The 71,476-nt window shown below is 35.8% G+C and overlaps 7 protein-coding genes across 10 annotated transcripts in view; 5 read left to right on the forward strand and 2 right to left on the reverse strand.

Moving 5' to 3' along the window:
* The first annotated feature begins 343 nt into the window (after positions 1-343).
* LOC133880304 (ethylene-responsive transcription factor 1-like) lies at positions 344-1,155 on the forward strand. The gene has a single exon (XM_062319243.1). It carries the CDS (start codon positions 440-442, stop codon positions 1,103-1,105), a length of 666 nt encoding a protein of 221 aa, XP_062175227.1. The 5' UTR covers positions 344-439; the 3' UTR covers positions 1,106-1,155.
* A 4,343-nt stretch (positions 1,156-5,498) lies between these two features.
* On the forward strand, positions 5,499-6,325 carry LOC133879963 (ethylene-responsive transcription factor 1-like). The gene has a single exon (XM_062318795.1). It carries the CDS (start codon positions 5,557-5,559, stop codon positions 6,163-6,165), a length of 609 nt encoding a protein of 202 aa, XP_062174779.1. The 5' UTR covers positions 5,499-5,556; the 3' UTR covers positions 6,166-6,325.
* A 4,377-nt stretch (positions 6,326-10,702) lies between these two features.
* LOC133880336 (uncharacterized) lies at positions 10,703-11,572 on the forward strand. The gene has a single exon (XM_062319290.1). It carries the CDS (start codon positions 10,759-10,761, stop codon positions 11,125-11,127), a length of 369 nt encoding a protein of 122 aa, XP_062175274.1. The 5' UTR covers positions 10,703-10,758; the 3' UTR covers positions 11,128-11,572.
* Positions 11,573-17,016: 5,444 nt separating this feature from the next.
* On the reverse strand, positions 17,017-27,814 carry LOC133880010 (COP9 signalosome complex subunit 7). 3 transcript variants are annotated; one of them, XM_062318865.1, is made up of 9 exons: positions 27,342-27,814; positions 26,581-26,656; positions 21,654-21,742; positions 21,047-21,136; positions 19,986-20,030; positions 19,837-19,907; positions 19,039-19,177; positions 17,861-17,966; positions 17,017-17,423 (listed from the first exon to the last, which is right to left on the reverse strand). In XM_062318865.1, exons 1-8 carry the CDS (start codon positions 27,498-27,500, stop codon positions 17,895-17,897), a joined length of 741 nt encoding a protein of 246 aa, XP_062174849.1. In that variant the 5' UTR covers positions 27,501-27,814; the 3' UTR covers positions 17,017-17,423; positions 17,861-17,894. The 3 variants fall into 3 exon arrangements, with proteins under 3 accessions (XP_062174849.1, XP_062174846.1, XP_062174847.1); XM_062318862.1 differs by having other exon boundaries at positions 17,861-17,949; positions 27,342-27,812; XM_062318863.1 differs by having other exon boundaries at positions 17,861-17,969; positions 27,342-27,811.
* Positions 27,815-30,051: 2,237 nt separating this feature from the next.
* Positions 30,052-47,661, forward strand: LOC133879939 (leucine carboxyl methyltransferase 1 homolog). The gene is made up of 13 exons (XM_062318763.1): positions 30,052-30,237; positions 32,296-32,384; positions 32,499-32,641; positions 32,779-32,826; positions 33,093-33,174; positions 37,298-37,400; positions 37,724-37,844; positions 38,029-38,076; positions 43,449-43,532; positions 44,538-44,602; positions 46,345-46,396; positions 46,662-46,700; positions 47,206-47,661. The coding sequence occupies exons 1-13, from the start codon at positions 30,152-30,154 to the stop codon at positions 47,275-47,277; spliced, it is 1,032 nt and encodes a 343-aa protein (XP_062174747.1). The 5' UTR covers positions 30,052-30,151; the 3' UTR covers positions 47,278-47,661.
* Positions 47,662-55,160: 7,499 nt separating this feature from the next.
* On the forward strand, positions 55,161-60,982 carry LOC133879558 (nitrate regulatory gene2 protein). Its single transcript, XM_062318170.1, has 4 exons — positions 55,161-56,420; positions 56,888-57,072; positions 57,912-58,135; positions 59,940-60,982. The coding sequence occupies exons 1-4, from the start codon at positions 55,313-55,315 to the stop codon at positions 60,724-60,726; spliced, it is 2,304 nt and encodes a 767-aa protein (XP_062174154.1). The 5' UTR covers positions 55,161-55,312; the 3' UTR covers positions 60,727-60,982.
* A 4,739-nt stretch (positions 60,983-65,721) lies between these two features.
* The window catches only part of LOC133879479 (serine/threonine-protein kinase D6PK), an 8,489-nt gene continuing 2,734 nt past the window's right edge, over positions 65,722-71,476 (reverse strand). For both annotated transcript variants that reach the window (XM_062318053.1, XM_062318054.1), the window contains 2 exons: positions 71,146-71,476; positions 65,722-66,760 (listed from right to left, as the gene is read on the reverse strand). The exon at positions 71,146-71,476 is cut by the window's right edge and continues 1,136 nt beyond it. In XM_062318053.1, the coding sequence (XP_062174037.1) occupies positions 65,878-66,760; positions 71,146-71,476 (1,214 nt within the window). In that variant the 3' untranslated portion in view covers positions 65,722-65,877. The remainder of the gene's footprint in view (positions 66,761-71,145) is intronic.

The raw sequence follows: 71,476 nt of genomic DNA on the forward strand, positions 1-71,476 counted from the left end.
CTCCCGGTATAAAACTCTAGTGGAAACTGGTAAGTCAAAAAGAAAACATAAAATAAGAAGATAATATTAAACTAAACCCACGTGCAAACAGCTGATGTGGAGTATTGGCATTATCAGGAGATTTGCGTCACTCCAAATCCACGCGCTTGATCAACCATTTAAGAAACAAAAAGTATAACACAAATAAAATAACGAATAATATTTAAATCAACTAAAATAAAAATAATAATAATTAATCGCAAGAGATATGTTCCACGTGAGTCAGTTTAGAACTTTCGTGCGAAGCACCAAAATAATGCAGTCTCCATCTTCGCTATAAATCTAAAACTCTCCAAAGCTGTTTCTCAGTCAACGACGCAGCTGATCAAAGTCGTTCGAATCGTACGTAAACCTTTTTCACAAGCAAAAGAATTACAACTTTCCATACATAGTAAGATCGATGGACTTGGCTGTCTTAGAATCGATCCGGCAGCACCTTCTCGGCGATTCCGAAACTACTGGGAGTTTCCCGGCGATGAGCTTCGACAATGCCCAGGTGGTCAGAAATGTTGTTCTTACCGAGAGTTGGGGTGCATTGCCGGCGTTTAAAGTCGACGACACGGCAACAACAAGAACTGAATTGACAGAGGCGCGTGAAAAACAAGCGCCGCGATTTAGGGGAGTGAGGAGGAGGCCGTGGGGGAAGTATGCTGCGGAGATAAGGGACCCAAAGAAGGGCGGCATGCGGGTTTGGCTCGGGACTTACGAAGCGGCTGAGGATGCGGCTTTGGCTTACGACCAAGCCGCTTTCAAGATGCGCGGCTCGAAAGCCAAGCTCAATTTTCCGCACTTGATTGGCTCGAGCGGAGCCGAGCCCGTTAGAGTGACTCCCAAGCGCCGCCGCTCATTGGAGCCGTCGTCATCGTCGTCGGATAACGGCTCTCCGAAGACGAAGCGGAGCAAGAGTGGCGGTGGCTCGATGGCTCATGCCGAGTTGATTTATGAAAGTAGTTCAATAGAGATTTCAATGGCTAATGAATCAGTTGCACGGTGGACTTTTGATCATCTGACTAATGGCATCCCTAATCCCTTCTTTACATATGATCAACAAACAAATTGTAAGTGAAGGCCTTATTGTCTTCCCATTAAGCAAATTTTCTTTTTGGGGCTTTAATTTGTCCTTTTCCCTCAAGTAATATCTTTTAACTTGAATCCCTTTCCATTGATAACCCGTTATATTTAATTGCTTTCTAATTATATTCATAGTTTGATCAACATATAAAAATTTAAGAGTTGAATCTAAGGCATAATTAGTGACCAATATTTGATAAAGTAGGTCATTATGTCGAATCGATATTCCAGAATTATGTCTTCCAAAATGAAGACGCTGCTCCTAGCTATTCTTGTTATTCAGATCTATACAGACGAATGAGTTAAAAACTCATAATTGAAGTATGATAATAATAGAAATTCTTTGTAATAAATCATAACTTGTTTGCCCTGATTTAAGAAATTTGTTTACATTTAAAATTATTCAAATTCCTTGTAAAGCTCTATAAACCTAGAGCTTAATTTGTACACAATGAAATGAAAAAAGAAAAAGTCATAAAGCTACAGTGGGCAGCGAAAAAAAAAGGTCATCATTTATCATAAAGGAAAATATCCTTACCAAAGTAATGTGACATTCTACATCGCTTAAGTATAGGAATGGATATAGGAATGTGCTTATATATATAAATACACTCTTCTTGACATAAAGCGTTTTAAAGTTGTGATGGCCGGCTATGAATCTATCAGAATTTCGCAATTAATTAGCGTGTTTCTGCAAGAGTAATACCAAGATTAGTAACATCTTCGGAAGTCTGGTTCGAAAAGTCAAAAGCAGACAATATTGTATCATTGAAGGTGGGTCATTACAAGTAATTAATAATAATATTATTGAATCATTAGAACTACTTCAATATAATGTATATTTATTTTAGTTTAAATTCACGGAATATAATCCTCTCCATTTCAAATAAAATGGAAAGGAGCCGGTTACTTATAAAATAAGGGGCAAATTATACTGTTATTTCATTTTTATTTTTATTTTGCCCCTTATTTTATAACTATATAACCGGCTCCTCTCCATTTCATTTGAAATTGAGAGGATTTGTTTCTAAATTCACATAATTGTTGTGAGTCCATATGGAAACAACAAAAAATAAAATAAAATAAAATTTCAAAATATGTTTTAGATATCCTTGATATTATTCTCAATTCCAGATTCATATTTTAAAATTTCGCATCTCAATTTGGTTCTTTTGTTTTCAAGAAAATTTTATTTTACTCTTTTTCTTTTTCATCATCTATTAGGGCGTTGAAATTAATAGCCTGAAAAGTTTTCATGATGTTTATCCATTTTAAAACTAGAAAATTAGGATCTAGTCAGCAACCAACAAATTTCAGCAATGTGTCTCACTAATCCTCCTTCTCGATCCTCCAAACATGTGTTTTGGTTGCTAATTAGGTTTTTTAAATTTTGAAATTGTATCACGTACGGTCTTTTTTATAATAATAATTAAAAAAAAAAAAAAGTCTCACATACGTCCATCGTTTTTCACTCCAATAAACAATGTAAGAGAAAAAAATAAACTAAAACTTTTTAAAAAACATAGGCCAGTAAAATAACTTAAAATTAATTTATATGATTTTCCGAGGACGAGGCCTATATATTTTAACCTAATTAGCGAAGAAAATGAGCCACTCAAGTTGGGATAATTAGTCAAAGAAATTTTCAATCTTATGTTTGTTTCTGAGGAAAACGTACGTGGAATATCTTTCAAATTAATATCCATTTCCTTCAAGCCTACATCTATGACTGCCTTCGCTTCAAGTTTCGGAAATCGCTTTTGCATTTGATTATATTCAAGAAAAATAAAAAATAATAATAATAATAATAAAAAAAAAACGTGTACATATGATCGATCATCTTACTTAATTCAGATTGTTCTAAAGGGACATTAATTTTTCTTCCGTGTGGGACATGCATGCATATTACATTTGAATGTACGTACGTACAGATTTGACGCTTTTTGGACATGTTATATACCTAAAACTATGACATTTAAATGTAATTAAGATGTTTATTTATTCACCAAAATTAAAGAAAAAGGAATTTAATTAATTCGTATTTCATGTTTTAAAAGGAAGAGGAAAATAATTATGGGATCAGTGTCAGATTTTCAAGAGAAGGTGGGTAATAATGGATTGCAAATTATCAAACATGTTTTGATTTTATGTATCATGTTACACACTCAACACTGGCCATCACATAATTGTATTAATTCGAGTCTTGAATTTATTGAGATATTAATGATTTTATTTTGACTATTATATATGTGATCGATCCTAAGTGGAGGGAGACAGTTCTTCCAAAAAAAAAAAAAAGTGGAGGGAGATAGGAGATATTTAGTTATTATGTACGTGGTAGCACCTAATTGATTGAGATATTAACCATTAATTTCTAGTAGAAGTGGTAAATTAATCGATCGAGTTTTGAATTGATTGAGATATTTGATTTCATTTTGACTATGCGATATATCCTAAGTGGGGGATATAGGAGATATTCGACTAATCAACTTAATTTTTTTTTTTTTAGGGAAAGTTGAACTTTCATTAATACAAACAGCATTACAACATTCGACCATTACAGCAATCAGCCACCTTGAAGGTGAACATACAACTTGAGTCAAAGACTCAAAAAATACAGACAGTAGCAACTAATAAAATCCAGCCAACAGCATGGTGCCTCTGCGTTGACATACACCTTTACTTGATCAGGGAGTCGGTTACACATACTGGGCAAAGCCAATGACTGAATTAATACATGCACATAGCACACTGTCAGAATAAAGCCCAATCAAAACAACACAGGATAAGCACTTTGAAATGAAGACTGTCTTCCGGGAGGCCGCCATCAGTGACGGCGTGTGTAACACACGCGCCGCCACCAATAAAACCCTAACACCACCAAACATCGTAAGACCTCCGAACACCAACAGCCCCACCAGTCACGGCAGAAACAACCAGATTGTAGCCATCACGCGCAGCCCATAGCAGAAATAACGCACAGGCGCGTGATGACGACGCTCCGACCATCGACAGACCACAAGGCCGAGAGGAGTGGCTGAAGCACCAGAAGCTGACGGAGAATGAGGCTAGAGGGCGCGTGTCTCACAGAAGACGGCAGAAACTCGTAGATCTGGCCTCATAAAACTGACAGAGAGAAACACGGCCACAAATTCCGCCAGCAACACGCCATGGGCGGCCAGACCCCTCCGACATCTCCACCAGAGAACTCACCTGCCACCACAAACTAAAACAACTAAAAAACAACAACAAAACTCCACCGGATCCACCGAGGAGACAAAAACTACCACAACCCAAAGGGTTGGAAGACTAAACAACACCCAAACAACAAAAAATCCTGGGAGGAGGGAGGCACGAAGCCTCCCTCTCCCAAAACAAAGCCAAACGACGACTCTCTCTCTCTAGAAACACCGGGAGCTTCTCTCTATAGAAACACCCAGTTTTGGGCTCCTATCAACTTAGTTAATACCAAAACATAATTAGGAGACTTTTATTTGTGTTTATTGTCAATATTAACAAGGGAACCGAAGTGGGAGGCAAAAATTAATGAGTGGAAGACCCAGTTACTTCACCGCCAAATAATTTAAGAACAAGCCCAACCAGTTTGTGACACAACGAGTTTAAGCCACCAGGCGACTCGTTGTTTATTATATTTATATCATAATATTAGTTGACATAATATATATGTTTTAAGTAGCTTACTATATATGGTGTGACATGAATATAGTAAATCGGTATAAAGTGTAGCATTAGTACTCATTAGAAAATATTATCATAACAATATTCTAAAAATATCATAATAATATTCTGTGCACGATCTATATGATAACATTAAATATCATATCATCATAATATTCTTACATTTGTAATCATGCATGCGGATAACTCATATAAGGTACTTTAATCTTTTATATATATACATATATACACCCTTATTAGTCCTTCGTGATCTACTTTCCGTGTATTGTGACCTGTGTAGACATTAAAGAAGAAAGGAATATAAAAGGAGCATGAATTCCACGTGTTATTCCAATTTCCAAACCAACATTAATTATTAAAAAATACCAAACACAGTACATTATATTTGACTCTGAAAATGGTCGAAAATTGTCGGCATGCGACCTCTGACCACTGCAACTTGCCCCAAACTCCTAATATTTTATTGCACGTAAAATAAAACTCAATAATTTCGTTTCCTCAAAGATTCCATTAAAGGGAACAAACAAATGAGCCGACGAACAATCAAATAAACAAAAAAAAAAAAAAATTATTCCCAGCACGAAAAACACGTGTCTGAAATGAGCCACAAGAAACGAAACTTCATAGAAATGCATGCATGAGAATAACAAATCTTTATATATATATATAAAAACTTGAGATTTTGAGAACATAGCGATCGATCACCCAATAATAAAGCTTCATCAATCCCCACGAACGAAGTTAACCATGTTCGGAGAGACCATGACCTCCGAATTCGACTCATCTGTTTTAGAGAATATCCAGCAACATCTTTTACAGAACGATCTTCAAGACACTGCGTCGTTTTTGACAAAAGTTTACGACGACAATAGGCCACCGTATTATCACCGAAGCTCGAGCTTTAGCAGTCTCTTTCTAACGGAGAGCTGGGGTGACTTGCCTTTTAAGGTGGACGATGTAACGGGAGCGGGAATGGAAACGGAAACGGAGTCCGTCGAGTCGGAGGCTGGTGTTGCGGTGGCGCGTTGCCAGGCACAGGCAGCGGAGAAGTACAGGGGGGTGAGGAGGAGGCCGTGGGGAAAGTACGCGGCGGAGATAAGAGACCCAACGAAGAAGAGCGGCTCAAACTCAAGGGTGTGGCTCGGGACTTACGAGACGGCTGAGGATGCGGCTTGGGCTTATGACAGGGCCGCTTTCAAGATGCGCGGCTCGAAAGCCAAGCTCAATTTTCCTCACCTTATTGGCTCGGATGAGCATGACTATGAGCCCATCAGAGTGACTGCCAAGCGTGGCTCTCCGGAGCCGTCGGCTTCGTCTTTCGCGTCGGAGCCTAAGCCAAAAAGGAGCAAAACTTGACTTGGACGGTGTTCGAAATTCGAAGTAGACTTGCTGAAACGTGGCGACCAGTTTGGTAGATGAATTGTATATTTGACCTTTTTTGTTTTTTTTTTTTTTTGTTTTTGTTTTTTTGCTCTCAAATATCCAATCTAATCCACTTCAGCTGATATTTCAAATATTCAGATGTTTCATGTATGATCCCTCAATCTTAGTTTGTTTGCATCATCATCACTGTTTTAGTCCATCCATTCTTGAAATCTTCTTTTTTTCTTTTTCTTTTTTTTTTTTCTTTTTTTTTTTTTTTTATAGATAAATACATTCTTGAAATCTTGAATCTGCCCATAGAAATAAGGTTAAAAATTGGGGAAATTACATTTATCTCCTCATACTATCACCATATTTGTAATGTTTCTCATAGGCATCGTTTGGTTTGCGGAATGTCTATTCCATTAGGAAAAAGAATAACTATTCATGGGAATAGATGAAGGTGGAATGGAATAACTATTCCTATTCTTTTGTTTGGTTGTAACGGTGGAATAGAACATTGCATATGTATTCTTTTGTTTGGTACAGTGCAATACATTGGTGAATGGAATCATATTATAATCAAATTTTCTAAAATACCCTTATAATACAAATATAATTTATATTCTTGAGGACATTTTTTTTTCTTTATTTAAGAAACATAAACAATCATACTATGACCTTTTTTTTTTCTTTTTTTCTTTTTTTTTTTTAATTTCATAGAGTTCATGGCTTCTTTTTTTTTTCTTTTTTTTTTCATATACAATTACGCTACAAAATGATTTATAAGGAAAAAAAAAAAAAAAAAAAAAAAAAAAAAAAAAAAACACAAACACACACACACACACACATAATCATCATATCACTATCATAAAAAAATAGATCATCTACAAAGCCTTTTTTATTTTATTCTTTTTTATTTGTTTTCCAGCAACAAACATTCATTCTCTGCTTACAAAGTAAAATAATTTATAAGAGAAAAAAAAAAAAAAAAACATAATCATCATAAAAAAAATAAATCATCTACAAAACCCTTTTTATTTTATTATTTTTTATTTGTTTTTCAGTAACAAACATTCGTTCTTTGCTTATAAAGTTTTTCTCAAACCTCTGCAAGGCAATTGGAGTCCCCGCGATATTAAGAGGTACTCGTTTTGCTACATCTACTGTAGGCTAAATCATAGGAGGAGGAAAAAAAAAAAAAAAAAAAAAAGAAGAAGAAGAAAGACTACCCCACAACAAATTAAGTTGGGTTGAGAAACAGAGAGAGGGGGATGAGAATATAATTGCAGAGATGGAGAAAGATATTGATGGTGCACTTGAGTGATGAATTTTTGAAATCAGAATTAAATTCTTATTTTGTTTGCGAATTTTGAAATTTGACTTTTTAGAAAAAATTGAATAAAATATGATTTGTTTATAAAAAGTTGAATAAAATATAATTTGTTTTTTAAAAAGTTGAATAAAATATGATTTATTTCTGAAAAAAGTAGAATCAAGATTATATTTTATTGTCAAAATTTCGTATCAAAACACACCATGAGTTGAGAAACAAAGAGAGAGAGAGAGGGATAAGAGACTTGGGTGTTGAGAAGGTTGGGTTTTTGGGCAAAAGACGAATTTAATTTATTCCCATAAAAAAGGAATAGGTATTCCACTCCTTTTTGAGTGGAATACATATTCCTCTTCGTAAGGGAATAGCTATTCCGTGGGAATAACTATTCCCTTAAATAATATACAACCAAACAAAAGAATAGCTATTTCGTAGGAATAACTATTCCTTTCCATGGGTCTAATCCGCAAACCAAACGAGGCCATAATGTTTTAATTTTTACAATGTTTCTCAATCTACCATTTGAGTTACAATGTCCCTATTCCGTTAAATTTTTTTGTTAAATCCTAAAATAATAGGGTATAATGGTCATTTTTCTGATCCAAAAGGACAAAAATGTCCTTAGATTTTTTCTTTAAAAAAAACGACCGACAACGTCACCGTGGGTTGCACCAAATCCACAGCCCGGCCGTGGGTCACGAGTGGAAGAGGATTTTTTTTTTTCATTGGTGTAATTGTATTTTTTAAAATTTTATTAGGTATAAATTATAATGGACATTTTGCATCTCTTGCCATATAACTTGACAAAATTTTGTAACATTGGAGGGACATTGTAACCCCAATATTGGTAGATTGGGGAGACATTGCAAAATATGAAATATTAGAGATTTAGAAGAGATTGCAAATTGAGTTATAGTTTGAAGAAAATAAGTCATACATATCTCTATACAACCAAGTTTCAAATACACTATTGAATTTGTGGGACCCAATGTGGGTCCCATAAATTTAATGGTAGATTTGAAAATGAGATATATAAGAGATGTGTAGAAGATGTACTTATATCATTTGTCAAAAAAATATATAACCTTAAGGTGTTGGTGAATATCAAATAATAAATGCTATGAGGACTCTTTTTTTTCATCTACCTTCCTTTTTTTTTTTTCTATTTCTTTTTTGTAAATACAATAGAATAACCAAACTGCAAACAACAATAACAACAAACAAAAACTAGGAAAAAAATAGCATAACCAAAAACAAGCATATCAACGGAAAACTCCAATATAAACATTTTTAAAATGCATGTGAAAATCGTATGTTTTAAAGACAGATGTCATATGTTATGTTAATCCGTTAACGTACTAGACATGGGAGTGATAGATGAGAAGAAGAGTTCAACCAACAATAAACAAGTAGCCACGATAAGAGTTTATCTATTAGAGTTTTTATTAGTAGATAATAAAGGATATTGTCACTACAAAAAAAAAAAAAAAAAAGCGATCGTTTCTTGGCAGTTTTTTTCTAGAAGGTTTTTAGAACCGTCTAGAATTAAAATTTTATAGACGGTTTATTGTTGGTTGGACTCTTCTTCAGGTTATGGGCGATTTGGTCTAAACCAGGAACTCGGGCTATCCAAACCGTCTACAATTAATTCCGGACGGTTTAGGAAAACCATCCAAATTGGTTTTGGACGATTTGGGCCAAACCGTCTGGAATTACGGACGATTTGGCCTAAACTCTCCATAACCCGAATTTCCAACCTATATTTCTAGACTGTTTTAAACCGTCTAGATTTTGTTCCAGACGGTTTTTTTGCAATTAATAAACCATTTGAAACCGTCCAGAAATCTTGAATTTTTTAAAGTGTGTGTATCCTAAGTGTTATATAGTACGTTAGAAGAAATCCACAAGAGTTACCTTTACCCTTGTTATAAGTATATATATACACACATATAGCCTGTTTTTTTATTAATAAAATTATCAGAAAAGTTAATTATTCAACTCTAGTAGTTATTTAAGAGGTCTAAGGTTCCTCGAATTACTCTAAATTATTCATTACTTTCTTGAAAAATTAGGCACGTAACATAATCATATTAAAATTACACGTGAGAATCACATGTTTTAAAAATATATGTCAATTTAATAAACTAAATTGAAAAAAAAAAAATCTTCAATGAGTATACATACAAGAATTATATGTCACAGATTAAACGGAACATTGGAATTAGCTCATTAAATTTCAGTCACTCTTTTTTCTTCTTCTTCTTTTTTCGAGTAAGAACTACAAACACAAGTTATTTCCAACAGCATCATTAGACTCAATTAATATTCCTATTATTGTTTAGAAAATGTTTGGAGTATTAAAATTGTTTTACAAATTTATGTGACATGCAGTTCACATTTTATGGACATGGATGCCACATGAACTGCTACGTATATTACGGTCTGCATTTTAGTGGCTGGCGTAATAAATGTACGTCATGTGAATTGTCTCATCAATTCTTAAGAAACCTGACATAAAAAAATGTAATATATACTCCTAACAACACTCTTGTTTTTTCTTATTTCTGTTTTTTCTTATCACCTTTAATTTATACTTCAAAGAGGCAAAGAGCTAGCCAATGAGCCATGCCCATTATGGTATGCATTAAACAAATACATATTCTCAGTGGATATATAATTAAGATAGAGTCATAGTCTTACACTCTTACACATATCAAGGCCGCATGTTGCATGTGGTTGTTGGTCGCTATATATATTGAAGTATACATATATAAATATGAGGTCTTTGCAAATTTAGCAATCAAATAAACAAATATTATGTATTCCCATCTAAAACATGTGAAAAGAATTATATGAAGAAGGAAATTTCATGGCAATATATATTATCAAAAGATATGCACTTGCATGTATATGCATGCATTCAATATTCCAACTTATATTACCTTCCAAAGCCATACAAAAAGTCACACTTTGCCACCGACTCAGAAATCTCATTCAATTGATATGCTCTGAAATTGTGTGGGATATTATTTCTGACTCTACTTCAAGCACCCAAGTTTTACTTGCCAGCTAATTCATTGAATATTGTATCGATCGATAAGCTTTTCCGGCAACATCTTTTACAGAACGATCTTCATGAGAATAACATATCTTTATATATATATATATATATGTAAAAACTTGAGATTTTGAGAACATAGCGATCGATCACCCAATAATAAAATCTTCATCAATCCCCACGAACGAAGTTAACCATGTTCGGAGAGACCATAACCTCCGAATTCGACTCATCTGTTTTAGAGAATATCCAGCAACATCTTTTACAGAACGATCTTCAAGACACTGCGTCGTTTTTGACAAAAGTTTACGACGACAATAGGCCACCGTATCACCGAAGCTCGAGCTTTGGCTGTCTCTTTCTAAAGGTGGACGACACGGACGTTTACGGTGGTTTCAGTGACGCTGTCAGTATTAAATGGGCTCCGTTAGATCAGCGTGACGATGTAACGGGAGCGGGAACGGAAACGGAAACGGAGTCCGTCGAGTCGGAGGCTGGTGTTGCGGTGGCGCGTTGTGTGGCACAGGCAGCGGAGAAGTACAGGGGGGTAAGGAGGAGGCCGTGAGGAAAGTACGCGGCGGAGATAAGAGACCCAACGAAGAAGAGTGGCTCAAACTCAAGGGTGTGGCTCGGGACTTACGAGACGGCTGAGGATGCAGCTTGGGCTTATGACAGGGCCGCTTTCAAGATGCGCGGCTCGAAAGCCAAGCTCAATTTTCCTCACCTTATTGGCTCGGATGAGCATGACTATGAGCCCATCAGAGTGACTGCCAAGCGTGGCTCTCCGGAGCCGTCGGCTTCGTCTTTCGCGTCGGAGCCTAAGCCAAAAAGGAGCAAAACTTGACTCGGACGGTGTTCGAATTTCGAACACCGTAGACTTGCTGAAACGTGGCGCCCAGTTTGGCAGATGAATTGTATATTTGACCTTTTTTGTTTTTTTGTTTTTTTTGCTCTCAAATATCCAATCCAATCCACTTCAGCTGATATTTCAAATATTCAGATGTTTCAAATATGAATCATATGATCCCTCAATCTTAGTTTGTTTGCATCATCATCATTGTTTTAGTCCATCCATTCTTGAAATCTTCTTCTTCTTCTTCTTTTTTTCTTTTGTTTCTTTTTTTATAGATAAATCCATTCTTGAAATCTTGAATCTGCCCATAGAAATAAGGTTAAAAATTGGGGAAATTACATTTATCTCCTCATACTATCACCATATTTGTAATGTTTCTCATAATGTTTTAATTTTTATAATGTTTCTCAATCTACCATTTGAGTTACAATGTCCTTATTCCGTTAAATTTTTTTTGTTAAATCCTAAAATAATAGGGTATAATGGTCATTTTTCTAATCCAAAAGGACAAAAATGTCCTTAGATTTTTTCTTTAAAAAAAACGTCCTACAACATCACCGTGGGTTGCGCCAAATCCAAAACGTGGCCGTGGGTCACGAGTGGAAGAGGACTTTTTTTTTTAAAAAAAAAAAAAATCATTGGTGTAATTGTATTTTTTAAAATTTTATTAGGTATAAATTATAATGGACATTTTGCATCTCTTGCCATATGACTTGACAAAATTTTGTAACATTGGAGGGACATTGTAACCCCAATGGTAGATTGGGGAGACATTTCAAAATACGAAATATTATAGATTTGGAGGAGATTGTAAATTGAGTGGTAGTTTGAGGAGAATAAGTCATACATATCTTCATACAACCAAGTTTCAAATACACTATTGAATTTGTACCCATAAATTTAATGGTAGATTTGAAAATAAGATGTATAAAAAATGTGTAGGAGATGTAGTTATACCATTCATCAAAAATATATAACCTTAAGGTGTTGGTGAATATCAAATAATAAATGCTATGAGGACCTTTTTTTTTTCATCTACTTTCCTTTTTCTTTTTCTTTTTCTTTTTTGTAAATACAATAGAACAACCAAACTGCAAACAACAATAACAACAAACAAAAACTAGGAAAAAAAAAACAACATAACCAAAAACAAGCAAATCAACGGAAAACTCCAATATAGAGATTTTTAAAATGCATGTGAGAATCGTATACTTTAAAAACAGATGTCACATGCTATGTTAATCCGTTAACGTACTAGACATGGGAGTGATAGATGAGAAGAAGAGTTCAACCAACAATAAACAAGCAGCCGCAATAAGAGTTTATCTATTAGAGTTTTTATTAGTAGATAATAAAGGATATTGTCACTACAAAAAAACGACCATTTCTTGACATTTTTTTCTAGACGGTTTTTAGAACCATCTAGAATTAAAATTTTACAAACGGTTTATTGTTGGTTGGACTCTTCTTTGGGTTATGGGCGGTTTGGTCCAAACCCCGGGAATTCGGGTTATGGACGGTTTGGTCCAAACCGTCTACAATTAATTCTGGACGGTTTGGGAAAACCGTCCAAATTGGTTTTGGACGGTTTGGCCTAAACCCTCCATAACCCAAATTCCCGACCCATATTTCTAGACGGTTTTAAACAATCTGGACTTTGTTCCAGACAATTTTTTGCAATTTCTAGATGGTTCGAAACCGTCCAGAAATCTTGAATTTTTTGTAGTCTGTGTATCCTAAGTGTTATATAGTACGTTAGTAGAAGTCCGCAAGAGTCCGCAAGAGTTACCTTTATCCTTGTTATAGGTATATATATATATATATATAACCTTTTTTTTTATTAATAAAATTATCAGAAAAGTTAATTATTCAACTTTAATAGTTATTTAAGAGGTCTAGGTTCCTCAAACTATAAATTATTTGTTACTTTCTTGAAAAATTAGGCACGTAACATAATCATATTAAAATTACATGTGAGAATCACATGCTTTTAAAAATATATGTCAATTTAATAAACTAAATTGAAAAAAAAAAAAAAAAATCTTCTATGAGTATACATGCAAGAATTATATTTCACGGATTAAACGGAACATTGGAATTTATTAGCTCATTGAATTTCAGTCACTCTTTCTTCTTCTTCTTCTTCTTCTTTGAGTAAGAACTACAAACACAAGTTGTTTCCAACAGCATCATTAGACTCAGTTAATATTCCTATTATTGTTTGGAAAATGTTTGGAGTATTAAAATTGTTTTACCAATTTATGTGACAGTTCACATTTTATAGATATGGGTGCCACATGAACTGTTACGTATATGACAGTCTACATTTTAATGGCTGGCATAATAAGTGTACGTCATGTGAACTGTTTCATCACTTCGTAAGAAACCTAACATAAAAAATGTAACATATACTCCTAACAACACTTTTTCTTTTTCTTTTTTATTTCTGTTTTTTCTTATCACCTTTAATTTCTACTTCAAAGAGGCAAAGAGCCAATGAGCCATGCCCATTATGGTATGCATTAAACAAACACATATTCTCAGTGGATATATAAGATAGAGTCATAGTCTTACACTCTTACACATATCAAGGCTGCATGTTGCATGTGATTGTTTGTCGCTATATATATTCTCAGTGTATATGCATGCATTCAATATTCCAACTTATATTACCTTCCAAAGCCATACAAAGTCACACTTTGCCACCGACTCAGAAATCTCATTCAACTCTGCTCTGAAATTGTGTGGGATATTATTTTTAAAAGTACAATGATAGATATAGGTCACATTTCTTTATCAGAATGGGATATATAATTTTTTTAAAAAAAAAATAAAAAATAAAAATTGAAAAACAACCTATATATACCCCATTTAGCTACGACTCATTTTCTAATGTTTTCCTCAGTGTTTTAATTTTTGCAATGTCCCCAATCTACTATATATTTGGAGTTGCAATGTCTTCTTTTTGCAATTCAAAATAACAAAAATACCCTCTATGAGAAATTCCAAGGAAATGAAATATAGACTTAGAAATCTATCTTGTTAATCACATAATCAAAAATCTCATTCTCCTAAAAAAAAAAAAAAAGAAAAAAAAAATCCCATTCTGCTATGAAATGTTAGGAGGGAGAAAATTCAAAATAACAAAAACATTATTCACAAGATAAAAAAATTAAGACAAAGAAAAAGTCATAATGGAGGGCACTTGTACACACCCATTTCTCAACACCCTTAGGTGGCTTTTAAAATCATAATTAGAATAAAATCTAATAAAAATTCATATCAAAGTTAATAATGGTTTTAAAAGCAACCTAAAAGTGTGGAGAAGTGGAAGTGTATGTAGCATTACTCAAAATTGAAATAATAAGAAAACATTGCAAAAACAAGTCATAGTTAGAAAGGAATAAATGTATATTTAAAAAAAAAAATTATAGAAGATAAGGTTGTTATCATTTATATTCCCCAGGTAACATTTGTTCAGATTTTTTTATTTATTTATTTTTATTTAAGGTTCGTTTTAGTTGAAATATATTGTTTCTGTGACCCCATAGACCAGCGAAGAGGCAATATTTAAAAATGAATATAATAATGTCTCTTCCACTTTTAGCATATTGTCTCCTTTTCTATTCCTAGACATTGTTAACAGTATCTATACAGTCGACATGATGTGGATGGAAAACATTAAAGCTGAACAAATATAGTAATCTTTACTATTCAGGCTGGTGAGGACAGCAGCCCACGCGCGTTCAAACTCTAACAACGACGATGTCGTGTCGCGCCGCCCACAACATATTAATAAACAACTTCGAAAAAGAATCGGAGAAGATGGCCGCCGAAATGTTGTCGTCCAACAACCACGACTCGTCGACTCTCACAATAAATAAATACTACAAAAATGGGCAAACAAAAATAATACACGAGATTTTCTAACCGTAAAAATATTAATTTAAATCAACTCTAGATGATTTAGCATGGTATTAGAATGTAAATTATAAATTCGAACCTTGACTTTACAGTTTACCTCTCGTTAAATGTTTTGCATGTTAGGTCTCACTTGTTAATTTAGATGATTAAATCTATCATTTTTTATCAGTTTAAGCTTTTGAGATAAGTAACGATTTCTGAAAAACTCTCCGTTTGCAAAGAAACTGCTTTAACTCTGAGAAAAACGCCAATTTTCCTATGACTTTCCCAAAAAAATCATATACATGAAATAAAATCATACAAAATAAAGTATAACTTCAATCAGATTGCGACAGAAATTAGGCTTTTTTTGCCTTCCAATGAGAGTTAAACATGTCAGCCTAGAATAAGAAAATGAAATAGAACTAAAACACCCGATTATCTTATTTCTTCAACGTCTGCTACAAGCCTACAAAAAACCCTCAATCACGACTCACCCCTGCCGCCGCCGCCACAGCCCCACGCCGGAATTGGGGGTGGCTGTCACCTGGCCGTGCGACTACCCCTGGTCCATGGGGCGGCCACCCCCAGGGTCTGGAAAGTGGCCGTGCTGCTGTTTCCAACATGAAACAGTGGCGGTGGCTGCGACATCTAGGTGGGCGGTGGTTGGGAGGTGAGAGTTTTTTTGTTTTTGTTTTTGTTTGGTTTTTTTTTTTTTTTTTTTAGACTAAAAAAGTTAAAAAAAAAATGATTAGATTCAATGTTTTACAAATAATGGTTTTTCTTGTTATAGGCTGATGTATCAATACCTTATTGGTGGCAAAAAAACACTAATATTCTACCCTGACGGAATAGAAGGGGCTCTCTACAAAATATACCTAAAACATTCAACTCACAGAAGCCAAAAGCATGCAGTCTGATGCAGAGTAATAACCTGAAAACTTTAGCTCTATACAAAAATGTGTAGCGACGATGATCTTGAAGTTCCTATGATATGTGATTTGCCATTAAAGCTGGCATGTAAACGATATGAACATTTAGGGTGCTCTTTATAACACCATTAAACAAGAGCCGAGGCAACTGTTGAGTGAAATGACCATAGCGGCCAATGTGTCGTGGCAAATGAACCCAAGCACACTGCTAAGATGAGAATAAAGATCCTAACAATTTTGCTGTTTGGATTGTTAGCAATTCTTACGAAACTCGCCTGCCCGAGCAAATCTTGAACAGCCCGCCCATATACTTAGGCGGATAGGCCTCACAAAAGTATAAAGGCTTTCTCATATTTACTGTTTAAATTACTGGAGATCTGAATCCCTAAGATGGCTCTAGACTTGTCATCTTCAGGTATCTTGAGTTTCATGCGTGATTGTCAAATATGATTACAACGCTGCGAGTAACAATTCCTAATTCTTGAAGCAGTCAATGGAGTCCAAGTCCAGTGATGTGGAAAGTGACAATCTGCTTCTTTTTGTTCCTTTCACGGGCAGACCAACAAGCTTTGAGAGACTGAGTTCATCATTTCATCTCAAAAACCTACCATTCCTTTCATGTCTACAGCCAATGCAATTAATATTCACATTTCATCCAACCTTGTTAAGAAGGCTTCCTCAATAGACGAAGAATTATGATTAGACTCCATGGATCAATTCCAGAAGATATTGCACCCATCTAAACGATGAACAGTTGAATACCAAGTTAAGAGCAGATCCAGCAAACTACTGGGCAATCAGGACTATAAACTGTGAAACAAGGCATTTAAATGTGTTGGAAACAATATACTATCAATGGTAGCCTTGCAGGCCAGCCATTTTCTTCACAAGACAAATTAATGCGCAACATCAATAGGCACAAGTACCTAGCTACATAAAAAAATTTAAGCCGCACCACCAAATCTGGTCTTTTTCTTGCTGACTCAGGAAAACAAGCTAATGATTATAGCAACAATGACAAGTTCACCATCAAGGAAGTATCATTGTCCCCAAAAGCAGAACCATCCGTTGCTTGAATCCATGAACAGACAAAAAAATATCAGGCGACGCCAAAAACCAATCCCATGAGCTCCCTCCATCAATGTGTTCGTTCAAGCTATTGGATGCCGCCTCCTGCATTTTTCCAACTTGTTACTCAAACAGTATAATTTTTAAGCAATTCAAATTGATGATCCAAACTAATATTTAATGTAATTGTAATTAAGGCTCAACCTCCATAATCCTATCTACTTGCTCGTTTCCCCCATTCACTGATTAAATCCATACTTCATATTGAAATAAATAAAAGCAAAGAAAAGAAAATGAAAAATCCAGATGTAGTTGTTGGAAACTGTACTGCCAAAAAATAACTTTAGAAATCCATTTTACTGAGTATTATTGCATAGGATGCGATAGATAAAGGGAGAATGTTGACTTCACCAATCGATAGTAGATTGGTGGTAAATAAATCAATAGTTGAAACAAGACTAAACACAAAAATCATATCAAAACTTCGACCACGACTTCACAGGTGCAGAATCACTAAAAATGGCAAAGATGTATTGAATTACCTCTTTGGACGACTTCGGTCCTCCTCGTAGTCCATCACTCCACCAGGTTCAGAGTAGATCTCCTCATGCCCTCGGAAGTCAATGTCGGCCTGCTTACAGTGTGTAACTTCTGCCACAACGTAAGTAAGACACATCGACCAACATATCCCATACAATGAAATAAAGACTTTAATCTAATAACATTGTAGCTACAGGAGATCAAACGGAGTCTCATGAAACACATGCAGCCGCATTTTTTTTTATACAAGTAATGCAATATCATTAAAAGCAACCCAAGTACACAGGAAGTATACAAAAAAACGTCTATCTAGAAGGACCAAACTATGAAACACATGCAACTGTATAAAATCATAGGGTTGCAACTTCTATAATCTAATAACAATATACATAAAAGAAAATTACACTTCCAACCCCCTTCATAAACTCTAAAAACATGGGATTCCCCAGTGCTTTGACTTGTGATGCACCCATTCTGCTTACACAAAGAGGGCACAAAATTAAACAGCGTTAAAAGCAACGTCATATAATTCAATTGTATCCCCCAGTTATTTTGTTATATCCCAATTATATCCCCATTCAATGTCAATGTCCATTGCCCTTCTTCATCCCACCAGCAGCCACTTGGGTTCTCATTTCTATAAAAAGCTCTAGAACTACATCAGTAGCAAACCTACAACGAAATGGTTCTATTCTCTGTTTAAACTTTTAAATTGATTTGGTTCAGAATTGGGGTATAAATAATTAGTTATGCTGCCAATTAGATTGATTGGCTGTTTTTTTTAATTATTATTATCGGTAAGCTACATATAATAACATCATAATCCAATGAGCTGGTCATGCTACACTTTTAATAATGCCAACCCCATCTGAACTACAGACTCACAGTTTTTGGCCAAGGCTTAATAGTCGCCATTCCAACAGACCTAACCCATTTTGCTCCTTAACAACTTAGCCACAGATCGTACTTTTAAATGTACATAGAGAACTAAGAATTAAAATAATAATAATAACAATAATAACAATAATACTAATAATAATAAATGGCTTCAAAAACTAAATTAAATAAAAAAATAAGGAGGCAACTTCATTTCAATGGATGTCCCATCTTCTGCATTTAGATAACTAGTTTTAAATAATGGACATAATCAATTCAAAACATAAAACTAGATTCAACTGACCTTGAGTGAAAGGGACTTCTTTACTTCTTCCACCCTATCCTCAACCTCCTTCCGGTGTTTCTTGTCCAACTCACTCATCCCATCAGCCCATTTAATCTTCTCTTGAATTGAGATAAGTAGATTGTCAGATGTAGCCAACCTATCAATGTTCATAAACCAATATTAGACATAATACTAACACCTCTGAGAACTATTATCTTGAAAGACAATTTTTATTAAAGAACAAGTAGCTATAACAATAGAAACATATGACATGCTAGGTAAAGAATTGGAACACAAATTTGCTTAGACTTCGCCAACTGGATTAAACAAAGGTTAACATACCTCCAGACCGTCACACAGAACATTATTTGCTAAAAGGACTGAGTAAAAGCCACAGAACATGCAATTACTATAGCTTACTCATAAAGTTGTATCACTTTCCAAGTGCTAAAAGTAACATAGCACCAGAGTTTATAAATCTTCGAACACAAATTTGCTTGGACTTCGCCAACTGGATTAAACAAAGGTTAACATACCTCCAGACTGTCACACAGAACATTATTTGCTAAAAGGACTGAGTAAAAGCTACAGAACATGCAATTACTATCGCTTACTCATAAAGTTGTATCACTTTCCAAGTGCTAAAAGTAACATAGCACCAGAGTTTATACATGAAAATTTATAAAGGCACCTAAAAGCAGGACCACTTCATGGAAAATAAGTTCTTCAAGAAAAGAAGATTGATCTAGCAATCAGACAAAAAACCAAATATAATCATAGAAATAACTCTAATGCTATTTGAACCAGAAACGTTACCAGTTTGACAGCGTTTGTATCATGCCCCCAAGTTGACCAGGTCTTAGATCCCTCCCTGCTGCAAATTGAACCTGCAATACACAATCATAAACAAGTTAATAAAAAGAAACGAGGCAACTCAAAGATAGGTGAGGACAATGAGCACAGACCTCAAAGCATCTTCGCAACTGATCCAGCTTCCCTCTAACTATGCCCTAATAGCAATAAACACCAACACAACAATCAGCACATTCTCATTTATGCACTCTCCATCTTATCAGTTATAGTAGACCCCTAACCAAAAGAAATCTATCTACATATAATAAAATCATGAACTCCTTAAAGTGAAAATTAAACGAGCAAAATATGCTAAACGAATTAATAGGAGTTGGGAGTTCTAATTAGGTTATATTTATTGTTAATTTAAATGAGAGATGGTGTCATCCAAAAGAAAAAGGAAAAAATAAAAACAACTGATAGTTTAAGTTAATTTTTAACTATTATTTCATAATAACTATACAAGGAAGAAGAAAAAAAAAGGAAATACTTCATAATAATTACCCAAAGAAGAAAATTTTAAAATAATAAAAATCATAAAAATAAATTACTTAAAGCATCAGATATAAGGTGTCGTTAACATACAGTGTAGCACATATATAGCGTACACAAGAAGTTAGCATTTGTTAAAAATTACTTAATTGGTGAACCATAAAAAGGGATGGGACCTCCCAAATATTTGCTTTATATGTATTAAAAATCCTGTTAATATATCTGATAAAACAAATTGTCATTTGATGTACCTATTATTTTACCTGAAAAAATATCAAAGCAAAGATCAACCTAGCATTGAAAAGGTACTAGGTTCAAAGCACATGCTCTTATACTAGTAACAAACCATCATAAAGTGATTAAAGCATTTGAAACAGCGTTTCCTGTCATTCAAAGTATGATATTGTGCAAGCAACAAAATAGTCATATTCCAACATCAAGGAAAACATAAAACACGCCCAGAAGAAATTAAAAAATAAATAAACAACTCAGTATGAGTGCTAATTATAGCCCCTGAAATCATTCCCTTCAAATTTGATTTACTGAATACAAATCTCTCTAGAAATAATGACCCCGCTTCCCCACTACATGCCTATGTTTGCTCAGCAGTTAAAAGAATATCCCAATATAGTAGGTCATTAGTATTGAACATAAAAATGAATTCAGAAGGGAGAGTACCTACCGCATACATGCACTCATTGATTAGGAAATCTTCAAGTTCACGTACATTCATGACGTCTAACTCCTGCATTAGTTGATCGTAGGGTAGGACCTGGGTATGGACTCAACAATTAGACCCTAAGACATATAACAATACATGTCACAAAGAAGACAGCTAATATAACTAGAAGGGAAAACCTTCTGAAGGACCATGACCTGTATGGTTCCTGGTAAAATACATATAAGAAAGCAAAAGGCACGCAGAGAACTTGTACAATGCATCAGAAACAAGTTCAAAGGGAGAGGTATATTGTAAATTTCAGAATGACTATCTCTATACAATTCAATAGAATCTATAATAACTTATTGCAAACAGAACTCATTTTACTTCCAAACAGGACCTTGAATTGATAACCATGTCTATATAGACCAAATACACTAGACAAGCAACTTGCCTGAATTAGGCCACAAGAAGACTTCTCTTTCAGAAAAAATTGAAATGATTAAGCTAGTCAAAAATCAAAATGGTGGTGCAGTAACCACTATCACTCAATCAGGCAGATAAATCAGCCTGTTCAAAACGATATGAATTTGTTAAAAGAAAGGGTTCATAATTCAAGGAAGAATACCTTGTTTGTCTCAGCCAGTGTAAGCACAGTAAGTTGCTTTAGCTTGAGAACTTGTTCAGGGACCAATTGCGGAAGACGGTCAGCATTACCTACAAGCATACATATTTCAATAGCCAAAATTATATCACATTATGCCTTGCAGAAGCAAAACTCAAATATGCTTAAGGGCACGAAATTGTTAGAAGAAATTTGATAAAACAAGCATTACTATGATAAAATTGAAGATGAGTTTTAGTTAGTTTAGTGCCACATAATTACCCATGTTGTTTCCTTCTGTCAAATGGCCAGTTACAGGTGGGCGATTCCACAAGCCATTACATCGTCCATTTTTTGCTAAGTTAATTAGCTTAAAGGCAAAAGAAAAAGATCTTGTAAAGTTTAATCATTCTAACCAACATCTGGCTGGTACAGGAGGAAAGAGGTAGGACCAATAACTAATGGATCATGAGGGCTTGCACAAATATGAAGCTAAGCCTATGATATTGTTTCTGGATACGATGTCTCACTTTCTTGGATTCTTAAATCAGCTAATCATTATTCCAAACTATTATGGGAAACTGGCAATACTCCGCATTTGTAATAAACTTTTATCATTTATTTCATATTTTCATAATTATTGATAGCCAAAATATAGAGTACACTCTGAAACATTTGAACCTCTTTCTTCCAAAAACTCCAAGAAAACCACCAAGAGACCAACTATCCCAACTAAAGGGCAAAAACCAGCTGAAATTATTATAATTGGGACACAAGAAAGCAAACTGAAAAGCAATGAGTAAGGAAAGTTTTAAAAATTTTACAAACCAGTTCTCAAAACTAGGAAGTGAGGCACTTTATTTACCTTTCCTTCATGAAATCTGTCATATAATGAAAACCCCCTACCCCCACCCAAAAAAATATATAAATAAATAAACAAACCTCTTACCTGTAGGTATGATTTTGATCATACAGTATCAGAAGAAAGAGGCAAGTTTATGGTTTTTTCTTTTCTTTTCTTTTAATGCCCGTGCACATGCTCAACTGACCTCAGACACAGTGATAATGTTCAACTGACCAATTGTACAGGTATTCATAATCCCCCCTCCCTCTCGCTACAAGCACCCTTAAGCCTGCTTAATGTCCAAGCCCCTCCCTCTGTCCAATATACTCGTCCAACTTTGTATACTCAACTTCTTAAGGGAACATCGTTTAATGCTCTGTCCCTTATACGAAAAAAAAAAAAAAAAAAATAGATAAAATGTTTTCACACTTATCATTAGAAAGGTGCATACCTTTAAGGAGACAAACTTTTTAAAGGGTGATTTTGAAAAGTTAAGCATTTGCACACACTCGTCTTAGAAAGTAGACATCTATTTTGGGACATCCACATATAAAAAAGATGGACAAGTAATATGGGACCGAGGGAGTAAAAAATAATCCATATAGCCCCTACTCAGATTAATAAAGACTGGCCACCAACCAATAACCTGCTCACCACACCTCCTCGAAGCAATACACCTCGTAATGTCATCATTTAAAAACACAGGCAGACATGATCCAGCCATTTTGTACCAAGAAAGAGTCAAGCACGCCTCAATAAAACACAAGCAGCTGCCAACCACAAAAGACAGTCACAAAAAGCTCACAAATCATAAGTTTCTTTATCCCCCCGTAAACAACAGCTTTCCTATGGATACTCAAGGAACTACCATGAAACTCCTCATAAGCACAAAGAAAGGGAAAAAATTGAAAGATATCCATGCACTCCACTCAGGCCTCAGATTTCAAAAGCCTTTCATCTATATTTAAAATCGCCTTAAACTAACACTATCACTTCCATCCTCATCCATCATGTTCATAATACCTATTTTGATCAAGTGCCTCTTCCAAAGCTTCTCCCACTTACTTTAATTTCCTCTATGTTTATTCCACCTCTTCAATAGATGCCAAACAGATGTGTGTGACCCTAACAGCATGATTAGGTAACTGGGGACATAGCCCTAGATAAGACCAAGTGGGGTAAAACGATCCATATAGCCAACAACCCCAATTAGTTGATATGAATTGAGCAGAGAATAGGCTCTCCTTCCACCTTACTGAATATTTATTGCCCCTTTTTTTTCTCTTTTTCCTTCATAAATATCTTTGATGGTTGCCTAATTGACAGTATAGACAAAAAAGCCATAAGCCATTGTCTAAAGATACATAGTATGAAAAAATGAAGCTAAAATATTCTCCATGGAACTCTCCAAATCCTTGAAACACCTAAGATTTATTTCCTTCCAAACATACCAAAAAATGTAGATTGGCACCATCTTCCAAATCGCTACACTCTTCGGCCTTCCAAACTTCCGACCAACAAGCAAGCAAGTTGATAACTCTTCTAAGCATAACCCAAGACATACCGAAACAAGTAAAAATGGTATTCCACAGAGGGAAAGCCACATCGCAATGAAGAAGAAGGTGGTCCACTAATTCCCCATCTCTCTTGCACAAGCAACATTTATCCACAATGATGGTATGCCTCTTCCTGAAATTATCCACAGTAAAGATCTTTCCCCATCTCTCGTTATATATATATATATATATATATATATATATATATATATATATATATATATATATATATATATATATATATATATATATCTTTGGTGGTTGCCTTCTCACCTGTACTTGCTAGAAAACCTGGAGGTACAACTAATTGTTTCAAGGCAATTACAGATAACTCATAATAGGAAGGAACCTGTACCTACAGTTTACCATCACTCCACGTATTCCCAATACTTGAAACCAGTTTAACATCTGTAAACATAACACATCACCAGGAACTAGGCATATTGCACAAGAGGCACAACAATGTTTTTTAACAAACAAAAAATTAGATTGTTACTTCTTTTAACCGAAAAAGAGGCAGAATGCCATTTCAAGAACTATTTATGTTTGTAACCACCAAAAATACAATGAACCTCATTAAAATTAGAGTTCAACTACATGGTGTGCATGTATCCCCATATTAAAAGCATATAATATTACACCGAAATTATGTAAATATGCACATGGAAATATTTATTTTATGATGTGAGCTATATACTTATTTTATGGCCTTCCTTACAGCCATTGAAGCAAGTCGTTGCCAAGAGGGTTTGGCACCTAGTTCCAAACTAGGTAATAGAGGGAACAAGGAGCTAAAAAGTTTATCATGTTCCATTAATTATGATTTCAAAGGTGGAAGCGCCAGCCGAGGCAGACTTGAGGGAGGGGTTTCTTTGGTTCTTGATGAAGCCTAAGTAGCTTTCTTGACATGTGAGAGGGTTGAACGAGGGGGGATAAGCGCCTTAGAGTCAGAAATATGCTATGGAAGGCAAATATTATTCGTCTTCAGGAAACTAAACTGGATCACATGTCCCATAGCCTTTTTGATGAAAAGTTTGTGAGGATGCCAACATGTGGATGGGTGTTATCTAGATTCTAGAGGGGAGTCAAGTGGGATTCTACTAATGAGGGATAGGAGGGTGATGAAGAAAGTGGAGGAGTGTGTAGGGGAGTATACTATTGCTTAATCTCTTCGGAATGTTGAGGATCAATTTACTTGGGCTTTTGTCGGTTTTTATTGTCCTAACTATGATTGTGATAGAAGGTTCTTATGTGATGAATTGGTTGGGCTCTAAGTTGGTGGAACTTTCCATGGTGCACAGGACTGGGAGGCGGATTTCTTCACCACATTCTTCGATCTTTTGTACTCCATCAGACTAAGACGGGGTGGAGAAGACAAGTTGTGTTGGGCTCCTTCCAAAAGAGGGTTGTTTGAACATCATTTTATAATGCCCTTACCACCCATGATAGTGACCTTTTCCCCAATAAAAGTATTTGGCAGAATAAGATTCCCTCAAGAGTCACATTCTTTGCTTGGTTAGCTGTTTTAGGGAATATCCTTACCATGGACAACCTAAGGAAACGGAATTTAATAGTCATAAATTGGTGTTACATGTGCAAGAAAAAAAGTGAGGAATCTATAGATCACCCTCTAATCCATTGCAAAACTGCTTATGCCTTATGAAGTTCTATCTTTGACCTTTATGGGTTAAAATGGGTTATGCCTTGGAGGGTAGTGGATCTCTTCACATGTTGGAGAGGGCGACAAGGTTCTTCTCAAAAGGTAGCAGTGTGGAAGATAAGCCTTGCTTGGTGTGATGTATCTGGAGAGAAATAAATAAGTGTAGCTTTGAGGATTGCGAGAGATCAGAGGTGGAACTAATGGCTTTCTTCTTCGAAACCATTTACTAGATGACAGCCGCCTATGATTGCTTTCATATTTCTAGTTATCATGATTTTCTTGATCTTTCTTCTTTTTTCTAATTGGGTGTTTCTCTTCTATACTTAATGTGTACTTGAGTAGTGCCCTCTCGGTTTTTAATAAAATTTTGATTACTTTAAAAAATAAAAAATAAAAAACGAGATCGTATTGTACAGTATAAATATGTAAAACTTCCAGAAATTGTCGTGCACGTAAGCAGCATATGGCTATTAAGCTCTATCCAAACAACACCTTATTGAGTGATAAATAAACCAATGCCTCAACCTTATATTAAGAACAATACTTTTTTCCTTTTTTTGATAACTAGGGTATCCGAAGCTTTGCCCTGCTAGATCCCCAGGACACCGTGCAAAGTACCTCCTCCACACAAGCCAAGTAAAGCTCAGGATTTTACCCGCAAGCGTTGCCCCAAATAATTGTTTACATTCAAGGGGGGTCGAATCTTAGACTTGATGCTTCATGAGGTACCAGGGCTAAGTGGCTTACCACTCAAGCCAACCCCTCGAGGTTATACTAAGAACAATACTATTGTAGTAAATAATGAATGTCCTTATAAATCAAACCGGCGACTAGTGAGTAACAAAAAGGAGTACAAATGCTAAAAAATAAAGCAAGATCTGGTATGCTTACGTTTGTAATCACTCCAAGTGCCATGTGCAAACAAACGAAGCATATCAAGGTGCACAGAGCTTTCAGTTCCTTCAAGCTGCACAAGTTTATAGTTAAAACCCAGAAAAAACATTGAATCAATTTTACATGATACTTAATAATCCAATGCCTCAAGGCCCTCAACCCAAAAATATCAAGAAAGGGACAACACAACTATCAGCAACAATAACACAAATGGACAAAGAAAATTTAGTGAAACATCTAAAAAATGGCAAAAGAATGATACACATAAACACGTTTTAAAAAGCAGTCCAATGACTACAATTGGTCAACAATCCTTTCATTCATCTATATAATTGTTTGCCAACATCTTAGCAATTGTTCATCCGATGAAACAAGAAATTTAGCAGAAATATCACCTACCATCATAACATTTAAAAATGCTCTGTTTCATTCTTTAGTCACAATACGTACTTCAATATTATACCAGTCTTAAACCACAAATTTCACATAAAACCATAACCAATTAGACTGCATTGAGTAGTAATCAACCCAAAAGTGACTATCAAGGAAAAGTGCCAAGTCTAAGGTCCCTAAACTCTTGCAAAAAGAATTTTAAAAAAAAACTTTGCAGCAACAAATTGCATTCAAACATATCAATTCGCATAACATGACCATCCACAAAGCACAAAATTCATCATTTGACAACATTCAATTAAACAACGCGATTTTCAATCAGTTTCCCTAGCTTTCTCGGAAACCAAAAAGAGCGAGAGCCGAACCTGGAGGACGGAGGGAACGGCGAGAATCTCGGAGAAGGCGAAGAGGGAGGGGTGAGAGGTGGCCTCGGCGACGACGGTCCCGAGGGCCGAGCCCTGGAGAGCCGATGCTCGCTTCACGAAGTGCTCGATCAGGTCCGCTTGCTTTTCCTCTATATCCATTTCGCCGCTCTTGCTTTTGCACACAAAAAATATATCAAATTCTAACGGAAAAACGAACCCAAGCGAGGAAAAGCGCGCGTGTGGGAGACACAGAGAGAGGGGTTAGGGATTCTAGCGTTTGATTTAGAGGAGGGGGAATTAGGAGGTGAATTTGGGTTTTAGGTTGTGAGAGTCTGAGAGAGCGATCTATGAATGCCGCTACAAATATTATTACGTACTGCTTCTCTACTGCTAGCTACAGATGTTGACGTACGGAGGGACGCCCTCAGAGAGAGGTTAAAATTCCCTGCTTCGCACGCTGTTTTTTGTTGGGTTTATTGCGTGGGCTTCTTAAATAGGTTCGATTTTCGATTGAGAAAGTCTCTACGACAAGAGGAAAGCACTCATAAATAGGGAGACTAACCCATGTAACAAATTGAAATGGTACTATGGCTATAAGAGCAGTTCCAGCAAAATTGGCAAATTGATCGTAATAGCTAAATTTGATTATTATAATCTTTTTTTCTTTTTTCTTTTATTTGTCAAACAAAGTAGCTACTTTAATATTTTTTTTAAAAAAAATACACATATTCCCTTCAAACTACTATTAATTTTTAATATCCTCACAAATTATAAAAAAAGTCAATGTACCCTTAAAACCAATAAAAAGACAAAAATGATCATAATTTTTTATGAATAAGATAAAATTGTCCTTATGAATTTGAAAAAAAAAAAAACTAAAAACTAAAAATTAAAAATTAAACAATCTGTTAGAATTTGTGTTGAAAAATGAGTATGCAAAATATAAAATAGAGCTTTTCGAATAGCTAATATGGCTATTGTTGTTAGGAATGCTCTAAGAGCGGAAACCGAAGGTGGAGATGCAAGCCGAGCTTGTGGCGGTGCAAAAGAAAGCGTTGTTATTTTAGCAGGGAAACCAATGCTAAAAGAATGAGAAAGAGACTAAGAAAAGTAGAGACGGAGGAAGGGAGACGGAAACGAGAAGATGGGAGGAGGGAGGGGACAAAATCCATCCCTCCTCCCTTGGAGCACATGTTGGAGGCAGTATAAGATGTTATGGTATTAGAATTTGCATGCTAGACCAAGACAAAATATTTCATGAAAGGTTATATTTGCTCTAACTTACCTTAGGGTATGAGTAATTTAATTAAAGAAAGATAATAGTAGTTATCTATCTAAATCATTCTTTTAATTATTTATAGCACTATGTTGCATAAGTCATTTAGTAGTAAGTTTTTATTGTTCATTGTTTTAGTTTGATTCGGTTTGAGTTGTGTAGTTATGTAGTATCCTATTTAAAGGGTGGTCAATTAATAAATCTCAAGCCTAGTGTTTGAAAAGATCTAAGTTCCCTCGTAACCTAAAATGTCTAGATTACCTATAAAGATAACTAGTTACAGACTTAAGGTACTTGGATTAGGTTCCCTCATAACCTAAAAGGTCTAGATTACCTAAAAAGAGAACTAGTTACAGACTTTGGCTACTTGGATTATTTGGAAATATAAATAGAAATAGGTATTTATTGAAAATACAGTAAGTTGGGATGACAAAAATTAAATTTAAACTGTGTTGGAGAAATTTATTCCAATCGAGCGTTTAATTTTGCTATATATTTATAGCATGCGATAAACACATGTATTTAATTAGCATATAAAGAAGTCTATGGTTTTTTAGAGTTCGTTTGGCATAGAATTTTACATATTAAAAGTGCGATTTTAAACAAAAACACAAAAAATGTATTGTTTGAAATTACATTTTAAAAAAATTACGATTTAAAAATAAAGAAAAATATGCATTTTTAAATTGGAGTCATAAGGGGTACTTTTTTTTTTTTTAAAAAAAAAGCCCAATTATAAAAATTAAAACACGGTTTTACTAAAATTTAATTATATTTTTTAAAATCACGCACATGTTAAAATCAATCATTATTATTTTTTTTTTAACGAGAAGCATGTGCTTCATCCATTGCTAAACACAAAGCCCATTGGGCATTATAAAGGCAGATAAGGGGTACAAGACACCCCTACATCCATAGTCAGAACACAAGCCTGACAAAGCAGCTGCTTAAATAATAGACGAAAATTACATAAACACCTTAAGCGCCTCATTACAGATAAGTCCAATAAATATTTGCCTATTACAAAAACACACTGTGAAATACAAAGAAACAAGGGAATACACAAACAAACAACAGAAAAACCATCACTGCCAACATTAGAATCAGAAAAGCAACCGCCATCAGAGACGACGTGTGCAGAACACGCACCTTCCCCTTAGGCTCACCAGCAGAACTCTTCAAAATGTAGTCACGCATTTTGAATAGTTAATAAAAAGAAAGGACTCCTGCAATATTTTATTTTTCCAAATGTCATTAGTTAATTAACTTAATTTGACGTAGCAACTGGCAAATCGACCTAGTTGTCAGTTGATGACCGGTCGTAATATGTTTTTCTTTGACCTTTTTTTTTTTCCTTAATTAATTAATTATTATTTTTTTTTAATTTTTTCCAAAGTATATCAAACTTTAGGAAAATAGGGAAATGAAAATAAACCAAATAAACTATTTTCCTTGATTTGTTGTTGTTTTTGGTAGTGCGAAACCATTTGTGTATATCTCTTAAGAAAATATCAAAGGGAGGAAAAACAGAAAGATGGCGGAGCCTGTAGCAGGGGCAGAATCCCACAGCAACACAGCGGCAGTGCAAGCAACAAACGACGACGCTTCAGCCAGTAAACTGTGCGTGATCGTTTTCGAATTGCGTTTTACTTTTCATCCATATCTGACAATATTCCCTGCTGAAGTAGTCGTTCTCGCGAAACTTATTCATTTTTTCTTTAGTTTCTGTTTGGTTCCCGAGAAAATGAAAGAAAAATGGGGAAATTGCGAAGAAACAAAAAAGTATGTCGTAATTGGGTCCTAATCTGATTTATAGCTTGCTTGGGCTTGAAATCTACAAGCTTTTGGTGACAATGACTCGAGACTCAATTGCTGCTCTGTTATAATATTTATATACGTCGATTATGAATTTGGATAATCTAGATTTCGTAGGGTAGAGTTTTTGAAATCGTAAAATGGTTTTCAATTAAATGGTTCAGATTTTGTCACTTAATATTTACTGATAATTTATTTAATTCATTGTATCTCATTTAGTTGTACGCTGAGTTAACAAAATCTGAATCATTTAACTAAAAATAATTGTCAGGGTCTTCCTTTGGGGGCTAAGTATAAGGATTCTAATATGTGGACTAGCCTTATTGAGAAGATGGAAAATAGATTGGCGGGGTGGAAGAAATTGTATTTATCGAAGGGTGGGAGGTTAACTTTGATCAAGAGTACTCTTTCAAATTTGCCAACATACTTTTTGTCGCTCTTCCCTATTCCAGTGGGAGTGGCTCATCGTTTAGAAAAACTTTAGAGGAATTTTTTGTGGGGGGTATTGGAGATGAGTTTAAGTTTTATCTGGGTAATTGGTCTAAGATTTGGTTTGGGGGGGGGGGTTAGGCGTGAGAAATTTGATTCATTTTAATAGAGCTTTACTGGGTAAGTGGATATGACAGTTTGCTATGGAAATGGATACTCTTTGGAGAAAGGTGGTGGATATTAATTATGGTAGTACGAGGGATGGTTGGTGTTCTAAGGAAGTTGGGGGTTGTTTTGGAGTGGGAGTATGGAAATGTATTCGGAGGGGTTGGGATGTTTTTGCAATTCATGTGAGTTTTGAGGTCGGAGATGGTTATAGAGTCTTGTTTTGGCATGATGTGTGGTGTGGGGAATTACCTTTAAAGCTTCTTCCAGAACTGTTTACTATTGTGTGTGGTAAGGATACATTGGTGGCGGAGAATATGCAAAGACAAAATGGTAACATTCTGTGGAATATTTTGTTTACTCGACCTGTACAAGATTGGGAGGTGGAAGTGGTCTCTAGATATTTTGAGTTGTTGTATTCTATTAAAGTAAGGTATGAAGGAGATGATAAAATTTGTCGGATTCCATCGAGAAGGAAATAATTTGAAGTGAAGTCTTACTACAAGATTTTATCCAGTCTTATACACTTTTATTTTCCTTGGAAGAGTATTTGGAAAGTTAAGGTTTCTCCTAGTGTGATTTTCTTTGTATGGACGGTGACTTTAGGGAAAAGTCAAACTTTGGATAATTTACGCAAGATGAATATTATTGTGATGGAGTTATGCTACATGTGTAAGAATTGTGGAGAGTCCATTGATCATTTGTTCATTCATTGTAGGGTTGCTACAGAATTGTAGAGTACGATTTTGCAGCTGTTTAGTGTTGTGTGGGTTATGCCTCGATCGGTGATGGAGATGTTGGAGAGTTGGAGGGGTCAAAGGGGTAACCGGCTGTTGGTGTCGATTTGGAGAATGGCCCCATTGTGTTTGTTGTGGTGTCTATGGAAGGAACGAAATGCACGCAGTTTTGAAGATTGTGAGACTTGTTCGATTAATTTGAAGAAGTTGGTAATACAAACATTGTTTACGTGGAGAGTGACGATACAGTCTATGTTTGACTGTTCTTATTCTGATTTTTTTAGATTTGTATGCTTCTTTCTCTTTGAATTAGGGTATCATGTATACATCCTTTGTACTTTGGGTTGCACCCTTCCTTTTTTGCAATATACTTTACTTATATATATAAAAAAAAAAAAAAGATCTCTATCGTGGAGTTACCCTTCGAAAACTCAGAGGATTTTGATCCCGCACATTCATATATACAACCCTATATGTATTTTGAATTTCATATACTCATGGTAATACTAACTTTTAACTGTATTGATATAAGGTCCTGTGTCAAAAAGGGGTACATGAAAGACGATAACATCCATTTATTTGTAAGAAGACCTGTGAGGAGATCTCCGATTATTAACCGCGGTATGGTATAGTCAGTGCAAAAGTATTAAGCATGTATGATTTGTGTGATGGTTATTCTTTTGCTTTTATTAGTAATTGGAAAATTTCCTTGCTTTTGGTTTTGCAAATGTTAAGGTTACTTTGCCCGTTGGGCTGCTTTGCGGAAGCTTCTCTATCAGTTTCTTGATTGTGAAAGAGATTCGGATGGAAAAGATCACACAAGGAAACAGATATTATCACTTGGAGCTGGCTTCGATACGACATTTTTTCAGTTGCAGGTGCTTGAGTTTCCTTGTGACTTATGATAAGTTTATCTCATGATGGACTTAAGGGTTGCATTTATTTCCCAGCATCCTACAAGTTTCTCTGTTATGTTTTGTTTGTTCTATCTTTAATTTTTTTTTCCCTGTGGCAGGATGAGGGGAAAGTACCACATCTATATGTGGAACTGGATTTCAAAGAGGTGCAAGTTTGACACATTTACTGCTAAACCATGTGTTTGGTAGCAATGCACTAGCTTATTTTTGTGGTTTAGTTTTTAGGAGTGCATGTTACGTGGAAGAAACTTAGCTGATCCATTACTGCCTGATCAAGTCTGCTTTTACTTCACAAGTTCGATAGTTATTTTTCCAATAGCAATGAAATGTATTTCACTACTGTTATTTCTGTCATGCAAGAAAGTTATATGGTCTTCTTTTGGTAATTAGTTATGTCATTTTTTATTGTTAGGTAACTAGTAAAAAGGCTGCGCTTATTGAAAGTTACAGTCAGTTGAGGGACAGAGTTGGTGGAGCAGCATCTATCTCGCGAGGTAAGCTCCTGTGCTTATTGATGCTGCAGAACGCTGATTACTTTCTTTCTTAATGGGTTTGATCTGTTTTGAAATCTCACGATTGCACTTGTCCTTTTTAGTTATGTACAAATTGTGGTAAAGACATGCTTTTGGCTACCTCTTTTGTCTGTGCTTAACATACTGCCATATTGGTTTCTTTTTTTTTTTTTAAAAAAGAGGGGGGGGGGGGGGGGGGGGGGGGTAGTGGAATTAAGTTTAGCTATTATGGGGAATGTTTGCTGATATTGGTGGCAGATTGCAATATTTTTACCTGAAAATACAGTATTACAGACTATAGATCATTGATCCAATTTTTTTATTGCTGCAGTGACTAGTTTTCGGGGAAATTTTGTCACTGGTCCTTATGCTTTAGAAGGGCTTATGCCGTTTGTCTTTGATCAACTGTCTCATACTGACCTCCCATATACCCATCTATACTAAATCTTGGTGCGTGTATATCCTTTTTCCACGGGACAAATATCCTTTTTGCTAGTAACTCTAAGATGTCGTTGAAGCAATTCTTTTTGTGAAGTTGAAATTAGAAACTATTTTAACTGTATAGGTGGAGTCTTTCAAACTTCAATCTGAAATTGAAGTTAGATACTTCAAAAGTGTAATCATTTCGCGAAGTCCTATCACATGTTTGAGCTGTGGTCACTATCATACAAAAGGTTCCTCAAAAGACTCAACTATCATGCATGTATAATGAGTTACCAAGGTTGTACTTTTCCAAAGAAAAGGACGAGAGAGAGATGTGTTCTGTCAATCAGCTCTAGCTCAAATTTCATCTACTCCCCCTGTAAGAATTAGGTGAAGGGTGAAGTTGTGGGGTCTTGACCAACCAGGTGCATGTGCATACTAATAAAAAAAGGCAAACATGTAAGTCCTAGCATTTGTTATTCTATGATCAATTTGTCAAGGATAGCAAAGCTATTTACTATTCACACAAGGTAAAAACCGAGAATCAGATCGCGACATTACCTGGAAAGAATTGAGAATTGAAGAAATAAGTCGAAGGGAAAAGGTCCAGAATTTGAAGAAATAAGTTCCTTCCATTTTATTAAACAATGACAATTACATGCTAATAAGTGTTTGGTTTTCTTGTCTGAGCCTTTTGTACACATCCTGTGTACATGAGGTTTTCTCTTATTAATAATTATTTCTTATAAAAAAAAATTGCCTTGATTGTTTTTGTTTGATTACCATGTATGTTTTATTTTATAACAACAAAGTGAGATGCAAAGTACGGTTCTTCTTGGGTTGGGTGGTGTTCCTTAGACCCCCCTGGGTCTCACGGAGTGGGGCTTTGGAAGAACATTAGGAAGGGGTGGAGTTTGTTTCGTAGCCATATTGGACTTATTTTGGGAATTGGATCCAGGATCAGATTTTGGGATGATGTGTGGTGTGGTGAGATGCCCCTTAAGGAAGCTCTCCCAGTTTTGTATGACAAAGCTCGTGAGAAGGATGCACACGTTGCAGACCACTTGGTTGTGGTGAGCGGGTCCAACCAGTGGGATCTTAGCTTCTTTCGAGCGGCCTAGGACTGGGAGGTGGACGTCTGGCTTCCTTCTTCTCTTTACTGTACTCCTCCAAATTGGATCGTGAAGGGGAAGACCAGCTTTGGTGGTCTCCTTCTCATAAAGAGAAATTTGATGTTAGATCTTTCTATAAGGCTCTTGCTTGCAAAGGGGTTGTTCATTTTCCATGGAAAAGTATTTGGTGGACCAAGGTTCCCTTGAAAGTGGCTTTCTTCGCTTGGGCGGCAGCGCTAGGGAAGATCCTTACCTTGGATAATCTCAGAAAGAAGCGTGTCATTGTGATTGATAGATGTTGCATGTGCAAAATGAATGGAGAGTTTGTGGATCACCTTCTTCTCCACTGCGAGGTCGCACGCGTTGTATGGAATGCCATCTTTAGTCGCTTCAGTCTGTCTTGGGTTATGCCTTTTCGGGTGGTAGATTTATTCATTTGCTAGTGGATGGGTGGTCACTCTCAGAGTACAGTCGTGTGGAAGATGATTCCTTGTTGTCTTTTGTGGTGCTTGTGGAGGGAACGCAATGACAAACAGTTCGAGGACAAAGAAAGAACCATTGAGGAGCTTATTTTCTTTTTCTTTTATTCTTTGTGCTCTTGGACGGCTGCGTTTCTCGCACCTTTAGTGATTAGCTTTAATGATTTCCTTGTTTTGTTTTCTTCTTCTTTTTAGACGCCTTTTTTGTATACTCCCTATGTACTTGATTGCGCTTTGCGTTATTAATGATATTACTCTTATAAGAATGAAAAAAAGAAATTTTCCACAAGTTTTGTTGTTTTTATTGAAGAAGCTCTGACTGATTTTACTGTGCGTGCTCAAACTACTAAAGGTATTATCGGATAAAAGTTATATGCCACAAATTAGGTGCAACTGTGAAGTGAGCTTGTAATGGAAACAAATTACTTTTGGACTCTGATCTCAGAACTTGAGCTCTGACAGGGAGTTACATCATTTGATCATAAGTTATATGGCCTTATCTAGATTCTCAAAAGAGAAATATTCATTGTATGAATAAGCATAGAAATGCTTATTCTTGAATGAGATGGCCTTATACAATGATTATTTATTATTATTATTATTATTATTATTATTATTTTTGTGTATGAATAAGCATAGACATGCTTATTCATCCAAAAAAAGAAAAAAAAAATTCATTGTATCGACTGCCATCAACAAATATATTGAATTGGATGTTTGGCTCAGCTACATATCATAGAGAATATGTATGTTACTTTATGTTTTGTTTCCCCCTATCATTGTTTAAATTTGGCTGAAATTCAGTGATGGAAAATTGAAATTCTCTCTTTGCAAGACATTATTAACCAAAAGGCCTGAAACAATGTTCATAATTTCTTCTCATCGTGGCTGAAAACTAGACTTGTGTTTACTCATTCAGCACTTTTCATCTGTGGGCCGACAGATTTAGGATATGCTGTCGGAGTTTCCATTTGCTTTGTTACGTATTGATACAAAAGCGTGCAAAGCTGTAGTTACTCAACATTTACTGATACACCTGTTAATGTAGGACAGAAGCTATAATACCAAAATTGATGTAGAACAAAAGATACGATACCAAATCTGGTATAGGACACAAGGCTGTGAGACCAAAATTGATGAAGGAGAATCTGGACAGCAACTTGTTTTAGGGTTTGAGACAAGCTACACCGAGCATTTTGGTGGGAAAAGACTGAAAAATATTAGTGAATATGGAGTTGTAAATGGTATAACAAAATGGTAGGATTCGGAGATGAAACAAAGAAGAAAACTTAAGAGTTTTGGTGGCTGTTCGTCGGATGTGAACAGTAACCTGAGGATAGTATTTGAAATCTTTTTTGGGGTTATTTGAGAGCTATTTGATGGATAGGTGATATGAGGTTCTTTAGGATTGGATTCTAGAGAAATAATATATGAAAAATCAGATTTAATATTGATTAGAATTCGAAACAAAATTGCTGAAAATTGAAAAAAAAAAAAATAGAAAGGAGAAAAAAGAAAGAGACAAACCTAGGCATCACACCGAGAAGCGTTGCATCATACATCAGAGAAGCGTTGCATCACACAATCCTCAAGAGCTATTATTGCTGGAAATTTCATAGCTTTTTCCTTCATCACGCCATAATAAGAAAAAACCTTATATCCATATATATGGGTATTTTTTTTTGTAAGTATATATAGGCATTTAATGCCTAACCTTAATGGATTTAGATTCATTGGGCTTTAACTACTAAAGCGCCTAAGCCAAATAACTGGTGAAATCCAAAAATAAGACCTAATAACACAATAAACCCAAAAATAAGACCTAATGGATCAAAAGTACAGCTTTTGTCCAGAAATATAAAACAATAAAAATACTCGACTCTTAAAATTGAATAAAACTAAATTAAAATAAATTTGACTTCACGTTGCCTGCATTACTTGTTGGAGTTGCAGACTCCCTTTTAAGATCTCTTCTATAGTTGCAAATATAGATGAAAATGTAACTTAAGATCTTCAAATTTTCTTGCTTATACTCGAATTAGATATTTAAATTGTTCTTCTTAGACTAATTGTTCATATCTTGCTTTGCAGAGAAAGGAGAAGTGCTTGGTGATCACTACAAGCTACTCCCCATTGATTTGCGTGATATACAAAAATTAGATGATGTCATAGCTTTAGCTGATATGGATCCGAGGTTTGTGCATGGAGTCAATTCTCTTCCTTTCTTGTTAAAATTTTATAGTGTTTTATATACTTTGGGAAATTTGGGCAGTTGATGTCTCATTTTAAGGCTTGTGTAATTACCTATGGTCCAGTGATAACTATAACATTCTCTAGCTATGTTTTATTATTTACTCGTGTTTTGTACGAGTAATTATCGAGGCTCTATATTCTACCTGTGGCAAGAATTATCGTTCTATGGTTTGGTGCTGATTCTGTTTATAGATAAATTCTGATATTAAATTATCTGTTTTGTATTTGAGGGATATTCCTGCTTTATTCTGATGTTGTTATCAGCTTGCCAACATTTATAATTGCAGAATGCGTTTTAATATACTTGGATCCAGATTCAACCCGGGGCATAGTTGGCTGGGCTGCAAAAACATTTTCCACAGCAATATTTTTCTTATATGAGCAGGTTTTACACCTTTCAAACCTCATAATTATTCGTCTCTCTGTTTGTTGATTGTGCTTCTTTTCTTGGTGCTCTTGCGTTCTTTCGGTTGCAAGTTTTTGATCTTGTATTATTATATGGTTGCTTAAATTAGTATTATAATATGTGGTTTAGTTACAATTTTATCATGTTGATTTTCCTCCAACAGATTCATCCAGATGATGCTTTTGGGCAGCAAATGATCAGAAATTTGGAGGTATGGATATTCTTTCTTTAATAAATTCGGCTTCATTCTTTGAATCATTTATAGTTTTTTTAGCTCTAGGAGTGGATCATATGAGCCCTAAAGATGTTAATTTACTTGGATTAGGATCCTCTAGAGTTCCTAGGGTAGAGTTCTTGAAATTCCAATCGTAATTTTCAAATTAAATTGATGAGATTTCATTACCTCAACCTTTACCACTTTTGAAATATTTTTAATTTTTGTAAATATTGAGTTAGTAAAGGTGGTAAATGTTGAGTTAATAAACGTGTTAAGTGCTGAGGTGACAAAATCTAGACCATTTAATTTGAAAATATTAGTTGTGATTCTAAGAACTTTACAAGATAGAGTATCCTAGGAACTCTAGAGGATCTTGATCCATTTTACTTATTATTTATCCTTTGGTGATAGATGAATAATATATAGGAAAGCTTGAGGACACAATGTGAGTGAAAGATCACCATTAGTGTGGTTGCATCTCTTGTATACTTTTTCGTGTTCGAGGGATTTGCCTCTTCTTCTAATAAATTATTATTCATTAAGAAAAAAGAAAAAAGAAGAGATCACCAAAGGGGAGCACAAAGTAGAATGAGGAAAAAAAAGAGGAGAAACGTATAATAGAACATGCCCTAAACTTAATTACCATGAGCAAACTTATAATTCCATTCACCATAATGCCAGAGAAGCGCTACGATAGAGTGTAAGTTCCATCCATCTCGTACTAATTATAGGCAAAAGAGTGTAGGGATTTTCAGGAAAGCACTTAACAAATAATAACCGAGTCACTTAACTTTCTGCAGCTGTGCTTATGTGATGAAATTTGTTGCCTTCAATTGTGTTGATAAATTGCAAAGATTCTCTCTGATACCTCTGTTGAACAGAAAAAGATATTATCAGGGGTAGAGTAGATAGCAAGGAAATAGTTGGTAAACAAAATTTGTTTGGGGTAATCATATGTTCCTTTCCATTTCACATGGAGGCAGAAATGCCAAAGGATGGTGGTTTAAGCATTTTGGATACTCACGGTAGTCCCCATTGCAGCATTCTTCTTATATCTAGTGAGCCAGTGTTCTAGTTTCTGATTGAAACAGAGCTGTAAACTATTTCATTTTTTGTTTGTGTTCATTTTCTTCCTTTATTTATTTTCTTAGTTTGTTTCCTTCTGATGGACACAAAAGATTCTGTTTGAGGAAACTTTTTTTTTTAAATAATTAAAATCGAAATGTATCATTAAAAGTGTAAGGCGCCTCGAGTACACATGAAGTAATAAGTATACAAGAGAAAATACCTAGCTAGAATGAGCAAAAAGAACAAGGAAATCAGAAGAAAAGTCCAAGAGAGAAGAATCTTCTAGAAATTTAGAGCGGCATGTTTTTCTTGAAGAAGTGAGTTGGAGACAGAAGTCTAGGGCTTTGTGGTTAAAAGAGGGTGACAGTAATACTAAATTTTTTCACCGGTTGGCTAACTCGCATAGAAGACATAATATGATTGAGGCTCTAGTGGTGGATGGACAATTGACTGATGATAGGACAGTTATCCAAGATCACATTGTGGAATTCTATAAGAAGCTATATAGTGAGCAATATCAGTGGAGACCAAGGGTAGATGATTTATCTTTTCCCTCCATTGATGAAGAGGATAGAATATGGCTGGAACGTGAGTTTGAGGAAGATGAAATTTGGGCGGTAATACAGAATTTCAAAGGCGATAAGGCTCCTGGGCCTGATGGTTTTTCTATGGCATTCTTTTAGAGGTGTTGGGAGATATTGAAGACTGATATAATTGCGGTACTAAAGGAGTTTCATTCTATCGGAAAATTCGAGAAGAGCCTTAACGCAACCTTTGTGTCGTTGATTCCAAAGAAGGCCAGAGCGGTGGATATCAAGGATTTTCGACCTATCAGTTTAATAGGTGGAATGTACAAAATCATCTCAAAGGTCCTGGCAAATAGGTTGAAGGCGGTTTTGGGGAAGGTTGTATCACATTCTCAAACTGCGTTTATTGAGGGGAGGCAAATATTGGATTTTGTTTTGGTGGCCAATGAATGTGTGGATAGTAGGATTCGTTATGGAAATCCGGGCATTATTTGTAAATTGGATTTGGAGAAGGCGTATGATCATGTTATTTGGGAGTTTCTGCTTTATGTTTTAAAGAGATGTGGTTTTGGGGAGAAATGGCGTGGCTGGATTGCACATTCTATTTCTACTGTTTGTTTTTCCATAAATATCAATGGGTCGCCTTTAGGGTTCTTTCGTAGTTCTCGAGGTCTTCGACAAGGGGATCCTTTGTCTCCGCTCCTGTTTGTGATGGTGATGGAGGCGTTTAGTCGATATATGCGGCAGTGGATAGTGGGCGTTTATCGGGTTTCTCAGTGGGTTCGAGTTCCCAAGATGCTATGATGGTATCCCATTTATTATTTGCAGATGATACGTTGATCTTCTGTGATCCTATTATTGACCAGGTCCGAGACTTGAGGTGTTTGCTGCTTTGTTTTGAAGCAGTTTCGGGCTTAAGAATTAATTTGTCTAAGTCTGAGATGGTTCCGGTGGGTGCGGTAGGGGATGTAGAGGAGTTGGCTAGTATTCTTGGGTGTGGTGTGGCCTCGCTTCCGATAAAGTATTTGGGTCTTCCGTTGGGTGCTAAGTATAAAGATACTAATATGTGGAATAGCATTGTTGAGAAGATGGAAGCTAGACTAGCGGGGTGGAAGAAAGTGTGTTTATCTAAAGGGGGGAGGTTAACTTTGATCAATAGCACTCTTTCAAGTTTACCTATGTATTTTCTATCTCTTTTCCCTATTCCAGTGGGAGTGGCAAATCGTTTGGAGAAACTTCAGAGAGACTTCCCTTTGGGGTGGTATTGGAGATGAATTTAAATTTCATTTGGTTAATTGGCATACGATTTGTTCTTCAAAGGTATCGGGGGGGACTAGGAGTGAGAAATTTGGTTATGTTCAATAAAGTCTTGATGGGTAAATGGTTATGGAGATATACTATGGAGAGGGATGCTCTTTGGAAAAAGGTGGTGGATGTCAAATATGGAAGTATGAGGGGTGGTTGGTGCTCTAAGGAGGTTGGGGGTTCTTTTGGGTTTGGCGTGTGGAAAAGTATTAGGAGGGGATGGGATGCTTTTGCAACTCGTGTGAGATATGAGAGCGGGAATGGTTCGAAAGTTCTATTTTGGCATGATGTATGGTGTGGGGAGATTCCTTTGAAGAATCTTTTTCCAGAATTGTTCCTTATTGCTAGAAGAAAGGATGCTTGGGTGGAGGAAAATATGCAGAGACATAATGGCACAATCATGTGGAATATTGTGTTTTCTCGCCCAGTTCATGATTGGGAGGTCGAAGCGGTTAGTAGATTTTTTGGGATGTTGTACACCCTCAAAGTTAGTAGCGAGGGAGAGGATAAATTGTGTTGGATGCCAGCGCGAAAGAAATTTTTTGAGGTAAAGTCTTACTATAAGGTTTTATCTAGTCCTATTTAGTCTTCTTTTCCGTGGAAAAGTATTTGGAAAGTTAATGTTCCCCTGAGAGTGGCTCTTTTTGTTTGGACGGTAACTTTAGGGAAAATTTTAACTCTGGATAATTTACGAAAGAGAAACATTATCGTGATGGAGTGGTACTTTATGTGTAAGACTTCTGGAGAATCCATTAACCATTTGTTTCTGCATTGTATGGTGGCTACAGAATTGTGGAGGACGATTCTACAATTGTTTGGGGTGGAATGGGTAATGCCGGGGTCGGTGAAAGATATGTTGGGGAGTTGGAGGGGTCAGAAGGGTATTCGGACTTTGATACCGATTTGGCGCATGGCTCTGTTGTGTTTGATGTGGTGCGTTTGGAGGGAACATAATGCACGTTGTTTTGAAGATTGTGAGACTGGTTTGTTGAATTTGAAGAGAAAGATGCTACAAACGTTGTTTATGTGGAGAGAAAAAATTCAGTTTATGCATGAATGTTCTTATTTTGAATTTATAGATAGGTGTTCTCTTTTTTCTTTAAATTAGGGGCTTCTTGTATACGTCTTGTGTACTATGGGTTGCACCCCTTTGCGCCTTTTCAATATATTTTACTTATCAAAAAAAAAAAAAAAAAATAATCATCAAAGGAGAAACAAAAACTGTTGTCCAAAGATACAAAGTTATGAAGAATAAGGACTTAATCTCCTCCAATGTCCTCTTATAGTCTTCAAAACTTCTGTTATTACTTTCTCTCCATATATACCATAAAAGGCACGAAGACACCATCTTCCACACAACAACACTCCGAGTTCTGCCAGCAATCAATCAACAAGTATACAGGTCGACTACTCGTCTAGGCATAACTCAAGATAGTCCGAATCGACTGAAGAAAGCATTTAAAATGGCATAAGCCACCTCACAATGAAGAAGAAGATGGTTCACAGACTCACCATTCGTCTTACACATGCAACCCTTGTCAACTACAATGACGTCCTGCTTCTTGAGATTATCCATAATAAGGATCTTTTCTAGAGCCGTGGGCCAAGGGAAAAGGCAGCCCTTAAGGGAACTTTATTTTGCCAAACACTCTTCCAAGGGAAGCGTAAGCCTTCACTACAAACCAAGGTACTATAGAAGGATCTAATCTCAAATAACCTCTTTTGGAGGGGACCCACCACATCTTATCTTCACTTTCTCGTCTCACTCTAGCTGAATACAACATCCTGTAGAATGAGGCAAATACATCCACCTCCCAATCATGAGCCGCTCTAGCAAAGCTCACATTCCACTGATTGAAACCATCAAAAAGCTCCAAGTGAGCCACAACAGAGTGCTGCTATTTGAGGAAACATAGAAAGGGGTTTAAGAGATATTGGGGAGAGAATGTCTTTTGACCTAGAGAGAGAGTTGGGTTTGACTTGTTAACTTTTATGTTTTTTGACCTTGAGATGTTGAAATTTCGCTACAATTGAAATGAATAGATTTCTGAATGGGTTATTAGCCCTTGTGTGGTGTGTGTTTGTTGTAGAAACCTTCCCCCTGAAACTGAGATTTTTATGGCAAGGAGTCCCTAATTTGAAAACTGAGATGTACTATTCTAGTTAAAAATGGTTTGTAGTGATTATACATGTGTAAATTTTTATGGAAACAAAATAGATAAATAAGTTCTGGCTGATCACTTGTACCTCAATCTGCATCTGCATAGTGTATACTCTATTGCCAATGAATTCTCTAGCTGCCCTCACTAGATAGAAAATTGCCATCATCGTTCTCAACATGTATGGTTGATTTCAATGTTTTAGTCCATCAGATAAAATTATGATTCTTACCTGATCTTAATTAAGTTTTGTTTCTGCATAAAGTTTGGTCTATATATAAGATCCTTTGTTGCCTTTTCGTTTCAGAGTCGAGGCTGTGCACTCCTGGGAATTTATGATACACCAACTTTACTTGCAAAGGAAAAACTCTTTCTTGACCAGGGATGGCAGGTATATCATGTAATTTATTCTCTTGACGATAAAAAATTTCTTCTGATATAATTGTTTAATATATATATGCAATGTCGATGAAAACATCTAAGTTCAAAAGGTAAGCAATACTTTTAAATGACAATAGAGAAGTCATCTAACCAGCAACGCTGTCAATGGTTGGGTCAGGAATTGGGATTGCTCCAAATAACCCAATTAAGGTGCATTTATCAATACTAAAAATGAACTGAAATATTTGGATTTAAATTCAATTCTTGAGATTTGTTTATTAATTGAAATGAATTCGGACTTATACTTGACCCCATTAGGTTTAAATTCAAGTAACATATGTGACCAGGTATTATGTAATTGTATATCAATAATTGGCCCTTTAATTGAAAAAAAGAAGTAAAGTTTATACCTATATATAATCAAGATTTGAACTCAAAGAGAATTTGAATTTTTCTCATTTTGTGGAATTTGAAGTTGGCATTTTGAAAAGGTCACATATGTGGTTTTGACAAATGGATTTATATGGATTGATGGACGGATTGTGAATGGAGGGATTGATGGACTGGGAAGGCAGTAAATGGTGCCTTGGATTTGTTAGCCGATAAAATATACTGCAATTGGACTATAATTTTTAATTGATGTTTCTTACTTGATGTTATGTAGTGCTGTACATGGGCAATTCAATTTTGTTCTGCAGATGGTTATCTGTTCTAGTCATCAATTTATGTATGATCTTCAAAGTAACCCTTTAAATGCTTTTTATATTGTGGAATTTTTCCCCAGATCTTTTTGGGTCTTGCAGTTTGAGATGTTGCTAAAGTTGATTCAAATTTGGGTTTTATTTCAGTTTTTTTTTTTTTTTTTGTTACCTGTTTGAGGACTATATTTTGCCTTTTCTTTTGCTATTTCATTGAATCAATCCTCTTTATTTTTATTTATTTATTTTTTATTGAGTACTGAATTGATCTTCTTTATCTGTTACATTAATTCTGATACTTTATATGTGGATATCAGAGGGCAGTTGCTTGGGACATGCTGAGAGTTTATGGTAATTTTATTGAAGCTCAAGAAAGACGAAGGTATGTGCTCCATAAATCTCGTGAACGAAGTTCATTCTTGTAAACTTTGCCAAGTGGTCTGTTACATGATAGGCTGATGGGTAGTGGGCATACTTTATTTTACACCATCCTATAGGGTCTCAGCTAAAAATCTGTTTTCTCATGAAAACATCCTTAAAGATTTGTCCTGCCACTTTCTTAGAAGTCTAGCCTGTATATGTTAGCTAAAATCTCTACATCATGTTTCTATTGTCTAATTACATACTTGTATGCAAGGGTCCATGAATAAATTTTGTCCATCTTTCCTCCCCAAGAAATGTCTTTAACAATGTAGTACTTGTACTGTAACTAGTTTTCAACATGATAGAGTTCTCTAAGTAAGTGGGGGGCATTTTACAGAGGACTTCTGGGGATCCTCCTTTGTTCTGAATTTGAACTTTCAAGATCTGTTGCAATCCAACTTGGTTGACTTTAAATAACTGACCTGATGTTAGTTCTGTCTTCTATCTTCTTAACAATGAAATTTATGTGAGATAATGTTCCAATTTTGTGACAAAATTTTAAAATCACTGATGCACGTAATACTCTCATACTATATGTTTAATTTTTTCCTCCCTAAAAGCTCGCTAAGTTTAGCATTGAGGTCTGATGTTTATATGTTATAAAATAGTCAGTATAATCATTAATCTAATTTTGACGTGTTGTATGAATTAGTAAAATTGGTTGTCTTTCAGAATGGTTTAATAGTTTCTGCCTCTTGCATTGAGTACATTGTTTTTGGTTTAATCAAACCAGATTAGGAATCTGTACTTGTTTGAGACAGGATTAATTGGTCAAGTTCTCATAGTGCTACCTCTCATTCTGACAAGTGGTATTGCAAACTTCGTAGGGCACTATTTACTCCATATTGGGACTTATTTGAACTGCATTATCTTAAATTGTTTAACCAATGGATACCTAATTAAATAAATTGGGTCCTTGGTACTGCATACCGTCTTCCCCTCCTGAGGTTTCTTCTATCTATCTGTTTATCTTTTTTCTTTTTTTCTTCTTTAATTTGGTCTCAAATATCAATGCTACTGGATTTTTTGACCTGGTAAACAACATTTTGGAAACTCGGATGTTTAAAACATTTTGGAAACTCCAAACATCTTTACTTTATGAAAACACATGGATACAAAGTATAGTGCAACTGCAATATTCTTCTTGGGACATTGTCAATTTATGATCAAACCATAATCACTGTGGGACACATCATATTTGCAAGTTTTGATGTGAGCAATAGTTGCCTGTAATGTCGAACTTTTCATTAGGTCTAAAATTTTATTCTCAAGTGAATGGACAGTAATTTCTAATGTGGAAGTATTCTTGGAAGTAGAATCTTAAATATACGGATAATCAATCCATGTGCTTCGGTGTGCCATTTGCCCTTGTGGTTGCTTCCTCCACTGAAGGGGAGAATCACTGCTTCCTGCCTTCCGGGACTTTTTTTTTTTTTTTCTTCCAGATTTTAGCTTTACTCTGATCCCTTTGATTTAATAACTACTTTAGTTGTACAAAGATCCTATGGTTGTGAAATGATGGAATCACATTTTGCTTTATAAGGTTCTAAAGTTTTTTGTTTCTAGTAGGATATGAAGGATACTTCTTTCCCTGTTTCTCTTTCTATCTTTCTGTTCTTTTTCTCCACTTTTTCATTGGTAAGCTCCTTTCTTTCTGAAATATTCTTGGGAAGATGCTCATCTGTGACATCTGTTGATTAGGATTGAACGGCTGGAGTTGTTTGATGAATTTGAAGAGTGGTACATGATGCAGGCAAGTCTCCCTGATTTTTGTTGTAAAAGAAAAAGAGCGCTAACATTCTTTGTCCTCTGTGTGTGTGTGTGTGTGTGTGAGTGAGTGAGTTGTGATGCCATTGTGGTCCATATGTGTAGGACCGGTAGTAACCAACAGTCCAGTTGTTGGGAGGCTGCTCACTCCTCAATAGTATTGGTTGCATGACCAATACGGCATACCTGGCTTAATATTATTAGTATTATATTATTCTTTTAAATTTATGTCCCAAATTGCTGATTTTCAGGAGCACTACTGCGTGGCTTATGCAATCAATGATGCCATGGTATGTCTATATTTCCGATATCTGGCTTTACATTATCTGCCATGTGATTTTCCTGCAACTCTCTGGATATTTGCTGTTGCGGTCATGCATTCCAAATTGAGATATTTGCTATTTTGTAGTAAAGATTTTTCTTTGTGCGTCATAATTTGCATCTCTATAATCTTCTTGTACCTTGAGAAAGTAGGATCTACCATTTCATGTTATCATGTTGCCCTTTCAAGGGATGAGATTTTGGAGCGTCCTACTATACATATCATCCGAAACGTTCAATTAAGAATCAATTGGTTGAATTTAGCATTGCTCTGCTTATTTTTATTTCAATCCATCTACTAAGTTAGCCGCCAGGGACGGTCCTGATTTTTTTGTGATGGTGATACAGCATGATTTTTCTTTTTCTTTTTTGTTTGTTCTTTTTGGTGGTGAGATTGCATTATATTATTCTGTTCACGCAAGAGGGGTACGATTTGACACTTTTTTTCTTTGGTTTTCCTTCTATGCTTTTCAGGGTCTCTTTGGGGATTTTGGTTTTCCCAACGACCAGCAACACATGCCGAACCCCTCATCAGTACCGCCATGAGAGAGCATGGAGATACGCCATATCATATTTTATTACCAAGTTTAGTGGAACTGGTAAAACGTGTGACTGACACGTGCCAGTCCACCAACTAGGGGATTGTCAGGTAAAGAAGGATCTCTCAACTACTAGTTGGTCTTGCTAAAGTCTCCAAAAGGATAATGACTTGTGTGGATGCGTCTTTGTGCTTTGTTTGTTTGCCCCAAAGAAAACAGATCCTTTTTTTCTTTCTTTCTTTTTCTTTTCCTTCTCTGCTAGCTGTTTGGCAAAGAAAACGTGGTGGGTTCCACTCAGCACCATCTATATCTCATTGTTTTGGGTTGTGGGCTCTTGGCCATGTGGAGAAATAGAAAGATAATTTGCATGGTTGGTTCCCTTTTGATGTCATTTTCTCTCTTCTTTTTTCATTTTTCTCTTTGCTTTTCTTGTATTTTGCTTGGATTGACCTTAAACGCCAATGAGATTGTTAGAATGTGCAAGATCAAAATGTGGCATTGTGACCAAAATGGTACTTTCCCAAGTAAAAAATGCCCTCATTTTTCGGATTTGTTTGGCCCAACTGCAGGAAGTACATAGATCAGAGTAAGAAAATTTTGACTGTTCAGATTGGGGTAATGAGGTGTATTCCTCTCTGGGAATATGCTTTTCTTACTCCATTGGTGTACATAAAAAGGTCATGGCTCTTCCGTGAAGAAATGGCTATTTTGTTACTTCAAGCGATAGGTAGGAAAAAAAATGTCTGAATCATATAGTAATATATTGGTATGGAGAAAATGACACCGTTGAATTGCAACACCCACATTAGGCTTAATTCTAGAAATTGGGTTTAATTGTCGAGAAAGTTGTCGTTTTGGACTTCTTTTGAAGCTTCTTATGGCTTCTTTCTTGTTTTCTTTGCCAAGTAAAAAAGAAGAAATGACATGCGAAGCTTCTTTTGTCCCTTAGAGCATGGGAAAGTATCTGATATTCATCTTACACCAATTTACCTATCGGGTAAAGTTTTCTTTTAAACTGAGTCAGAGAAAATTCTTTCAATTTAATCTATTAAACTACATGTTTGTAAATTATCTGATTTTCACATGCATTTTAATTAGAGCATGTGATTCTCTAACCCACTTTAATAGACTAATGCTATTTAGTAGGCTATTATATAACGTGATGATGTGACAGCAAAAATTAGCCATTAAATTAGCATTTAAAAAAAAATAAAAATTAAGGGCTAATTTTTCATTGGAGTAATGCTATTTAGTAGACGAGTAATTATACATACTCAACTCTCATTCACATTGCCACATCAGCACTTGGATTAGTCTTTATAAAAGGAAAAAATTCGTCTGCCACATCAGCTTAGTAGGATATGAGTGCGATGAGAGTTGAGTATTTAGAATTATTCTTGAGTAGACAGGTATACGATTGGTATACAATTAGAATGACGTGACAATAACAATATTCGCACTCGTTAAAAAATAAATAAAAATTAAAGGTTGATTTTCACTATCACGTCATTTAAGTTATATGTCAGTCGTAAACTTGTATCATATATAGGGTTGACTGTGACGTCCCACATCGCCTGGAAATGGGGATGTGCTTATATTTATAAACGCACAATTTTTGATACAACAAGTTTTAAAGCCGTGATGACCTTGAACCTATCAAAACTCCCCAGTTACACGTGCTTTTGCGATAGTAGTTCTGGGATCGGTCACTTCTTGAGAAGTCTAGTTCGAGGGGAGCCAAAAACAAACAGTATTGTGTCATTGGGAGTGAGTTGTTAAACTGACAATTTTTTATACGACCAACGAACTCGACACGATATTAGAGGGTTAGGGTTTCGGCATAAACAGGTTCAAGTCATAAACGAGTTGGCCTGCTTGACCCACATGTTGATTCGTTTATGAAATTATATATATAAGTTGAAACGAGTCAAACAGATCAAACGGATCATGTTTGGGTCAAAACAAGTCAAGCGGGTCGTGTTCAGTTGACCCTTAACGGGATGATGGGTCAAACGGGCCGACTCGAACCTGTCCTGCCAACCCGGATTGCTAGCCCTAGTCGTATAATATCCTACTAAACAGAATTACTCTTTTCACTGTCACGTCATTTTAGTTATATGACAGTCGTATACTAGTCTACTAAATAGCATTACTTCACACATATTATAAGAACTTACTCCGGTCCAATTTAGGATTAAAAAAAAAAAAGAAAAAAGAAAAAAGCAGCTTTTTTCTTGATTGATTCATGATCTTTATCATCCGAGCCTACTCCATGGAATCCCTAGGTATATGCGAGAATGAGTAAAATTTGGGTCCACAGCAAGGAAAAGTTTGGCACCAAGAAGACTTTGATAAGCTAGTGTGAAATAATGGAGTAGCCCTGGGTGGTGGGGAATAGAAAGAACACAGGAATGGCCCACTCTGTACCTTTTTTGGAAGACCCCATTTTCTTTGGATTACCGCCCTACAACATACCCTTTTAGTGTCTGCTTGGACGCTTATAAAACCCAAATTTAGGGGGGAAAAATAGTTTATTGTTGCAGCTTTTGGTGACCCCCAAGCTTTTGCTTACTGTTTAGAGGACCAGATTTTGGATACTCTTCTTCTTCTTTTATTCTTTATTAATTTTTGGAAAAGCTTTCAAGGATTTTTGCCCTTCTATTTGGATTCATTTTTGTCACATTCTTCTAATATTGTTTAAGATATGAGGGGCTCAGATAATATATATGTAGTTTAAGGGATGAGTAGCCAGAGGAGGAGGGGGGGTACGACTAGCCGTACTTAGCTGACATAAAGGCTAATTTGTTGAGTGTAAGCAAATGAACCTGGATCTGAAATGGCTACACATACTTTCTGCAAGCTATTGTTTGAGCTACCTAGTTGGTTGTTGTGTTGTTTATTGAGTCTTTGTAAATTGGTCACTAGAAATCCAAACAATACTACTGTTCATGCCTTTGAGAGAGAGAGAGAGAGAGAGGGATTGCTAGGGTATCTTGGCCCATACACAAACTTGCGGAATAAGATCATTTTCAAATTTGAAGTGAAAATGAGAGGAACCGTTCAAATTTAGTTTTGTTGAATTATATTATTTACAAATTTTAAATGATGTGATAATATATATATATATACTATTTAGATGTGTAAAATTTAATCTGGACCCTGATATGTGCTGATCCCCCAAAACGAAAGCTAGAATGGTTAGGCTCGATTGCCAATATTGACTGTTAATCTCATTCTCAAAGGACAGATTTAGTTTAGGTGTTGTAAAAAAAAATTACTGTAATTTTTTCAACGATCCAGATTTAATTTTTCTCTTTCTCTTTCTCGTGGAAAACTTATAATTAAATTTAGATCGTTGAAAAATTTGCAAAAGACCTTATGTATCTTTTTTTTACAGCAACTTAGCCAAATTCAGATAGGTTTTCTATATCTTTTTTCTTTCTTTTTTTCTTCAAAGTGCATGAGGAAAATAAAGTTCAAGAATTCTATTGATAGGAATATTCTTAAAAGTGCTCAAAAAGAAAGCTAGAAGGGTCTATAAGCTTGGTTGCCAATATGTACTTGAAGCTACACAGTACAATGTGGATTATCTTGATAATTAATCCGGACCTTTCACTCTGCTTTGGCTTACATTGGGTTCTTCATGTGATCCAACTTCTATGCAGTGAAATCAGCCAATATAACTCTGGGAGATTGTTTATCAATAATTCTCAACCTTCAAAAACCTTAACTCACCATCGATAGGAGAATTGCCCCATTATTTCTGATACTTTTAGTCTTCTCAACTCTTTTGGTAGTTGAACTGCCGTCAAGATTGATAGGAGCACGAATTGCCGTACTCACAACATAGCTCACTGAGTCGCTACTACCAGTTCAACTAGTTGCTTTTTCACTGATTTGTACCCGTTGTTAGGTCTTCTCCTTAAACCTTAGCAGTGAAAAAGATCCCTCTTGGTAGCTTTTGTGCCCACCCTTTTAATTTTATTGATGGGGATTTTGTTTTGTAAACTCTTGAAGAATCAGATTCCCACAAAAAGACCAGAACTGGATCAATGAGTTGGTTATAGATTGAGAAAAAGCAAAAGAGTTAAAGAAAGGTCCCTTTCACACCGTTAAGTTTTCTGTCCATTTTAACGGCGAAAGTCCAAAGTTAAACTTTTTGTTGAAAAAAATAAAAAATAAAAAATAAAAAATAAAAAGATGGAAAAAGAAAAAAGAAAAAAGTGTGTACATGGGTGTGTATGGATGGTTGGGTCCAGTGAGTCACTGTGGAATGGAAAGCTTGGGATAAAAAGTGCATCCTTTGATTCCTTCCACCGCCTTCAATTTCTGCCTTTCATCTCCCTCTCTCTCTCTTCCTCTCTTTTTCCCATTTGCTTTTTCTCCAAAAGAACCCACTTATTGGGGAATATCTATGGGTATCTGCCTTTCTATGCTTTGCCCTTGCATTTTTGCAAGAAAAAAAAGCCTTTTACAAGACATAAAAATAACAAAGAGAAGCAAAAAAAGGAAAAGTAAAAAGAAAATGATTCAATTTTCTCTTAAAAACCCTCTAAATGGGTTCTTGACCTTATCTAAATTTCCAAAATGGTTAGTGGATAATTGCCTTCCATGCAATTACCTTTAAAAAAGAAAAAGAAAAAAAAAAAAAAGGAGATGGTAGATGACGATGAGAGAGATTACGAGCGAAAGAAAATATAATGTAGAATATAAAAATAAATACAAAGATTTAAGTTGTTCGGTTTATGATTTATGTGCACATGACAAATTTCAAAGTGCTACATTTTGTTCTTATTTCATTTAGTAATGTTTACAATATAGCAAACTCTTATATATAAGAGAATCAGATAATATAAATAGACTTTAATTATAATTAGGTTATAGTCTTTAACTGTGACTAGGTGATAGACTTTTATTGTATTTAGGTCATAGTTTTCATTTGTGACTAGATGATAGTCTTCAACTGTAGTTAGGTAACAATCTTCAATTGTAACTTGGATTCTTAAACTCTTGATATACTCTAACAATGAGATAGAAGCCCGATGGTATGAGGTATCATAGTGGTGGTGGAGAAACAAAGGGAGAGACAATGGCGGCCGTGGGCGGACAAGTTGACCAAATAAAATGCAAAATTCTTTTCAACTTGGTAAAAAAAAAAAAGAAGAAAATCCCCAAAATCAATGAGCAAAATCTTTTGTATATTTATTTTCCTTCCTGTATACGATGGAACACAATTTTCCCATTAATTTCAAACAATTTCATTAATTCATTGGATCCCCCATGAAGGGGTTAAAGTTTTGAATTTGGAGTTTGAACCATATCCTACTTATCCTACTTTGTATTATAAAAAGAAGAGATAAATATGATTTCACTTTATTTAAGATAAAAATGTAATTATTTACAAAAGATCAAAATTAAGAGATAAATATAATTACATGCATACACAAATAAGTAATTGAAACAACCCACGATGCCACGTCATTGTGTGTCGGCAATCGTAGAAAAGGGAGTATTTTGCAGTAAGCTTAACCAGCTTTATAATAGACATATACCCCCACCTAATAAGAAGTATTATAGATGGAATAAAGTTTGAATTTAAGATTTTTGTTTTAATATTATGTTAAATTAAATTATTAACAGTTTTAAAATATTAAATGAATTAAAAATATAAATTTAATTATTTCATTAATATTTTAACATATTTAAAATATCAGGAGATAAATAAAGAGGCTTAAGAGTTAAGATCAAGAGCATGCTCCATGCACCAGAAAGCTCATGGACTCAACCGGTGCATGGAGCTTCCGACAGTACCCTCTTCCACTTTCCGCACCAACCCTTAGTGGTTCCAGCCGATTCCGCTGCTTCCCATTGCTGAGAGGCCTTCCCTAGGCGGCCCGCATCTTCGGAAGCATTGCCCCCGCGTATTTTCATTCATAGTTTATATTTTGGGTTGCCCAAACCCTTTTGTACTTGTGTGTTTTTATTTTTTGTTGTAATTGTTTCTGATGTATCTAATAAAAAAAAGAAAAAAAATCAAGAGCATGATATATATGCTGAATTGTAAAGTATTTTTCTGTTTCAAAATATAAGTATTTTTCTTTTGGACCGTTAATTAAAGAAATATCAAAATATTTTGAAATAAAGACATTTATTTTTCCATGTTAAGGTGAAGATATTGTTGTGCCAATAAGGTCCACGAGGATAGGGTAAACACATATTCGTTTTTTTGTTAAAGTATTGATTAAGTTATTAAATTTACTTCTTCTTATCAGTTTAAAATTTTAAGATAAGTGGTGATTTAACATGGTATTAGAGCCAAAAGGTCTTGAGTTCGAACCTTAACTTCGTCATTTACCTATGAACCTACACTAATATTTGGGAAGGACAATCCCGTGGGCATAGCAATCAGACCAAAAAAATTATATAAAAAGATAAAAAAAAAAAAACAAAAAAAAAAGAGAGAAAAAACAAAAACATACAATTGGGACGGACAATCCAGCGGGCATAGCAATCAGACCAAAAAAATTATATATAAAAAAAAATTAAAAAAGAAAAAATAGAAAGGAAAGTTAGGGCAAGCTGAGATTCAAACGCTTGGTACACAAAATTAAAACATGAGTTAAATACAATTCATCTATAAAGTTGTATCTTTTTTTCAATCTTGTCTCTAAACTTTAAAAATTCACAATGTAGCCCAACGAAATTTCTCAATTTGTCAATATAGCTGATCCGTTAGTGATTTCCGTCTACTGAATTAGCCACATTAACAAATTGAAAAACTACGTTGGGGGCACATTATAAATTTTTTAATATTGAAATACAAGATTGAAAAAGGAGCACAACTTTGAAGAGTAACCCTTAAAACATTTTTCACAAAATTCAATCTATCTGGTCACAAACACCCTACCCAGCCCACACCCAAAAAAACAAAATGGAGACTTATGGCAAAAGGAAACACTAGCTTTGGCAATAATAGGTTTGAAACTCAATAATCAAAGCAACAGACCCACCCACACAAGTTGTAAGAAGATTCTCCCAATCTTCCCAACCCCCCAAAGAAACAAAATGGAGCCTTTTGCAATCCATATTATTATTATTTAATTAATCCAATCAAAAACCACATTATCACCCATAATCAAAACATCAACAATCCCCACTAAAAAAAACATCATTACCTTAATTACCAAACTCCCTAATTCAATGAGTTTTCCAGACACACAAAGGTCAAAAAAACATAAAAAATAGATATAAAAAACACCATTATTACATTATAGTTACCAACTCTCCCTACAGTAGAATATTGCTTTGAAAGAAAGCTCAGGAAATAAATAAATAAAAGAAGAAAATGTATCCACAAAGCCAAAAAAATAAAATAAAAAAAATCAGGTAGTTATTGAGGTTTTATCTTTTATTAAATTATTATCAAATGATTACCTATCTTTTTTTTTTTTTTTTTGTTAAATATTTACAGACATTTTATTTATCTATCTCTATTTTCAATTCACAATTGGATCTGTCCTATAAATTTTTTTAAAACAATATGGATGAAGGTAAAAATAAAAAAATCTAGACATTGTAAAATATTTGTAAAAGTAAAGATTTAGTATATAACATTTCTTTTCAATAAAATAGCTTATAGGCATACCACATTAGACACGAACATAAAAATGTAATAAGATTTTTTTAAAAAAATATTTTAAGAGAAATTGAGTAAATTTATTTTATTTTACAAATTGTATATGATAGCATATAGTAAATATATTATTACATTTCTGAAACATATATATATATATATATTACCGATTGAGGAAGCTCCCAAAAAAAAAAAAAAAAAAAAAAAAAAAAATCATTAAAGAGAGAGAGAGAGAGAGGGCATCAACAGTCAACAGTACACTGAAGTCCAACTATAAACGCCTCTCTGTGTGTCTCTCTGTTCCTTCTTTCCTTGTTCACTCTCTTCCCTACACCGCCATCAACACCCAAAGCGGTGGGTTCATTTTTGATTTGCTGTAAAAACACCTTGTTTTTGGATTACATATGAGATGGGGTGCACGGCGTCAAAGCTGGACAACGAGGACACGGTGCGGCGTTGCAAGGAGCGGCGGCATCTCATGAAGGAGGCAGTGTACGCGCGCCACCACCTCGCCGCAGCCCATGCTGACTACCTCTTCTCCCTCCGCCGTACTGGCTCAGCACTCTTCTCCTTCGCCGAGGGCGAGCCCCTCAAAGTCTCCCCAGACTCCCCCGCCGTCTTCCTCCACCACTCCATTCGCACCGCTCCCATCCCTCCACGCGTCCCCTCCCCCTCCCCTTCTCCGCCACCACCGGCACCACCGCCACAGCCCAAAACGCCGACGTTCAAGAATCCCATGACCATGCCCATGCCCAACAAGCCGAAGCCGAAGCCGAAGCCCAAACTCCCTCACATACTCTCCGAATCGAGCCTCTCGAACTCTTCTCTGCGAAGCGGCTTCTTTCCGACGGCCTACCAGGCCAACTCCACGTACTCCAGCACGCCCTCCCAGACCTCGTCCATGTGGAACTGGGAGAATTTCTACCCCCCCTCCCCTCCGGACTCCGAGTTCTTCGAGCAGCGCAACACCAACACCCACTTCTTCAATCAACAACAACGCCACCATTTGGACAACGAAGAAGAAGAAGAAGAAGAAGAAGAGAGAGAAGAAAAAGCGGCGGAATACGATTTCTTCGAGAAACGGGACAATCGCAAGTATCGGAGAGAGGAGGACGAGACGGAGGTAGCGACGGAGGCTGAGGGGGAGCGAGAGGAGGTGCAGTGTAGCGAGTGGGAGGATCACTACAGCACGACGAGCTCGTCGGAAGTGGAAGAGGAAGTGGGGGGTGAAGATGGGGATTTGAGGTCAGAGACCGGGACGCGGTCGAACTTCGGGGGGTCGATGGCGCCGCCTCCGGTGGCGAATTCGGAGGACGCGGGGTCGTCGGCGGGGAGCTACAGGACCAGGGAGATCTGGTCGGACAATATGAAAATGGTGGTGAGGCACGAGAACTTGAAGGAGATCATGGCCGCCATTAAGGAGAACTTCGAGAAGGCCGCCGCTGCCGGCGACAAGGTCTCCGAGATGCTCGAGGTCGGGCGGGCTCAGCTCGATCGAAGCTTCAGGCAGCTCAAGAGTGAGAGTTTTCCTAGTGTGTTTTTCTTAATTTATTTTGTTTTGAAGGAGTTGTTTGGTTGCTGAGAAAATGTAGGAAAATGTTGGAATTGCTCGGGGAGTAAGTATAGCGCTTCCGGTCCAGAGTTGGATTAGGGTGTTTGGATCAAATCGATTGAAGATCTTGGGATAACTGGAATTTTTCTGCATTTTCTCAGAACCCAAACACAGAATTATGATTGCCAAGGAATCTGTCTGGTTGCTGAGAAAATGTAGGAAAATGTTTGGTTACCCATGTTGGGTCAGGAGTTTTAGATCAAATTGATTGAAAATTTGAAATTTTGGGATAGTTGGAGTTTCACATAAGGAAATAATTGCTTTTCCTGAATTTTCTCAGCACCCAAACAGAAACAGATAATTGAGACTAATATTTATAGATTTGGGATTTGGGATTTGGTATAATTATATTTTTGATTGTTAAATTTGCAGAGACCGTGTATCATTCAAATAGTGTGCTGAGCAACCTGAGCTCGAGCTGGACGTCAAAACCGCCACTGGCGGTTAGGTACCGGCTCGACGCCGCTTCGCTCGCTGAACCGGGCGGTCCAAAGAGCCTCTGCTCCACTCTGGAGCGGCTCTTGGCCTGGGAGAAGAAGCTCTACGAGGAAGTCAAGGTACAATTAATTTATTAGCTTAATTTACAATTTATGGATTTGAAATTACACAAATGCTCCTGTGGATTGATTGAGCTTTTTGTGTGTGGGTGATGTGGTGGTGATTTGGACTCTTGTCGCCATGCTACCAATATTTTCTTTTGGTTTATGACTTTCTGACGTTTGGTTTCAATGACGACAATGCCCTTGCATGCTCCTGGTTTGAGCTAACTAACTTTTCTCCTTGGCTTCTTTCGTGGACTGGACTGAAAATAACTACCCTCTGCTCTCTTCTGTTTGTGGCACAAGTACTGAACTTTTACTGTGTGTTTGTACTGCGGTAATTATATGTATTTTATCTGCCACAAAAACCATTCCTTTCCAAATAAGGATACATGGCAATTACCTGCCCTAAGGGTGCACGGTAGGTAATGTAAGAGACTCCATATAGAACTTATCTGTCCAGATATGACTAAACAGTTTAAAATTTATTTGGACAGGTAGGTCTCATTTAGGGTCTCTCATATTATTTGTCCAAATTGCTAGTAATTTGTTTCTAATTATTTGTTTCCAGAGGTACAACCATGAATAGCTTGTAATTTCCAAAGGAGCCAAATCTGGCATCATGGATGATTAAGGAGCAATGTTATAATGATGTAGTTTTTAAAATCATCATTAGAATTGTGATCGATTATTATTAAATTTTGATCAAATGGTGATTTTAAAAGTCACCTCATTATTGAAAGGACTTGTAGAGGTTGAGGGGCTGAGTTTTGGCCCTTGCATTTTATTTATGTTGAAGCTGTATGGTTTCAAATCGTTTAAGTGCTGATGCTGGCAACAATTTTCATGAATTTCAGGCTAGGGAAAACGTGAGGATTGGGCATGAAAGGAAGTTGTCCACTTTGCAGAGTCAGGAATACAAGGGGGAGGACGAAACCAAGATAGACAAGACCAAGGCTTCAATAACGAGGCTGCAGTCACTGATTATTGTCACATCTCAGGCTGTCTCTACCACCTCAACTGAAATCATTGGTCTTAGAGACTCCGATCTTGTTCCCCAGCTTGTTCAACTCTGTCACGAGTAAGTGTTTTCTGTTTTCATTTATTTTAGTGAATTTATTACTGTGCATTGACTATGAGGAGATTATGATGATGCACATATCAACTGTCATGTTAAAATGTGGCTATCATATCATAATGCTGCAGCAACAGAATCCACATGAACCAATAAAATCAACTGAGAATGATTTTAAAGTAGTTCACAAAAATTTACTCGATTAGTAACCCACTTGGATTTCTTAATATGTCAAATCAATAACCACTTTGGCATACTATACCCCCATTCCACCTCCATTCCAGGCTGATGTGGCACTGTTATCAGCCCTTAGATATTTTTTTTTTTGATTTTTGATTTTTTTTTTTGTAACAAGGGCTGATCCATGAGTTCTGTCACATCAGTTCAGTAAAATGAGTGTGGGATGAAGTGTGTTATGTAGCATTACTATGGTGTTATTATATACAAAATATGGTGTTAGAGTGAGCACCTTTCATATTGTGTGATTGAATCTCGACTTTGGTACTCTTGATTTGACAAAAAATCATTTTTACTCGTCCCTCCTCTGATGTGGCAATGTCTATTAGCCCTTATATTCTTTTTTTATTTTTTTTATTTTTTTAACACAAGGGCTAATCCATGAGCTTTGTCACATTAGCTCAGTAAAATGAGTGTGGGATGGAGTGTGGCATATAGCATTATTATGGTGTTATTTATTATATACAGTATATGGTATTAGAGTGAGCACCTTTCATATTGTGTGATAGAATCTCGACTTTGGCACTCTTGATTTGACAATAAATCATTTTAACTCGTGTATAACATGCTAGTGCTGATCAGTAGCATTTTGACTCGGGTAGCTGAAGCATTATGTGCCGCTTGCTTCATCCCCTCTGTAACTACATGTGCCTTGTCGTTCTGGACTATTTAATTGCTGGCTATCTCTTAAAAGCTGAGAGTGGCCCCACTCCACCTCTCCAAAAGTAATTGCTGGGTTGGAGTAGGTACACGGGACTTAACTGTGATATGACCCACAATTGTCTGTTTCTAGGTGAATGGGCTGGTTGCTAGATATTTGATTAACTAAGTCAAGATCATTATCATCATTGTCATCACTCCAAACTGTTTAGTAGGGCCGACACGGCGGCATTACGGTAAAGAAGCATAGGACTACAGTAAATAGCATGATGCTTTTGGCATGATTCTTGTAGGAAGAATGCTGTTTGGCCATTAATTATCTAATTGTTTTAGATCCCCTGTTTTTTTTCTCCTATGGGTCCATTCAGTGTGGTAGCTTCTAGCTATTCAAAAGTTATTTGGAGCTTGAATGCTTTGCCTGACAAGTTTGCTTCCAAGCTGCTGAAGCTCTGTGTCACTGTATAGTTTCAGCCTATTAACCTATATGCTGTACGAGTGGGACTTCTTGGTGGACATAAGCTGTAATTAAAGCTATTTACAGAACCATAACTTTCTGACCTGGTTCTAAAACAAATGAGGGAGGGGGGAGAAAATATTATCTTTGGAGAAGAATTTCACTAATTAAGACATATACTATGCAACCATTGCTGATTAATTCCTGATCTTGAGGTGCCAGTCATTGCTTTCTGCATTGTTAAGTCCACAGCTGACATTTGAAAATTATACAATCGGACTGGACATATGAGTATAAAGTGAGTAGGTATGATATATGTGATAATGCAGCGTGCAGGGATCAAATCCCATGATAATATTCTTAGTTAGGTATTTCCTTTTGTATACTTCCAGTGTACTTTGGGGCACCTTACGTTTTCAATAAGACCAAGTATTTATGTTTGTTTCATACTTTATGTAGGTTCATGTACATGTGGAGATCAATGAATCAGTACCACGAAGTTCAGAACAACATTGTGCAGCAAGTCCGGGGCCTTGTGAACCAGGCAACCAAGGGCGATTCAACTTCCGAATTACACCGGCAGGCCACTCGTGACCTTGAATCAACTGTCTCTACCTGGCACTCCAGTTTCTGTCGCCTTATAAAATTTCAAAGGGACTTTCTCCGATCCCTCCATGCCTGGTTCAAGCTCACTCTTATACCGGTCACCAATGACAACATCAATGGCAATAGGGAAACCTCTGATGTATATACCTTCTGTGATGAGTGGAAGCTTGCCCTTGAACGTGTTCCTGACACGGTTGCTTCTGAAGCTATCAAGAGCTTTATCAACGTTGTTCATGTAATATCTGGACAACAATCTGAAGAGCTCAAGATGAAAAAACGTACTGAAACTGCATCAAAGGAGCTTGATAAAAAGGCTTCATCTCTTAGAAACATAGAAAAGAAGTTCTACCATTCATACTCTATGGTAGGTATTGGGCTTCCTGATACTGGGTCTGACAATGGGCAGGCATTGGATGCCCGTGATCCGCTTGCCGAGAAGAAATCTGAGCTTGCAGCCTGCCAAAGACGGGTGGAAGATGAGTTGCAGAGGCATTCCAAGGCGGTAGAGGTGACGAGAGCAATGACACTCAATAATTTTCAGACGGGGTTGCCAGGTGTTTTTCAGGCATTAACCAGTTTTTCTGCCTTATTTGCAGAGGCACTCCATTCTGTGTGCACCAGTTCCTATTCTATCAAATAGATTACACACTTATTCTGCTTGTGTTTCTGAGGTAATTTGGAATGTACAAGGGCTGGGTTTTTTTGCTGGCGAGCTCTTATTATTGTTACTGTTATTAGTTTTGGGGGTTCTTTTTACATGTAAATATGAGGAATTTTGTGATTTTATCACCCTCTTTTGGTGGGAAGGAGAATGTTTCTGTATAGGAAATTGCTGTGATTGTTGTATCAGAGGTTCACAAATTCTGCAGATGAATAAACACACGCCTTCTACTCTCCCTCTTAGGATTTATATATATGTATGACAATATTTTTATATTCACTGTAATAGTTCTTCTAGGGATCCTATAATTAATTCATTATTGATGTGGGCTCAAATGTTCCTGTTGAGCTTGTGATGCTTTTTGCAATGGTGACTCAATATTGCTTATCCCCTTCTTCTTTTTGTCCTTTTGTTTGGCTGAAAAGGAAAAGGAAATGTTTGAGATATGAAAATCAGACTGACAGCTAATCTGGACAATTTAGATAAAGACATTACTCGATGTGCAAGAGGATGGGGGTTCACACTGTTCAAGCAAGGCAAATCTCCTGCAACATGAAAGGCTTCGTATTGTGGAACTCGCTTTGCCCAAAATGGAGTCGGGTAAATTTTTTATACGACCCACAAATTTGATATAAATCTAATACAAAATTAGTGTGTTATGATTGAAAAGTTTGACATGTTCAATTAAATGGGTTAGATTAAGGTTGACCTATTTAGTCTTATATCTATACATCAACACGACCTGAATCCGATATGCAACATTTAATGATGACAATTTTTGACACGACCCGTGAACCCGACACGAAATTAGTGTGTTAAGGTTGATGGGTCTGACCCGTTTAATTAAAATGATCGGGTTAAGATTGACCTATGTAGTCTTACATCTATTATCTCGACACAACTCGAATCTGATAGGTGAAAATGAATCGTCTTCCTTAGCTAAAACAAATGTTTGGGCTCACCTGTTTGGACATTTAGGCTCTATTAAGAATCTCTCATAATTGTCTTTTCGATTTGAGTAAATAATTGTTGAGAATCCCTAATTATAGGGGATTTCATTAGGGATTTCAATCTGGGTCGAGGTTGAGACTAGTAGCAACCCATTTATTTGAAGAACAAGTATTTAAAGTACTCATTATTGGACGTGAAATCTCATCTAATAGGGTTTCATTATTCTTCCACTTGCTTAAGAACTTATACTGTTCTCAAACCACTTTTTCAATAACTTATTTCTTCCAACAACAATAACTTCCAATCTTTCATTCCAATTGGCAGAAGTCATCATGGAAACAGTGGTTGTGCCATACATGCCCTAACTTTTTTGCTAATTTCCTCCATTAATCAAATGCGAAAGAGGTTATATAACCGGAAGCTGTCTGCCAAAGTAGTAAGCTCTTCACCTCAGTCTTGATTTGATGCCTCCTTTTACTATTAAACTGATGGATCACCCTTATGCAATCCTGCCTGACATGATTATGTGAAATATTAATTTTTTGAAAATTTATTACAATTTAACATATAAGAGTATTAATATGGTTTTAGAGCAGAAGTTTTAAGTTTGAACATTAACTTTATAGTTTATTTTCTATTTCAATTAAATATTACACGTGTTGGATATTACTTGTTAAGAATGAGTTTGAGTTTACACGTGAAGAAGAGTATTGAAATATTAATTAAATTATTAAATTCACTCTTTTCTATTAGCTTAAAATTTTAAAATAATTGGTTATTTAATCAATGAAAAAGAAGCATGAGAGAAATATACAATATTTACTATGAGTTAAAATTAGTACGTGTATATATATTGTTGAAAGTTGCTAATGCAAATTTTTGCACGGTTGGATTGGGCTGAGAGTACCTGCAAAATAAGGAGAAAACAACCGGAGTGGCCGGCTCAACTCAGTAGAAAATTTTGGATAAAAAATTGAATAACGAACGAGTGAGAGTTCTGAATGGCATAACTCATTAAGAAGAAAAAAAAATAGATGATTGATGATCCATTGTTTGATGTGCTTCAATTTTATGAGTCTTCAGACTCTATTTATTGACTCAAACGAGTAAGGCCTCTCTTTTTGGTTGTAATCAATTTCGAGTGTGCATATGAAATGATACCTATAAAGATAATAAGTAAGATAACAAGTTTGTTTGTTTGTTTTTTTTGTTTTTTTTGTTTTTTTTTTTTAAAAAAAAAATTAAAAAAAAAAATAAAAGTAGGTATGATTTGGCCTACCAAAAGGTAGTAGCTTTCAGAAACCATTTTTATCTTTCAAGAAAGGAATATCAATAGTTGATGATGATCAAATTGTTAGGGCAGGGCCAGCTTCCACATGCATGGAACCATTTTTGTGTAGTGGAGAAGAGTGGACCAAGTAAATGGATGAAAAGAGAGCTGAAGAAATTGTGGGCCTCGACTCATCCCAATCATGCTAACAGCTTTTTGTTTGAAATACCAATCATTTTAGGGTTTGGTGGATCTCCCTTCCTCAACCCTCCACCCTCTAAAATATTGTTATGGTATTCAAGGACGGAACGATGAAGGCCGAGGCCGGGGCGGAGGAAACGACGAGGGCCGAGTCCGGGGCGGGGGCCATGGCCTTTCCTAGTTTTGAAATTTTTTCTTCGAATTTCATGTGCTTGCTATAGGTGAATTATCGTACCAAAAGTCATGGCAAATGCCTCTGGTTCGCATATGGTATTACTTTCAAATTGTAAATAGAAAGTAATTCACCTTTCGATTCATATGATATTTACTGCAGTAGACACTAATTTTGGTTATGTTTTTCCATCTTGCACGCTGTGGTTTCATCATTGCAGTTGGTGGGCTATATTTCAATCATTTGTTCATTACATCTGAAGAAAAATGATAAAGTTGATATACGAATTGATTTCACAAATCATTGCACTGAGGGGGTTTGAAAAAAAAGGGCGGGTTGAAATTTTTTTACAAGGCAAGTAAAGGAGTGCATGGTAAAAAACGCACAATTTTAAAAATCGAATTGTGATTTTAGTAAACGCTTAATTGGGTTTCACAAATCGTGTTTTCAGACTTTGTATTTTTAAATTACTATTTTTTAACACCGCTAAACCAAATGGACACTTAAAATGACGATTCCTCACTTGGGAACTTGGGTTCAGAAGGGGTTGGTGACCTAATTCATGACTAGAATGGTCATTTATCAGGGTTTTTTAAGAGCAATAGTTGCAACTACCAGTGTGGCTGCGGAGTTATAGGCCTTATCTTTGATTGCCTCAATCTTAGACTTATTTTTAAAAATTGATAAAGATTCTCAGTAATTTTTGTCCAAATTAACAATTTGAGCAATATATGCGAGAGAGCCCACATAAAACTCACATGTCCAAGTACGTAGGTGACCAAACAATTCAAATTTTATTTGGGAAAGTATTGCTCATATTGCTAGATATCCGAATCCTTTAAAAACACACCCCTTTGCTTGCTTCACAAAACCGTAAATTTTTTCATGCTTTCAAACCATTCTTTTTTTAAAATGCACTCTTAATCGAAAACACTTTCTACAATTTAATTTAAAAACGCACGTTTCGCAGGCCAAATGCACTCTTAGAAAGGTTAGAGCATGTTATTTTCACATGCATTTTTAATTCTCATGTGCATTTTTAAAAAACAAATGTAATAATAATCACATGCTCTAAAGATAAATGACAATTTAATAGATTAAGTCGAAAAAAATTGCTAATACCAAAGCTTGAGTTTTGAATAGCTGGATTTTTGGGTATACTTTTCTCTTCTTTTTTTCTTTCCCAACAAATGGTGGCAATACTAGAGGGATGAACCTAAATCTGTGCTAAAAAGAAAGTACTCTCTGAGGAAAAAACAGAAACTACTCATGAGAATTTATTAGTATTAATGGTATTTATCAGCTGGAACTTACTGCCATTTTAGTTCAACAATTTTTTATTTTATTTTTATTATTTCTTTTATTTTTGACAGGGTCAATGTCAGCTGTTGCATTGCTGGATGTAGTGTGGTTTAACCGATTATTCAACGAAAGAGACCATAGCCCTAAGCTTCTTGGAAAGTTATTTTTAATGTTAAAAGCCTTAAATCTCATGAATCCTTCAACATGATTGGAAAGTAAGGAAACACCTTGCTTGCCTTCAAAATAATGAACTAAAGACTCAAGGAACCATAGCAAGGCTGCATTAATACTTACTTAGCAATAATACAAATTTGATGTCTTAGATAATTGTAAGAAAAACTCACCATTTGAGATGAAAGCTACAGGATCACCATCATTACTGATGGTGTATCAAAAATATAACTACAAAAAATTAGCATCAAGCTTGGAAGATTTGTTCAATGGAATTCACACGACCATTGAATATTGATCACTTTCTTCTACCATATATGAACAAATTCACAAGAACTACAACTTTTTCCTGATTTGATTTCTGTTTTTCCAGAAATTAATAGATATAGAGATGCAATTGCTGTTTTCTCTTGTGATAGGCAACAATATTAAGGCACCACTTATCTTGATTGAACATAAAAAAGGAAGACAACCTTGCATGTTAGTCTTTTAAACTCACTGGTGATCCCTAAATCGATGATTCCATCCTTCAGACATAATCATAGCATAATCCAAGTGTTACTAACAAATTTTACCCAAAATTAATGTGGTGTACATGCATAAAATGCAGGTTATTTTGGGTGTCCACAGATATTTATGTGTTAGACCATGCACCATATGAAACTTATTTATATTGCTTGATTACAAAATGATGAACCTTTTTTATTTTCAAAAAGGTTAAAAACCCAAAATTCTTAGTGGATTGCAACCGATAATATTAGCTCCAATAACTTACCAAAGAAAAAAAAAATTAGCTCTAATAAGACATATAGAGTTCTCTACATACAGTACTAGCTTTGGGATCATTTAAATTGATTTTGATGTCAGACCATGGGACAACCCAACAAGTGGAAACCATCATCCTCTCTGAACACGAAGTATCAATCTTCTAATTGGATCGGTAATATTATGTTATGAGGTAGGTAAGCTGAAGTTCATTAGCAGAAGACAATAATGGAGAACTTCATGTTGGATTAACTGATCATACTAATACAATACAGCATGACAATCCTGTATTCAAAAACTAAAAGAACTCGAAGTCCAGATACTTACCACCAGACTTCATCATGTCTGCCCCTGCCATCCTTTTACTGTTGCTACCAACCCCAACCATGTCAACTGCTCCAAACTTCCCGGGAAGCTCAGTCTCCATTGGTCTTGGCACTTCTGGTGGTGTACTGCATCGTATTAGAGCCCAATTTACACCCTCAAAGAAGGGGTGCTGCTTGATCTCAGTCGCACCCCTCTTTACCCCAAGCCGGTGCTGTGGCTCCTTAACTAGCAAGCCCCGGATGAGATCCCGACTCGCATAAGTGGTTGCTGGTGAGTCTGGGCATCTGAGCTGCTGCCCCACCACATTAAACAGTGTGGCACGGTTGCCTGAGCCTTTGAATGGGGTTTTTCCATACAGTAATTCATGTAGAAAAATGCCAAATGTCCACCAATCAACTGCACTGCCATGGCCTTCTCCCTTGATAATTTCTGGGGCTAGGTATTCATGGGTTCCAACAAAAGACATAGATCGGGCTGCGGTAGGCTCGGCAACAAGCTCTGGAAGTGTACTGGCCAGAAACCCAGGTTCAGTTCGAGGTCTTCGGGTCTTCTTCTTGTTTTTTTGAGGGAAGATCCGTGGAATAAAACAGGCAGGCTGGATACATACTGATGAAGGCTCAATGCAGGCAGGTTGGACGCAGAATGCACCACCAGCTGCCCGTTTTGAAGGGTCAGAATCATTTGAGGTTCTTATCAGAGTCGGTGAAGAAGCACATCTTAGGGAAAGGTCGAAGTCTGAAAGCATTATGTGGCCATCATCACGAACCAGCACATTTTCAGGTTTTAAGTCCCTGTAGACAACTCCGAGCATGTGAAGATACTCAAGGGCCAAGAGAACCTCTGCAGCATAAAATCTGCATACAAAAAGAAAAACATGATTATATTTTCTGTCAACTGGAAAATTTGTATGTAAGTGAGAAGCACCTGCTTAGGACAGCATGATAATAACACAGCACTAATGAGTTACTATTGATAAAAGCAGATAAAAGTGACTTGTCAAACAAGATAAACATAATTCATTGACAGTTGAGTTGGATTTTAAATACTTGATAATAAACATCCAGCATTTGATGTTCCATACAGTAGTGGTCGATGGAAATGAGTAAGTAGACAGTAATTCTATATGCATTAGAGCATAAAAGGTGGACGCACACTGATCAATGTAAACAGTTAACATGCTTATCTTGCTGAACTGACTTTTTATCATATACAAAAGGTACTACAACGATTCAGAGATCTGTTTCAGTCTCTTCATGGGAGCTTCAACAGTAAATGGAGCATTCCCTGCTTAGAAAGCATTCAGGAGAGGAATTCACGTGGACTAGCATAATTGGAGTTGTAAAGATGTGTTGTTACAGCGCTGAAGATGATGAAGCCTCACAAACGTTCACCAAGTACAACAGAACATCCAACTATATCATAAAGGAAGCAATATCATCAATGCCTTAGAAGTAAATAGAGGAGACTGACAAGACTTTCATCCCACTAAATGGAAACATAGGTCCATGGATTGAAACAGTCAGGAATTAGGGAAGGAAGGGGTTCTACACTAGGAAACCACCAACAAGGGTGAAGATTAGCTTTCTCTCCTTCCATGGTGCATATCCCCAAATCTTAGTATCATATGCATTCATGAAAAGGAATGTAAAAGAAATTAGCAGCTTGTTTTATTGACATTCTTTATTTTATTTCAATTTGTACATGGGTAAGTGGGTCAACATTCAATAACTTCATTGATGCAGATCCTCAAGGAATAGGAAGTAGACAAAAACTTATATGCTTTGTCACCATTTTGTTTATCTAGGGCTGTTCTACAAATACTGCAAGATTACATCCGCTCTAAACTTATAGGCGCATGGTTCCCTTTTGATCTTTCCACCAAAATTTGTTGTCTTTTTCAGTAGATGAAAAAAGAAATTTAAGCAACCAGAACACAACAGACAATGCAAGTCCATTAGATGGTAGGCAGGTTCATCAGAATATTTCAGACAGCAATGATGAGAAAAGGAAAAATGAGCACTAGACGAGCACTCTAATCTTTTTTTGATAAGTAGACGAGCACTCTAATCTTAGAAAAAATTTAAGCAATTTATTAATTTGAACAACTAGCCTGATTTTGTCAATTTTTTGCAATATCATAATGCCAAATTAATTACATTAGTTATATTTCAGATAAAAAAATTTACATTAGATATATATTCTTCAACACTTTTTTTTTGATAAGTAGACATATATTCTTCAACACTATTAGTCAGCTTTTAAACATTTCAATCTTATATTTCAAAGCTAAATTTGGCAAACGTTTTTGCCTTTGATTTCACTTCTCCCAAAAAATTTCAACATCAATTCAAAACTATTACCAAACTTTTTTCACTTTTCTCTGAGAAAAAATTCAAATCTTATTTCACCTTTATATCACATCAATCACTTCTTATTTCTATTCAAACAAAAAACTCACAACAAAACTCTTTACCAAACACACCCAAAATATTCCACAAATGAAGTACTGTAAAAGGCATATTGAGGGCTAAATTGTCAACTATGATTTGAATGGATAAGCTTTTATATATATATTGCTTCCATGCGTCCAATGGCTTTAACTACATCGAAAAAAATAAATAAATTCCTTGATGCTGAATATTTCACAGCTCTTAATGAATAATTGAAGCTTTTAGAGCATCACTATAAATTTTATGTGAAAAATGTACTCCTGAAAAAGAAGAAAGAGCCTTCAATTCAATTCACATTTTCATATATACATGTATACTGAAAACGGATATGCATAAGGTAATTAACATTTCATCTGCTAAAGTAATTTGAGGTACTTAGAGAAGATCAAAAGATCTTGCACTTAGGGCAAATGTCTAGTGGAATGGTAAAATTTTTAATAGTTAAGCACAAATAAGTGGATTCATGCAAAAAATACTGAAAGTTAAGTATGACGCCTTGGAAAGTTAATCCTATATTGGGTGGATGGATTGCGAATGTATAGCACGAGTATTAAATCCCATATTAGTTACTTACTAAGTGAGACTGGAGTATATAAGTGACTCTAGAAAGCTCTAATTTTACAACTAGTCCATTTGGAGTATAACGAATATATAACTAGTGCTTTTCCTAGGTCGTTACAAATTGAATTAGACTAGAACACCGTATGGCCTTGGAACACTGTAGTGTAACAATGATTGTAAAGTGGGCGAGATTGTGACACCACGAAAAATTAAGTCTCACATTGGGTGGGTAGGATTGTAAAGGTATTTCATAGGTACTAAGTCTCACATTGTTTTCTGAATTATATAAATGACTTTAGGGAGCATCAATTGTAACTTTGACTAGTCTTTTTGGGGTATAGTACAAATGTAACTAACGTTTTCCTAGGTAGTGACATTAAGATTGTATCTATATCTACCATCCCATGAACTTGATTTGGTGGAAACAAGACCTGGTAATAGCCTCTTTAGATTTTTTTTTCAAGTGCCAAGTTACCCAAGCATCTATATGAGTCTTCAACCCATTACCACACCCTTTATCTTCTTCTTATAGGCAGGGGAAGTGTCCCTTGAACTAGAGAGAGAGAGAGAGAGAGAGAGAGATTCTTTGATGAAAGTGAAGGATCACACCTCATTGCGTCAAACTTCATGTTTTATCATCCATACTGCCTAATGTGGATTGAGATAGAGTTTTTGTCATATAAACTACTTTGTGCACCACATTTAAGTAAATGTATAATAATTATTTCTTTATTGGTGAGTTACACTTGCACCTACTGAATCTTGAATCTATAACCACAACCTTCACCCCATTTGCATGGAAGGAAAAGTGTCATTTGAGCTACAACTCATTGACAAAGGTATAACAATTACATATATGGTAGAGTTTCAAAAAGGCAACTTTCCAACTCAAGTCAAAATTCCTTATTTATTTATTTTTCTGTGCTCCAAGCCAAGGTTCTAGATGTCTTTTCAGCACTTAAAAGTTTCAAGATTCAAAAAATAAAAAAAAATAATATATATATATATATATATATATATATATATATATATATATATATATATATATATATATATATATATATATAAATGGAAAAGGATAACCGTTGCCATAAAGGCCTCCAATCCAAGATTAGTGACTAGGTGAGCCTCGCCATTTTATATTTTGTCAACCCTTTCAAATTTTACACCTATCATTGTTTAATCAAAGAGGATCAAACTAGTTGCTCCAGTATGGTCGTGGTATGTATACATCCCATACTTCCAGCAGAGATGTACAGAAAACTGATTGACTACCAAACAAAACTAAGCTCCCATTTGGTCATTGTAAGTATTAGATTGCAACACAAACACACCGACACTCTGTACAGTTTCAGAGCTAAGGGAGCAGGCAAAAACATTTGAATTATTATATACAGCAAGTAGATTAAAACCTACAACCACCATCTACAAGACAATTTCTTGCCTTTCATTTCCATATAGTGGAAATCATTAAGATGAGAGATGCAATTCATTGACTTAGATACACGAAATGGTCAGACATGATATCATGAAGAACTTTGCTGTGAATCATAATGGCCTGAAGCAGCAAAATGTATGACTTTCACATTAAAACAGAGATCCAGTTTTGTTGAGAAAGATTTTGTGCTTGCTAAGAGCCCGCTGAAAAGGAGGTTCCCAACTAGGGACTTTCTTAACTAGACACTAGACACTACCAAATACAGGACCCAAAAACCTAAGTAATTGTTATCATTTACATTCTACAAGCCTCAATGCTACAGAAGAACAAGAAAGCAGTGAAACTATGTGCCTCTTATCCCACATAATGGTCACAAAGAGAAAGATTATGTAACATAAGAGAGCATCGTGAATAAGTGTAAGCTTCTATACACAGAAACAACTTGAAATAGAAAATAACCACAAAGGCATGGCAAATAAAGCATCCGCAAAGCATCTCTCTATGATTCCTAGCATTTTATTTTATTTGAAAACTCTCAAGATGGCAAGATCACGGACACAAAATGACAGATAACCTCCTCAAATGCGAACTTCAAATAAAGCAAGGCAGAAATTATGAAAACTTGAAACTTTCTTTTTCCTGAAAAGAAAGGAAACTTAACCAAAATGTACATAAGATGACACTGCCCATAGAAACAAAGCCAAATTCAAAATGTGATGGAAGGCTTCAGTGAAAAAAACAAATAAATGCCCTAGACAGCTGACAGAAGTCTCTGCATTATAAAACATACCGTGCAGCATACTCGGAGAAATGTTTCCCAGGTTGCCGTTGCCTCAAAGTGTGCAAATCACCCCCCGGACAATATTCCATGACCAAACAGGAGAATCTGTCAGTCTCAAAATGAGTATATAAAGTTGGAAGAAATGGGTGATCCAGCTGCTGCAAAATCTCCCTTTCTGTCTGAGCCCTAGTCAATTTCTTCCTGCTGGCAAGGGATGCCTTGTCCATCACTTTCATTGCAAAATAACAACGAGTCCCACTCAGCTCTGAGAGATACACACTGCCAATGTCACCACAACCAAGCCTCTTGAGCAATTTAAAATGACTCATGCCCAAAAATC

The sequence above is a fragment of the Alnus glutinosa genome, chromosome 10 (assembly GCF_958979055.1).
Source record: "Alnus glutinosa chromosome 10, dhAlnGlut1.1, whole genome shotgun sequence".
Classification (NCBI taxonomy): domain Eukaryota; kingdom Viridiplantae; phylum Streptophyta; class Magnoliopsida; order Fagales; family Betulaceae; genus Alnus; species Alnus glutinosa.

Excerpts from the sequence above, each read along its gene's own strand:
- LOC133880304 (XM_062319243.1), top strand. The coding sequence starts at position 440 with ATGGACTTGGCTGTCTTAGAATCGATCCGGCAGCACCTTCTCGGCGAT.
- LOC133879963 (XM_062318795.1), top strand. The coding sequence starts at position 5,557 with ATGTTCGGAGAGACCATGACCTCCGAATTCGACTCATCTGTTTTAGAG.
- LOC133880336 (XM_062319290.1), top strand. The coding sequence starts at position 10,759 with ATGTTCGGAGAGACCATAACCTCCGAATTCGACTCATCTGTTTTAGAG.
- LOC133880010 (XM_062318862.1), bottom strand. The coding sequence starts at position 27,500 with ATGGATATAGAGGAAAAGCAAGCGGACCTGATCGAGCACTTCGTGAAG. Across the intron at positions 21,743-26,580 it reads CACTTGGAGTGATTACAAAC|GTAATGCTGACCGTCTTCCG; the intron begins GTAAGCATACCA and ends GTATGCTTGTAG. Across the intron at positions 17,950-19,038 it reads AGAAGTCCCTTTCACTCAAG|GCCGACATTGACTTCCGAGG; the intron begins GTCAGTTGAATC and ends CACTGTAAGCAG.
- LOC133879939 (XM_062318763.1), top strand. The coding sequence starts at position 30,152 with ATGGCGGAGCCTGTAGCAGGGGCAGAATCCCACAGCAACACAGCGGCA. Across the intron at positions 37,845-38,028 it reads TATTTTTCTTATATGAGCAG|ATTCATCCAGATGATGCTTT; the intron begins GTTTTACACCTT and ends TTCCTCCAACAG. Across the intron at positions 44,603-46,344 it reads GAAGCTCAAGAAAGACGAAG|GATTGAACGGCTGGAGTTGT; the intron begins GTATGTGCTCCA and ends TCTGTTGATTAG.
- LOC133879558 (XM_062318170.1), top strand. The coding sequence starts at position 55,313 with ATGGGGTGCACGGCGTCAAAGCTGGACAACGAGGACACGGTGCGGCGT. Across the intron at positions 56,421-56,887 it reads AAGCTTCAGGCAGCTCAAGA|AGACCGTGTATCATTCAAAT; the intron begins GTGAGAGTTTTC and ends TTAAATTTGCAG. Across the intron at positions 57,073-57,911 it reads AGCTCTACGAGGAAGTCAAG|GCTAGGGAAAACGTGAGGAT; the intron begins GTACAATTAATT and ends CATGAATTTCAG.